We start from the raw sequence: 72,089 nt of genomic DNA, 5'->3' as shown, positions 1-72,089 counted from the left end.
TACCAGACACGCCCGGAAACGAGAGGATGCACCGACTCTCATGGCTAAAATCGTACACTACACAACATCTCTCTGTAGGAGTAGGTCGATCTGCCGCTCTCTCTAACACACACATGGTGTTAAACACACACGCACACACACACGCGCGCACACGCACGCACCTTGGTCCCGTTGCACCTTCTAACGTGACTTATTAAAACCTAGATGGAGGGAGTAGTAAGTATACGAGATACAGTGGCACACTGACTTAAGTCGAATACAAGTGCCCAAAATTTGTGTGCATGTTATAAGAAGGATTCATGAATGTATAAAAGGTTATTTCCCTCTCGTTGAACATAACGGGAGGGTTGTGTAGCTGGTTAGCCTGTTCGCTCATCAAACTTGAGGTCTCGGGTTCGATAACTACACTTGAGCATAATTTGTGCCAGGAGGATTCTTTGACTGGTCAAAATGTTTTCTAGGGTTTGCACTCTTCACACTCTCTCTCCAGTATATATATACACGCCGGAGCCTCAGCGCTTGTAGTTACTCTCTTCACACTCTCTAGCCCTCTCCCGCTGGAGCCTGAGCGCTTGTAGTTGCTCTCTTCACACTCTCTCGCCCTCTCCAGATCTAAACAAGACTTCGTTGGCCTCTCTCTCCCCTCACTGCTACTCAAAGAGCCGGCAGGATCCGTCCATCGGGAAGGGAAGGAGGCTTAACACTGTCGCCGTCGGCGAGGGACTACCGGCGCGGCTGTTCACTTTCCACCCAGCGGCGACGCGGGAGGGCCTCCGACCCCTTTTTCTTCGACGTCGTCCCATCTCCCTCCGAACCATGCCCCAAGAACCTTAAGGTATAATTTACTTACTCCACATGCATTGCTCTAGCTGCATGTATACCATGAATCTAGGACGCGGTTCAAAGAGGAAAGGAGTGGGAAAAGTTGTATATAGCATGAATCTCTGACGTGGTTCAAAGAGGAAATGAAGGGGGAAAGTTGTATAGCATTAATCTAGGACATGGTTCAAAGAGGAAAGGAATGGGGGAAAGTAGTGGGGAAAGTTGTATCGCATAAATCTAGGACGTGGTTCAAAAAGGAAAGGAATGGGCGAAAGTACTAGTTCAAAAAAGAAAGGAAGGGACAAGGCTGTAGAGTTTGAGCCGGACTAGATTTGCTACGCTCGCATAGGGAAAGGCGTCTGATAACAAAACTGGGACCAACACGGACAGACACGGAGTTTTTTTAGTCCCTACACCAAAATGTCCCTGTGAACAAACACCCACTAATAATGCCGCTGCAAAATTGATGCAATGCCACAGTTAAAAGCAAATTACATGTTTAACGAATTTTATTGTTAATATAATCTCTATGTTAATATTAATCAATGCCACCGTTTGAGAAATGTTACTGTCTTTCGTTCTTTCCAATTTAGATAAGGTAGATGCTTCTTTTTGTTGGCTTCTGTGTCATCCACATTTACCACTAATTGTTTCCTTTGCACCTCTGTGTAAACAGGGTTATTTGCTTCACCTCATTGCCATTGTGACCTTTTGTTGCACTGCACAAAACACTTTTGTTTTAAGAGTTTTTTGTGCAGTTCAACCAAAATGTCACACCGACAACGTTGCTTGATTGCTTGATCTTAGTGGAACTGCACAAGAGGAGATCTTACTTCCTATCCGTTAAGGCAAATTTGGTTCAGATCTTCTTCTTGTGAGTTGTTTGAATTCCGCATCATGAGAGGTCAGTACTAGCCTACTTTCACATGATTCTACGGTGTGCATTCAAATGTTGTGCTACTTGTACGATAATGTTTCTTGATTTTAGTGAACTCCACAAATGGAGACAAGACTTCCAATTTGTATGTGCACCGTAATATCATATTGAGGTAAGATAAGGATATTTCACAACTGCTGGCCTGTATTTTGCCACTTTCATCAGAAAATTAAGTTTAGTACTATACTTGTGCTCCCTAATTGACATGCCAAATCTTACATTGAAGGCGAAGCTTGTTTGTTATTGAACCAAGTGATGAAGGGGAAGAACAAGGGGAAGAAAAACAAAAATCAACTCCCGGTGCTGTAATGAAGCACTGGAACTGTGATGGCACAAGTAATGATATAGTTTTGCATCTTAATTTATTGCTATGGCTGGAATGAGCAATTGTTTTGCCACTGATTTGATGCCACTCTTAATGTAATATGTAATTATCTCTACTTGTGCAAATAGGGATCTTCTTTGAGATACCATATATTTTAGTGGAACTGCACAAGAAGATGTTGGGAACATTAAACTAATCAAGGAGTATATAGTAAGCTTGGCCACCATCGTAGATGCTTCATCTGTATGCTCTACACAATAAGCCTCCTGACAAAGGTTGGTACTCGCCCACTGATTTCATCCATATGATTGAGCTTTGTCATCTCTATTGGTGTTGTGCTACTGTTTAGATGCTGTCAAGAAAAAGTGGTATTGTCCTTGAGAAGTGCTTCATCTATGTTGTTTTAAATATTTCCTTTCCTTTTTTTTCGAGAAAACAGTGAAGAAGAATATGGAGTACGTGAAGTGACTAGTTCCGATTATTCCAGGATGAAGAAGCCCTGTCTATCTTATCATCAGAAGGAGTAGTTGAAGGATGGTTACATTACTCCCCACAAGACCAAACTAACTTTAGCTCAGAAGGACTGACAAAATCTCCATTTTTTGCTGTTGTTCTAGGATTCTTTCTGGTGAGTTCCATTTTTCTAAAAGTGTGCTCTACATGGACCATGTATGTGCTTGTTGAAACTTTCAATTCGTAGTACAGTTTGCTCTATACTAATCACTTTTTTGTATCTGTGCAAACAGGGGTGCTCAGCTTGATTTCAATGGGAACTGCACAAAATGTTCATGAATACATCGAATCATTCATTTCCACCACAAGAAAGGAGGTGCCGATAAGTTCAAGGCGTTGCAACATATAAGGGCGAAATCATACAAGCTACGCGCGAATTTGGTTGATTTTGGTGGAACTGCACAAAAAGAACAGCTGGTTTATTCAGCACGAGGTGCCATGTCAATGTCCGAACTGATGGCAAACCCTGTCCATTCCACAATCGCAGGCATTTGATATTTTGGAATGGGACAACCTTGTCAAATTTTGCTCATTGATTTTAGCAAGACATGTGTTTGATATTTTCGAATGGGACGCCCTTTGCTGTCAGCAGTGTCGATCAATTTTTTTCTTTATTCTTTAGTTGTGAGTCGCTGAGATGCATAATCATCGATTGTTTTGAATGTTCTCTATGGATTGCCAAGCCTGTGTGTTTGATTGCAATGTACAGAAACGCTAAAAAGCTACTCAAACTCTTTGTACTCCTTCTGTTCCTTTTTACTTCGCACATTGTGTAAGTGCATACTTTTTTGTATAAGATTGGTCAAAGTAGAGATACTTTGATTGCAGACAAAACTTGTATGCAGACTAGAAAGGACCGGAGGGAGTACATGTGAAACTGCTGCAAACGAGGTGATCACCCTGGGAATAATGCTAGTACGTATTGTTTGCATGTTCATCCAATGCCAGTGATAGAGGAATTCAAACTAATCAAAATAAATTCATTCATACACGGTCGGATTTCATATAAACATGCCGGATTTCATTACATTTCAACTATAAAGGGGTGCACTGGATGTATAATTAATTAACCGGCCTAGCTTGTCATAGCAATTAGGGCAACTAGGAGCCCAATGATCAGGATCACCACATGACAAACAACTTTCTTCTTGTCATTCTTCTTCTTGAAGTTCGTGTGTTGCACAGCCTTGTTCTTCCCATCAAACTCTTCTTTACCATCAAACTTGCCCTTGTTCTTGAACTTGTGGGGCTGGAAGTTCTTCTGTACCATATTGGCACTAGATCCTCCCTCAATTCCTCAAGCATGTGTGTCCTTTGCTCTCGCCTTTTCTTCCACATCAAGAGTGCCAATGAGATCCACGAAGGAGGAAGCTTGGTGACGAAGGAGGTATAATTAATTAACTGAAGCTACCCACCCGTGTCCCGCTGAGCCAAACAGAAGCTTCAGTGATTTAACTGCAGGTGCAGTTGCGTAACTGACATGTGGCCTGTTGGGCCCACGTGTCAATCAGCCAACTGCACCAGCAGTTAAGTAGAAGCTAATCGGCCGTCAATGGTCAACCCACCTAGCTTGGCTTCAACAGGAGGGTAGCAGCGGTGGCCTTACTTGGACCCGAGCGGCGGCAACCTACCATGTTCTACTCTTCCTCGTTTTCTGTGTGGCGCGGCCTTGTTGGCAGCAGGGCGGGGCCTTGGCAGAGCCGGCGATGTCCTCTGTCTCGTTGCCGGTGGGCGGTGCCTCAGCGGAGTGGTGGAAATCCTCCCCTGCGTTGCCGGCAGGGTGGGGCCTCGGCTGAGCCGGCGATGTCCTCTACCTCGTTGTTAGCGGGGCCTCGGCGAAGCCGGCGGTGTCTTCTGCCTCGTTGTTGGCACCGTGGGGCCTCGACGGAGCAGGGCCTCGTCGAAGCCAGCGGAGCGGGGACTCGTCGGAGCCGGCATTGTCCTCTGCCTCATCCTCGCTCTCGCCAAACAGTGCCTCGCCCGCTTCATCGCCCTCTTTGCTAGCCTCTTTGTAGGCGGCTGCAGCCTCCGCCACCCGCATGTGGTACCGCGAGTGCTCGAGGCGGCCCTTGCGGGCGGAGCGGTACGAGTCAAGCAGCGCCTCCTGCTCCGCCCGCTCCGCGGCGATCTGCTCCTCCGCCTGCAGGTGCTCCTGGAGGAGATGGTGGTTGTAGGCGGCGGCGGCCTGCACCTCCCGGAACTACTCCTGACGCATCTGCCTCACACTGTCCATATATTGGGCACGGGCCTCGCTGATGGTCATGGTGCAATGCACCGGCGAGGATGGCGCGGAGGAGGGGGTTGGCGCCGGATCGTCGACTACCATGTTCTCCATTGGGACGTCGTCGTCCTCCGGCTGCCTGCCGGCCAGCCGGTCGGCAGCAATGGCTGCCATCTCCTTGTGGTCCGTTGTCCGCCCGTCCTGAAGAGCGCTGGAGTGCGAGGAAGCCATGGTGGGCAGTAGTGGTGTGGACAGGAGAAAGGGAACGGATGCGGATGACTATGGCTATGGCTGGCGCAGCAGTTTATATAGCAATGGTGGGTGGGCGGAGGGACGGACGTGTGGCGCCAGAGTAGCCGCCTTGGCAACCGCGTATCATTAATGTGGGCGGCAGATGGACGGACGGACGGCACTTGTGTCGTTTGAAGGCGGAGTAATCGCCTGCACCGGGAAGCGGGGCGGGCGGCGCTGACTGTTTCGGGCGAAAAGCGCGCGCAGGCAAGGAGATGACTTTACTTGGAGAGGATGACAATGGGGACCCACCAGGTCCATAGCCTCACATAAGCAAGTGCCTCCTTATTATATATATATATATATATATATATATATATATATATATGTATATGTATATGTATAAAAAATACTCCCTCCGTCTCGGTGAATAAGTCGTATTAGAAGGTGCATCACGACCTAGGTGCAAGCAGATTGGTGGAAAAGAAGAATATTTCTCTCTTCTAAACACAACATTTAATCACAACAGTTAAGAGGATGCCATATTATCTACCCATGCAGGCCATCGTAATTCACATGCAAAGCGCTTTTATTTCTTGCCTAATAACCGCATGGACGTGCTGCATACATTGTTCCTTGCCCGAGCAAAAAAAGGGAGGAAAGGGGTTTCCACGGGAGACAACGAGGCAGAGGTGGAAGTGCTCGCTGGAGTAATTTATTTTGCTTCCCCCTGGTTTCCTGACATCACGGTCCCACACCATTCTCAACCTATGTAGTAGTCAATAAACGAGAGAATTGCACAAGAAGCGGCCGACAGCTGGGACCAAGCATCTCGAGCAGTATTTGTGTTTTTGAGGTGTGAGCTCTGCAGAGTTTTTCGATGTTTCACCCAGATATTAATTTTTCTCCTCTGAACAACAACGGAAACATCGCTGCAGGTATTAACTGGGCGGGCTGTGGCCCGTCTAGCCCAGGCCAGATATCCAGCCCAGATATTAATTTTTTTCAAGCTGAAAATGGCTAGCCCAGCTATACTTTTTTTAGGAATGCTCAGGCAAGGTCAAGTTGTTATTCTCTGCCCCGCTGGGCTGCAAATCTTTCCTAAGAGGGATGCATTAGGCTTAACAAGAAAATGGGCTTTAAGAAATAATAAATGGGATGTAATTATAAAAACTGGGCAGTAACTATAAAAAATGCACCAAACATGTGATTACTTTATAAAATATTATTTTTGGATATTGAAAATTTTAATTTCATTAATTGTTGTGAGCGCAATGTTTCGCTGGACTAGAAATTTCGGGATAAAAATATTTCGGATCCCATCAAAATGTGGGAAATTTTATTGAATTCTATTTTGAACGGTTGGTTGAAATGGGCTATACTTTTAACAAACTGTAAATGGGCTGTAGTAAATTCCATTAGAATTCAAAAATGGGCTACACATTCTTACAAATCTCAAATGGGCTATAAGTTCTCTGCCACACACTTCTGGCCTTACTAAGTTGACGCGTCCCCTAAAAAAACAGAATTGACGCGTATGCAAGGCTTTGTCAACTTATAGTTAACACACAGTTCTAGCAGCAGTGGTCGTTGGATGTCCATCCAACGGATGCCATGCTTCTTCTTCAATCTCGGATATTCTAGCTTCACCCGCCCAAAAAATGATTCCTCCCCCTGACATCTGGGGCGCACCATTTCGGAAGCTGACCTATGGGCCTACTAAGTTGACGTACCAAGGGCTTTGTCAACTTAGTCAATATAAACGATTCTAGCGCAGTGACCGTACGATGTCCATCCAACGGCCGTAGTGCTTGTTCAACCTCTGGTGTTCTTGCTCTAGCCGCCCAAAGCAGCGCCGGTCGTGCCGCCTGCTCCTGCCTCCCATGGCCGGCTGTGCTGCCGCGGAGGCCTCACCGCCCCCTACTATTCCCACAGCTGGCCAGGCCCTGCGGCAACGGCAGCCTCAGACCGCAGTCGAACGAGTGAACCCTCATACTCCTCCCCGTGTGGGCATCCACTGCCGCGTCTTCACCAGCTCCGCGTCGTCCCCTTCCTAGGCCTCGCCGTCGTCCACCGCCCTGGTGCTCTCGGCGCGGCGTGGTCAACGTGGTCAAGGAACGACTTCCATCAGACGTGGACTGTACATGGAGAGGCTGACAGCTAGGTCCATGGCGGCAGCAAGGAAGTGCCTCCTTATTACGCGGAAAATAATGATTCCTCCACCTGACAGCAGGGACCCACCGGACCGGCCACCTTATTTTGTAAAAAAAAATGTTTCCCCCTGACTGCTGGGACCTTCCAGCTACACCTTCGCACGCAAGAAGTGCATCCGGGCAAAAAAAATGATTTGCCCCCCTGACTACTGGGACCCACCAGCTACATCTTCGCATGCAAGGAAGTGCGTCCGGGTAAAAAAAAAGAAAACCAAAACGATTCGCCCCCCTGACTTCTGGGACCCACCGGCCCCCCGACTGCTGGGACCCACCAACTACATCTTCGCACGCAAGGAAGTGCGTCCGGGCAAAAAAACGATTCGCCCCCTACCTACTGGGACCCACGAGCTACATCTTCGCAGGCAAGGAAGTGCTTGACAGTCGGGACCCACCTGGTCGAAGCGTACGTAGCGTTGTCATTCTGGTCGCGAACGTGTACGTACATACTGGTCGATGTAGAGGCGCGCACGTGTCGTAGTAGAGGCGCGCACGTAGCATGTACATGTACGTACAGCAACCAGGGTGCAAGAAAGAAAATACGGCCACGTATGAGTACATACGGGCAGGGTCTCGAACGCCTACTCGCGCATATGTACGGCGAGGGCTCGTGTACATGGCTGGGTCGGAACGGAGAAACAGTGTCGTCGTCGTGTTCATGGGTCGGAACGGAATGTGTGGTCATGTTCATCGGGAGGGCTTGGACGGAAGAGGCGATGGAAACGAGGCCTGGCGTACCGCACAACAGAGGAAACGGACCTCCTACGGTCGAAATGGGGGTCCTGTTGATCGGGAGGGGTGTGGCATACCGCAAAACGAAGGAAACGGACCTCCTACGGTCGAAACGGGGGTCCTGTTGATCGGGAGGGGTGTGGCGTACCGCAAAATGGAGGAAACGGACCTCCTACGGTCGAAACCAGGGTCCTGTTGATCGGGAGGGGTGTGCGTACCGCAAAACGGAGGAAACGGACTTGTGTTGGAGCGCTACGGTCGAAACGGGGGTCCTGTTCATCGGGAGGGGTGTGGCATACCACAAAACGCGACTCCACGGGATACTGTTCATCTCCACCGTCGACCCCCTCCATCCTCCACGAGCGACTGTTCATCCACCGTCGACCTCCTCCAGCCTCCACGGGCTCCTGTTCATCCAGCCTCCACCGCGCGCTACTCCACCGGTTACTTGTCACACCCTAGCTAGTTCAAGCATTAGAACGTGCATCATGTTTAAATTTCCCTTAAATTTGAAATGGGGAAGACAGAAACCCCCAACACCCCCTGGAAACAACTAGGGTTTAATAAATTATTTTCAATGAACCTGAAATGCCCTTCTAAAAAGTTCACCCTCTTTGTCTTCGGTTAAAACCTCTAGCAAAATTGGTGCACCTTTTTCTAGGTCAACAGAAGGATATTGAATTAAATCATAAGTATTTGAATTTGGGCATTTAAATGCTATAAAATAATTTAAATGCCCAAATAATTCTGGAAATGAATGTTTGCTGTTGGAAATAATCTAAACAGAGCCCACAATTATTTTCAGGATTTTTGGAAACGTTTTAGTATTTTATTTAAAGCCCAACAGTTGCAGTTAATTAGAAAAACAGAAAAAATCAAAAAAAGAGAGAAGGAAGCCACCTGGGCCTTACCTGAGCTGGCCAGCCCACCTGGCTCGGCCCAGCCTACTGGCTTCGCCAGTCGTTGTCCTCCTCGCGCCAGGAGGCAGGGGTGCGTGCTCGCCGCGCGCCGGCCACGCGCTGGCCACCTCCTGCTTCCGCCGACGCCCAGAGACGCCTAGAGGTGCCACGCGACCCCCCACGTCCACTCTCATCCTCTCGCACTCCCCCCCTCGTCTCCCTCTCTCTCTCCCGCGATGGCCGAGCGGGTACCTCGCCGCTGATCGCCGTAGTTGCCACCACAGCCACTCCCTCGCCCCTCCGACGAGCCCAATCACTCCACCTCGTCACCCTGGACCTCTCCGTCGACTCACGCAAGCTCAGACGACCCCAAGACGACGTGGGCCCTTCTTCCTCGTCCACGGCCGCCGGACGCCATCGTTCGATTCGCCGGCCTCAAGTCCTCCCCGAGCTCGCTGACCCCCTCTCTGACTCCGCTGTGAGCTCCTCTTCCTTTCCCCCTAGCTGCCGTGCTCGTTTGGCCTCTGTAGCCGCCGTTTCCACCGCACCTGAGAGCTCCCCACCGTCGGTCATGGCACCGTCGTGGCCAGAGCCACAGTGGCTCGAAGCCAAGCTCGCCGTTGTGCTCAGTGCAGCCCCAGGAGCCCGTAGCCACCACCAGCTCTTCCTCCCGTGCACCGTAGCATCGAAACCCACCCCGTCCGAACTCCGGCCGCCACCACGAGCTCGATTCCGGCGAGCTCGCTCCACCCCAGCTCCTCCCACTTGACCCACTAGATGTGCACGAGCCCCAGCTATGCGTAGCACGTCTCCGTCGTCGATTTGGTCACGGGAGGACCAAATCCGAAGCCCTCCGCCGTCTCGGGCCTCGCCGGCAGCTCAACGCCGGCAAGTTTGACCCAGTTTGACCCCTGGGTGGGCCCAGGCAGACCCCCCCTGAGTGTATGACAGGTGGGGCCGATATGCTAACTAATTTAGGATTAGTTTTAGTTAATTTTAATTAAATCAGTCACTGACATGTGGGCCCAGGCCCCACTGACAGCTAATTAGTGTTAATCTAACCCTGTTAATTAGGTAAGAGGCTGACAGAAGGGGCCCACTAGTCAGGTTTGACCTGGGCTGGCGCCTTTGACCTGCTGAGGTCAGCATGACGCAATGCTGATGCAGTAATGCATTTTCTGGATTTATTTTTATTCAGGAATTTCTAGAAAATAGTTAAAACTTCTAAAAATCATAGAAAATCAACCATAGCTCCAAATGCAAAGATTTATATATGAAAAATGATCAGAAAAATTCAATCTATCCATCTGTAATGGTTTCATGCATGACAAAACAAGTTTACCTTGATGTTTAAGCAGAATAAGGAAATGCACTATTAAGGCCATGTTTAATGAGCTAATATTTGAATCTTTGATTCAAATGATTTCATTCCTTTCTGTTATAACTTGCATTAGGCCAAGACACATTCATATTGCCATGTCATAGCATGCATCATATTGTTGCATATCGTCATGTGTTGATTGTGTTCCGATATGTTCTTCGTGGTAGGTTCTGCCTCCGAGGATATTCATGAGTATCCAACTGAAGGGCAGTATCCCACTACCACTCCATCAGGCAAGCAACCCATTGATCATTTCGATACAAACTCATGTTCTCGCTTCTGCTCTTGTTTACTGCATTAAGACAACGCGATTCAAACTGCTGTGTGGTACGGTAGTTGAACCCTTATCCTCTGCATGACCTGTCATTGCCACAGTAACTAGATGAAACCCATTAGCATGTGTAGGAGTTGATTGAGCCATGTATGTGATTCCTACCTTGCTATGCCTGCTATGCTTAGAGTTGTGTCAGGTTTGGTTCATCTGGGTGATGGGCTAGAGTGAAATGCTTATGTCGGTAATGTGAGGGAGGTGTTGAACATGTTTTGGTAAAGGTATCGATGAGAGGCCATGTAGGAGTACATGGTGGGTTGTTTCATTGAGGCCGTCCCTAAGAACTGAGATCTGTATGTGTGATTTAAGATGCAGTTACTACCGTACATTGGCCCCGAAACCAATGGACCCTCTCGGCTTCTTAATCACCCTAGTACTCTGTCCAGGAGTTGCAAATAGTTTCTGGTGTTTGTAGGTTATGTGTTGGCGGCCGTGCGTAGCGCTGACCCTAGGGGTGGGCTATGTTGCAGTAGATACACCGTGGCCGGGTATGTCGGGCGCCCGTTTGGCGTCTCGGGACCCTGTTCACATCGTTCGGGCCGTATGTGGAAACCTCGGCCGGACTCCCCGCGGATGGAACCTGAATAGGCAATAAACCTGGACTAGAGACTTAAGTGTTTAGGTAGGCCGTGGCCGACACCCTCGCTGGGCTTCCGCTTGAAGGTTGCCGAGTACATGTCGTGTAAGCGGCGGTAAGTGGTGAAAGGGTATATGAAGAAGTACACCCCTGCAGGGTATAAAACTATTCGAATAGCCACGTCCGCGGTAAAGGACTACTTGGTTGCCTATACAGTTCATAGACAAGTTAATGGATCCTGATAAAAGACTCAAGATAAGCGTGAGTACTGAGGATGGCCCTCTCGTAGGATGACGAGGGAGGATCCTCGATGGAGTATTGTGTTGGTGAGTGGTGGACTCGTGTGCGAAAACTATTTTACTGGTGGAGTTCCATAGGATAGCTTAGCCAAGAGTCAAAGCTGGCTTGCTGCATTAACCCCACCACCTTCTTGAGAATAGGCATGTATAGTAGGATCTGATGTAAGACTTGCTGAGTACCTTTGTACTCATGTTTGCTTAATTACTGTTTTCAGACGAGACCGCCCACTCTGATGGGTTCTACGTAGACCTTGACGTCGACGAGTGACTAGCCACCCAGGTGGTGATCCTGGCCATGGAGGGCCTTATGTAGATAGACAGGCTTCGAGAAGCCTTCTTTCTTTCTAGAGTCTGTACTCAAACTAGTTGCTTCTGCATGTGCTTGTATGTTTGTATGACTTGAGTGTCGGGTCATGTGACCCCTATCTGTATGAACATGTTATGTATGGCTCTCTGGAGCCTTTGAATAAAGTACTTGAGTTGTAGAGTTTTGTTGTGATGCCATGTTGTATGTACTCATATCGGGCATATTGTGTGTATGATTGAAATGCTTGGTATGAGTGGGATCCGACAATCTAGTTGTTTATCCTTGGCAACCTTTCTTATGGGGAAATGTAGTCTAGTGTTCCTTTTGCCATAGTAGTCCGCTACAGCCCGGTTCACCGGAGTCCTGCTAGCCCAACACTACTGTTCAGGACACTTGACTGGCCGGCATGTGTTTCACCTCGTTCCTATGTCTGTCCCTTCAGGGAAATGTCACGCGGTGACTTCTGGAGTCCTGCCTAGCCTGCTACAGGCCGGGTTCCCCGGAGTCCTGTTAGCCCGGTGCTACAGCCCGGAATCACTCGCTGATGACCGACATGTTCGATGTGATTCATGTATGCCTGTCTCCATAGGTCTGTGCCGCTTTGGGTTCACGACTAATCATGTCGGCCCGGGTTCTCTGTCATATGGATGCTAGCGACACTATCATATACGTGAGCCAAAAGGCGCAAACGTCCCGGGCCATGGTAAGGCGACACCCGTGGGATACCGTGCGTGAGGCCGCAAAGTGATATGAAGTGTTACCGGCTAGATCGATGTGACTTGGAATCGGGGTCCTGACAGCGTTGGTATCAGAGCCGGACTGCCTATAGGTTCGTTCAGCCAAACTGGTCGATGTCGAGTCTAGAAATGCTTTAGTTATATGTAGGGGAATTGATTGTGGGAGGGAACGTAAGGCTCTTTTACTCCTTTATCCTATGCCTCTGATCTGAGTCATTCTCTTCTCATTCAACGTGGGTTAAGGACTAGGCTCTCTCCTTCTATCAGGTTCACGTGTTACTAATCCGTAGAAGCTTATAGGATTGACGCTACAAGCCCCAGTTCAGTTTCTACTATTTTAGTATGTTGCTAATTGGATCAGAATCTTGATATGATGTTGTTGAGTGGTATTGCGAACTGTTGTGGATGTCTCAAATCTTTTTCTGAGCATTTACAGCTGTTATGCTGTCCAATTTTCCCTAGAAATTCTGATGTCCTGCATTGTGGTTGTGCTTTCAGATGGCCAACCGTGTTCAAAACCAAGTGGTTCGCCTAACCCGGTGCCTCGGCGTGCCCGGTCACACTGCTATGTTAGTCCGGGTAATGATCGAGACGGGCTACCGTTGGTATCCCGAATACACCGTCGAAGAGCAGTTCTGCGACTTTAATCAAAGCCAATATATCTGCACCTTCAGGATATTTCCTTCTTATCCTGGATCTACCGAGCCCCTTCACTGTTCCTATGGACTTGGGGTTACTATTGAGATGGCTGTGCAGGATGCTGCCTATTCCATGATGACCATCTTGCGAGTCCGGACTGGCCTGCATCGGAACACCGACTTCTGTTACATGCCAGCTTCACTTCCGGGAGCGCAAGGGTATCTCCAGGCTATCTATGCTGACTCCACTCAGGAGGACTCATTAACTCGTACCACTGCCGAGATGCTCGAAGATAGGGACCGAGAGAATCGGGCCTTGAGGCTGGAGCTTTTCAATACCCGTGCTGATCATTGGGCCACATTGACTCGGTTTGCACCTGCGGTGCAAGCTGGATGGATGGATACAAGGGATTTGTATCCTGTGAGATCAGCTCTGCCAGACATGGTGGATTGGCGTGATGTGCGAGGCATCACCCCACCCCGTGGTCCCCGCAGGCCACCGTTTGTTGGTCCAAGACCTCATCCTAGAACCTATGGTCCACAGGCTCCTCAGGACTGTCTGCTCCCGGATGGTCACGTTGAACTTCCAGGCTATGGAGGTGACTTCTATGAGAACTACTACGGAGCTATCTGAGTTAGTAGTAGTACCATTAGTACTGTAGTAGTTGTATCTCCACTGTCCTACGAGACTTGTGGAATATGACTTTGTGTGTAATCAAATCCGGAGGTGTAGACAAATAATGTATAGGAGCTTGGAATGCCTCCGATGAGATGTAACGTCTTTCATCATAGTTGTACTGTAGCCTGAGCTTGTACTAAACTATGTATGATGTGTATGACCGTTGGTATATATATGGCAATTTTATATTACCATGACATACGGATGAACATCTCTGCATTCCAAGTTATCCATTACATACTGCACTTCCTTGCTAAGTTTGCGCCATCCTTATCTAAACCATTGTCTTGTTTTCTCCTAGGATGGTCAACACCCGCAACAACCCTGCTTCCTCGGAGCAGGGGGAAGCCAGTGCAGCTAGGGTTGAAAATCTGCCTCACCCGCCTTCTCTGGCCGAAGTGATGCTGGAGGCGGAAAGAAACAAGCGTGAGACTAACCGCCTGCTGGAGCGGATTGAGCAGAACACTACACGCCACCCGTGAAATGACTTGGTTTCAATAAATGATTTTATCAAGCTGTACCCACCAAAGTTTAACCATTCCGTCAAACCCCTCGACACAGATGACTGGCTTCACAGCATTACCCACAAGCTACGTTCTGCCAACGTAGCCGAAGCCGACAAGGTTACCTATGCTGCCTATCACCTCGAAGGCCCTGCTAGCCTTTGGTGGGAAAACTTCGAAGCTATGCGCCCGGTCGACCAAATCACTACTTGGGCTGAATTCAGTGAGGCTTTCCGCGAGCATCACATTCCGAAAGGTCTCATGGATCGCAAGAGGGAGGAGTTCTGCAACTTCACCCAAGGAAGACTGACTGTGGATGCTTATAGTCGTAAATTTGGGAATCTGGCACGCTATGCTCCTGAAGAGGTATCTACTGACGCTAAGAAGCAGGCAAGGTTCCGCAAGGGACTTAGCCCTGAGCTTCGCCGCAATCTTCGTCTGCATGAGTGCACCTCCTTTCAGAAGTTGGTCAATAAAGCCATTAGTGCTGAGACAGGCCAGACTGATTATGACGCTTCACGCAAGCACTCCCGTGACTTTGGCTCTTCATCCGGCTCTGGAGCTCAGAAGCGCCGGGTGTGGATCCCAAGCACGGCACTGCCACCCAGGTTCATCCCGAGGCCATCCTTTGAGGCGCCTCGTCCCAACCAGCAATTTGCACCGCCCAAGCCCTATGGTGGCCCCGCTGCTAATGCTGCTCCACGCCCCAATGTGGTGACATGCTTTAAGTGTGGAGAGCCAGTTCACTATAGCCGAGAGTGTCCCCAGAACAACAACCCCAATCAAACTGGAAAGTCCGTTGGCCGTGGTAAGCCCGCGGGAAAGACATTCTACGCCAAGCCGGTCATTACTGCCCGTGGCCATGTCAACTATGTTTCAGCCGAGGAGGCTCATGAGGATCCCAACGTCGTCCTTGGTACGCTCCTCGTTAACTACCATCCGGCATCTGTTCTTTTCGATACTGGAACATCTCATTCATTCATATCCGAGAACTATGCTCGATTGCACAACACGACATTCTGTGACATGCCCTCTACCATGGAAATTCAAACTCCTGGCTCTAGATGGCAAACTTCTAGAGTAAGCCATGGGAACGAAATCCTTGTCGATAGACTTGTCTTCCTTGCATCCTTAATAGCTCTCAAGTCCACGGACATAAACATCATCTTGGGTATGGACTGGATGTCAGCTCATTACGCTAAGATTGATTGTGCCACTAGAACCGTTCAGCTTACTCACCCATCGGGCAAGACAGTCAATGTCTTAACTCGAGTGGCCAAGCGCCAGCTTTACTCCCTAAATGCCAACCCCCTTCCAGACCTTGAGGATGTTCCGGTAGTCCGAGACTTTCCGGATGTCTTTCCAGAAGAATTGCCAGGTGTTCCACCTGACAGGGATGTCGAGTTTGTGATAGACCTTGTTCCAGGAACCGTTCCAATTTCTAGAAGACCCTACAAGATGGCACCCTTAGAACTAGCCGAGCTTAAGAACCAACTCGATGAGTCCTTGAAAAAGGGTTTCATCCGTCCTAGTTCCTCTCCTTGGGCTTGCCCCGTCCTCTTCGTCAAGAAGAAGGATGGAACGGATCGAATGGTTGTGGACTACCGCCCTGTCAACCTGGTCACCATCAAGAATAAATACCCGCTTCCCAGGATTAACGATCTATATGATCAGCTCACCGGATCCTCGGTCTTTTCCAAGATGGATTTGAGGTTGGGCTACCATCAAATCAAAATCAGAAATAGGGACATTCCCAAAACGGCCTTTGTTACTCGTTATGGCCAATACGGGTACACCGTTATGTCCTTCGGTTTAACCAATGCCCCAGCCACCTTCTCTCGGTTAATGAACTCGGTTTTCATGGAGTACTTGGATAAATTCGTTGTAGTATACCTCGATGACATACTCATCTACTCCAAGAATGAAGAGGAACATGCCGAACATCTAAGGCTGGTATTGATGAAACTTCGAGAGCATCGCCTTTATGCCAAATTCTCCAAGTGTGAATTTTGGTTGCCAGAAGTGACCTATCTAGGCCATGTAATCTCTGGCAAGGGTATTGCTGTCAATCCCGAGCGAGTTCAAGCCATCCTTGATTGGACTCCACCTGAGACGGTCAAGCAAGTTCGGAGCTTCCTTGGCTTAGCGAGCTATTGCCGCCGCTTCGTCGAGAATTTCTCCAAGGTTGCTAAACCTCTAACTGAACTCCTCAAGAAGGATAAAAAGTTCGAGTGGACTCCACAGTGCGAGTTCAGCTTTCAGGAACTGAAAAGACGCCTGACATCTGCTCCCGTACTGGTACCACCAGATTTCTCCAAGGACTTTATTATCTATTGCGACGCCTCGCGACAAGGACTAGGTTGCATACTCATGCAAGATCGTCAGGTAATTGCCTATGCTTCACGGCAATTACACCCACATGAGGAAAATTATCCCACACATGATCTAGAGCTTGCAGCTGTAGTCCATGCACTTAAAACTTGGCGACATTACCTTCTCGGTAATCGCTGCGAGATCTTCACCGATCACCAAAGCTTGAAATATATCTTCACCCAACCAGATTTGAATCTCAGGCAAAGACGTTGGGTTGAGCTGATCTCGGATTATGACTTAGGAATAACTTACACCCCGGGCAAAGCCAATGTCATGGCTGATGCGCTAAGCCGTAAGTCCTATTGTAACAACCAGATGTTATGACAAAGTCAACCATTTCTCCATGAGGAATTTCGTAAGCTAAATCTTCACATTGTTCCTCGAGGATTCCTATCCACCCTGGTGGCGAAACCTACCCTTACGGATCAGATCATCAAGGCACAGAAGGTAGATCCGGGAATCTCCCATATCAAGAGAAACATTAAGAAAGGAGTCGCGAATTGTTTCTCCATTAATGATCAAGGTGTCGTATACTTTGGGAATCGCCTAGTGGTTCCAAAGGCAAGAAACCTGAGGCGGCTGATCCTTAAGGAAGCTCATGAATCCCCTCTCACCATTCATCCCGGTAGTACTAAAATGTATCAAGACCTACGCCAGAGGTTTTGGTGGACTAGGATGAAGAGAGAAATCGCTCAATACATTGCTAATTGCGACGTTTGTCGTCCTGTTAAAGCAGAGCATCAACGGCCTGCTGGCACTCTTCAACCTTTGGCTATTCCCGAGTGGAAATGGGATAAAATCAGTATGGATTTCATCACTAGGTTTCCCAGGACCAAGAGAGGGAATAATGCCATCTTCGTCGTGATCGACCGACTTTCCAAAGTAGCCCACTTTCTACCTGTTCGTGAGAGTATCACCGCTAGCCAGCTAGCCGATTTATCCATCTCCCGAATAGTGTCTCTTCATGGTGTTCCATTGGAAATTAACTCAGATCGTGGGAGTCTCTTCACCTCTCGATTTTGAGAAAGTTTCCAAAATGCTATGGGAACTCGTCTCTCTTTTAGTACTGCCTTCCATCCTCAATCAAGTGGTCAAGTAGAGCGAGTCAATCAAATTCTGGAAGATATGCTCCGAGCTTCTATCATCTCGTTCGGAATGAGTTGGGAGAAATGCCTTCCATCCGCGGAGTTTGCTTATAAAAATAGTTATCAAGCCAGCTTAGGCAAGGCCCCTTTTGAAGTTCTCTATGGACGAAAATGTCAAACGCCTCTTAACTGGTCAGAAATCGGGGAAAGGCAACTCTTTGGCCCGGATATTATTCAAGAAGCAGAAGAGCAGGTTCGCGTTGTTCATGAGAAAGTGAAAACAGCCCAATCTCCTGAACCTGAAATGCCCTTCTAAAAAGTTCACCCTCTTTGTCTTGGGTTAAAACCTCTGGCAAAATTGGTGCACATTTTTCTAGGTCAACAGAAGGTCATTGAATTAAATCATAAGTATTTGAATTTGGGCATTTAAATGCTATAAAATAATTTAAATGCCCAAATAATTCTGGAAATAAATGTTTGCTGTTGGAAATAATCTAAACAGAGCCCAAAATTATTTTTAGGATTTTTGGAAACGTTTTAGTATTTTATTTAAAGCCCAACAGTTGCAGTTAATTAGAAAAACAGAAACAAATCAAAAAAAAGAGAGAAGGAAGCCACCTGGGCCTTACCTGAGCTGGCCAGCCCACCTGGCTCGGCCCAGCCTACTGGCTTCGCCAGTCGTCGTCCTCCTCGCGCCAGGAGGCAGGGGTGCATGCTCGCCGCGCGCCGGCCACGCGCTGGCCACCTCCTGCTTCCGCCGATGCCCGGAGACGCCTAGAGGTGCCACGCGACCCCCACGTCCCCTCTCATCCTCTCGCACTCCCCCCTCGTCTCCCTCTCTCTCTCCCGCGATGGCCGAGCGTGTATCTCGCCGCTGATCGCCGTAGTTGCCACCACAGCCACTCCCTCGCCCCTCCGACGAGCCCAATCGCTCCGCCTCGTCACCCCGGACCTCTCCGTCGACTCACGCAAGCTCAGACGACCCCAAGACGACGTGGTGCCCTTCTGCCCCGTCCACGGCCGCTGGACGCCGTCGTTCAATTCGCCGGCCTCAAGTCCTCCCCGAGCTCGCTGACCCCCTCTCCGACTCCGCTGTGAGCTCCTCTTCCTTTCCCCCTAGCTCCCGTGCTCGTTTGGCCTCTGTAGCCGCCGTTTCCACCGCACCCGAGAGCTCCCCGCCGCCGGCCATGGCGCCGTCGTGGCCAGAGCCAAAATGGCTCGAAGCCAAGCTCGCTGTTGTGCTCAGTGCAGCCCCAGGAGCCCGTAGCCACCACTAGCTCTTCCTCCCGTGCACCGTAGCGTCGAAACCCACCCCGTCTGAACTCCGGCCGCCGCCACGAGCTTGATTCCGACGAGCTCGCTCCACCCCAGCTCCTCCCACTTGCCCCACTAGATGCGCACGAGCCCCAGCTACGCGTAGCACGTCTCCGTCGTCGATTTGGTCACCGGAGGACCAAATCTGAAGCCCTCTGCTATCTCGGGCCTCGCCGGCGGCTCAACGCCGGCGAGTTTGACCCAGTTTGACCCCTGGGTGGGCCCAGGCAGACCCCCCTGAGTCTATGATAGGTGGGGCCGGTCTGCTAACTAATTTAGGATTAGTTTTAATTAATTTTAATTAAATCATTCATTGACATGTGGGCCCAGGCCCCACTGACAGCTAATTAGTGTTAATCTAACCCTGTTAATTAGCTGAGAGGCTGACAGAAGGGGCCCACCAGTCAGGTTTGACCTGGGCTGGCGCCTTTGACCTGCTGAGGTCAGCATGACGCAATGCTGATGCAGTAATGCATTTTCTAGATTTATTTTTATTCAGGAATTTCCAGAAAATAGTTAAAACTTCTAAAAATCATAGAAAATCAACCATAGCTCCAAATGCAAAGATTTATATATGAAAAATGATTAGAAAAATTCAATCTATCCATCTGTAATGGTTTCATGCATGACAAAACAAGTTTACCTTGCTGTTTAAGCAGAATAAGGAAATGCACTATTAAGGCCATGTTTGATGAACTAATATTTGAATCTTTGATTCAAATGAGTTCATTCCTTTCTGTTATAACTTGCATTAGGCCAAGACACATTCATATTGCCATGTCATAGCATGCATCATATTGTTGCATATCGTCATGTGTTGATTGTGTTCTGATATGTTCTTCGTGGTAGGTTCTGCCTCCGAGGATATTCACGAGTATCCAACTGAAGGGCAGTATCCCACAACCACTCCATCAGGCAAGCAACCCATTGATCATTTCGATACAAACCCATGTTCTCGCTTCTGCTCTTGTTTACTACGTCAAGACAACGCGATTCAAACTGTTGTGTGCTACGGTAGTTGAACCCTTATCCTCTGCATGACCTGTCATTGCCACAGTAACTAGATCAAACCCACTAGCATGTGTAGGAGTTGATTGAGCCATGTATGTGATTCCTACCTTGCTATGCCTGCTATGCTTAGAGTTGTGTCAGGTTTGGTTCATCTGGGTGATGGGCTAGAGTGAAATGCTTATGTCGGTAATGTGAGGGAGGTGTTGAACATGTTTTGGTAAAGGTAGGCCATCCCTAAGAACTGAGATCTGTATGTGTGATTTAAGATGCAGTTACTACCGTACATTGGCCCCGAAACCAATGGACCCTCTCGGCTTCTTAATCACCCTAGTACTCTGTCCAGGAGTTGCAAATAGTTTCTGGTGTTTGTAGGTTATGTGTTGGCGGCCGTGCGTAGCGCTGACCTTAGGGGTGGGCTATGTTGCGGTAGATACACCGTGGCTGGGTATGCCGGGCGCCCGTTTGGCATCTCGGGACCCTGTTCACATCGTTCGGGGCCGTATGTGGAAACCTCGGCCGGACTCCCTGCGGATGGAACCTGAATAGGCGATAAACCTGGACTAGAGACTTAAGTGTTTTGGTAGGCCGTGGCCGACACCCTCGCTGGGCTTCCGCTTGAAGGTTGCCGAGTACATGTCGTGTAAGCGGCGGTAAGTGGTGAAAGCGTTATGAAGAAGTACACCCCTGCAGGGTATAAAACTATTCGAATAGCCACGTCCGCGGTAAAGGACTACTTGGTTTCCTATACAGTTCATAGACAAGTTAATGGATACTGATAAAAGACTCAAGATAAGCGTGAGTACCGAGGATGGCCCTCTCGTAGGATGATGACGGAGGATCCCCGGTGGAGTATTGTGTTGGTGAGTAGTGGACTCGTGTGCGAAAACTATTTTACTGGTGGAGTTCCGTAGGATAGCTTAGCCAAGAGTCAAAGCTGGCTTGCTGCATTAACCCCACCACCTTCTTGAGAATAGGCATGTATAGTAGGATCTAATGTAAGACTTGCTGAGTACCTTTGTACTCATGTTTGCTTAATTACTGTTTTCAGACGAGACCGCCCACTCTGATGGGTTCTACGTAGACCTTGACGTCGACGAGTGACTAGCCACCCAGGTGGTGATCCTGGCCATGGAGGGCCTTATGTAGATAGACAGGCTTCGAGAAGCCTTCTTTCTTTCTAGAGTCTGTACTCAGACTAGTTGCTTCCGCATGTGCTTGTATGTTTGTATGACTTGAGTGTCGGGTCATGTGACCCCTATCTGTATGAACATGTTATGTATGGCTCTCTGGAGCCTTTAAATAAAGTACTTGAGTTGTAGAGTTTTGTTGTGATGCCATGTTGTATGTACTCATATCGGGCATATTGTGTGTATGATTGAAATGCTTGGTATGAGTGGGATCCGACAATCTAGTTGTTTATCCTTGGCAACCTTTCTTATGGGGAAATGTAGTCTAGTGTTCCTTTTGCCATAGTAGTCCGCTACAGCCCGGTTCACCGGAGTCCTGCTAGCCCAACACTACTGTTCAGGACACTTGACTGGCCGGCATGTGTTTCACCTCGTTCCTATGTCTGTCCCTTCAGGGAAATGTCACGCGGTGACTTCTGGAGTCCTGCCTAGCCTGCTACAGCCCGGGTTCCCCGGAGTCCTGTTAGCCCGGTGCTACAGCCCGGAATCACTCGCTGATGACCGACATGTTCGATGTGATTCATGTATGCCTGTCTCCATAGGTCTGTGCCGCTTTGGGTTCACGACTAGCCATGTCGTCCCGGGTTCTCTATCATATGGATGCTAGCAACACTATCATATATGTGAGCCAAAAGGCACAAACGGTCCAAGGCCATGGTAAGGCGACATCCGTGGGATACCATGCGTGAGGCCGCAAAGTGATATGAGGTGTTACCGGCTAGATCGATGTGACTTGGAATCGGGGTCCTGAAACTACTGTTCAACCACCCCTCCACCATCTACTGTTCATCCAGCCCTCCACACCACGGGGTCCTATTCAACCACCCCTCCACGGGCACCCCTCCACTATCTACTATTCATCCTGCCCTCCACGGGGTGGTCATGTTCATCCAGCTCTCCACGGGGTCCTGTTCATCCAGCCCCAATCGGCTTGATCGATCGGGGTCCTGTTCATCCAGAGGCAACACCACGGGGTCCTGATCATCCACCCCCACCGGGAACTGTTCATCCCCCCCTGCAACACTCACTGTTCATCCAGAGGCAGCATCGATCGGCTTCAGTTAGCAGCAGTAGCCAAGGAATCGCTCAATCGGATTCAGTTAACAGCCATCGATCGATCGCTCGGGTTCAGTAACGCGTAGCCTGCAGTGCTGTCGCTCGGGTTCAGTTGGAGCCCAACGCCTCGCTCGGGTTCAGTTAGAGCCAACGCCTCGCACACACGCGCGTACATGTACGAGAGAAACGCGCATCGCTCGGCCCTGACCTCCCACCGTAATCGGGAACTCCCCGAAATTTTCCTCCCCCTCGCTTCTACCACGGTTTTTCCGTCATGGACGGCCCAAAGAATGTCATGCAGCTGCGTCTCCGGCCCGCCCAGGACGAAAAGCCCATTATCTATCATGATTTGTTGTCATAGAAGTAGGAGCCCACCACATCTATGATGATATCGGGTTTTGTCACAATTATCGTCATAGAAGTGTCATATGTATGACAGAAAAAAATTTCGTTCGGCCCAAAATGTCACGGATGTGTCCTTTTTGTAGTGAAACCTCCTTATATCTTCCTCAAAACAGCCACCATACCTACCTATTATGGCATTTCAATAGCCATTCTGAGATATATTGTGATGCAACTTTCCACCGTTCCGTTTATTATGACACGCATCATCATTGTCATATTGTTTTGCATGATCATGTAGTTGACATCGTATTTGTGGTAAAGCCACCGTTCATAATCTTTTCATACATGTCACTATTGATTCATCGCAATCCCGGTACACCGCCGGAGGCATTCATATAGAGTCATATCTTGTTCTAGTATCGAGTTGTAATGATTGAGTTATAAATAAATAGAAGTGTGATGATCACCATTTATAGAGCATTGTCCCCAAAAAAGAGAAAGGCCAAATAAAATAGGAAGGCCCAAAAAAAGGAGAAAAAAAGAAATAAAAAGGGGCAATGCTACTATCCTTTTTCCACACTTGTGCTTCAAAGTAGCACCATGATTTTTATGATAGAGAGTCTCTTGTTTTGTCATTTTCATATACTAGTGGGAACTTTTCATAATAGAACTTGGCTTGTATATTCCAACAATGGGCCTCCTCAAGTGCCCTAAGTCTTCATGAGCAAGCAAGTTGGATGCACACCCACTTAGTTTCTTTTGTTTAGCTTTCATACATTTATAGCTCTAGTGCATCTGTTGCATGGCAATCCCTACTCCTTGCATTGATATCAATTGATTGGAATCTCCCTAGCCCATTTATTAGCCGCGTTGATGTGAGACTTTCTCCTTTTTTGTCTTCTCCATATAACCCCCTTCATTATATTCTATTCCACCTATAGGGCTATATCCATGGCTCACGCTCATGTATTGCATGAAAGTAGAAAAGAGTTTGAGATTACTAAAGTATGAAACAATTGCTTGGCTTGTGATCGGGGTTGTGCATGATGAGAGCATTCTTGTGTGACAAAAATGGAGCATGGCCAAACTATATGATTTTGTAGGGATGAACTTTCTTTGGCCATGTTATTTTGAGAAGACATGATTGCTTAGTTAGTATGCTTGAAGTATTATTATTTTTATGTCAATATTAAACTTTTATTTTGAATCTTTCAGATCTGAACATTCATGCCACAATAAAGAAAAATTACATTGAGAAATATGTTAGAAAGCATTCCACATCAAAAATTCTGTTTTTATCATTTACCTACTCGAGGACGAGCAGGAATTATGCTTGGGGATGCTTGATACGTCTCCAACGTATCTATAATTTTTGATTGTTCCACGCTATTATATTATCTGTTTTGGATGATAATGGGCTTTATTTTACACTTTTATATTATTTTTGGGACTAACCTATTAATCGGAGGCCCAGCCCAAATTGCTATTTTTTTGCCAATTTCAGTGTTTTGTAGAAAAGGAATATCAAACGGAGTCCAAACAGAATGAAACCTTCGGGAACATGATTTTTGGAACAAACGTGATCCAGAGGGCTTGGAGTGGATGTCAAGCAATCAACGAGGAGGCCACGAGGTAGGGGGGTGCCTACCCCCCTGGGCGAGCCCTCCACCCTCGTGGGCCCCTTGTTGCTCCACCAACCTACTTCTTCCTCCTATATATATCCATGTACCCCGCAAACATCTAGGAGCACCACGAAACCCTATTTCCACCACCGCAACCTTCTGTACCCAAGAGATCCCATCTTGGGGCCTTTTTCGGAGCTCCGCCAGAGGGGGCATTGATCACGGAGGGCCTCTACACCAACTCCATGGCCCCTCCGATGATGTGTGAGTAGTTTACTTCAGACCTTCGGGTCCATAGCTAGTAGCTAGATGGCTTTTTCTCTCGATTCTCTTGGAGATCTATTTGATGTAACTCTTCTTTTTGCGGTGTGTTTGTCGAGATCCGATGAATTGTGGGTTTATGGTCAAGTTTATCTATGAACAATATTTGAATCTTCTCTAAATTCTTTTATGTATGATTGGTTTATCTTTGCAAGTCTCTTTGAATTATCAGTTTGGTTTGGCCTACTAGATTGATCTTTTTTGCAATGGGAGAAGTGCTTAGCTTTGGGTTCAGTCTTGCGGTGCTCGATCTTAGTGACAGAAAGGGAAACAACACGTATTGTATTGTTGCCGTCGAGGATAAAAATATGGGATTTACATCATATTGCATGAGTTTACCCTCTACACCATGTCATCTTGCTTAAGGCATTACTCTGTTCTTATAAACTTAATACTCTAGATGCATGCTGGATAGCGGTCGATGTGTGGAGTAATAGTAGTAGATGCAGAATCGTTTCGGTCTACTTGCCACGGACATGATGCCTATATACATGATCATGCCTAGATATTCTCATAATTATTCGCTTTTCTATCAATTGCTCGACAGTAATTTGTTCACCCACCATAATACTTATGCTATGTTGAGAGAAGCCACTAGTGAAACCTATGGCCCCCATGTCTATTTTCCATCATACAAGTTCCCAATCTACTTTATTTTGCAATCTTTACTTTCAATCTATATCATAAAAATACCAAAATATTTATCTTATTATTATCATCTCTATCAGATCTCACTCTTGCAAGTGGCTGTGAAGGGATTGACAACCCCTTTATCGCGTTGGTTGCGAGGTTCTTATTTGTTTGTGTAGGTATGAGGTGACTCGCGTGTGGTCTCCTACTGGATTGATACCTTGGTTCTCAAAAACCGAGGGAAATACTTACGCTACTTTACTGCACCACCCTTTCCTCTTCAAGGGAAAACCAACGCAGTGCTCAAGAGGTAGCAGTGATGCATAACAACGAGAAGGGAGAGTGTTGTCTACGTACCGTCGTAGACCGTAAGCAGAAGCGTTATGACAACGCGGTTGATGTAGTCGTACGTCTTCACGATCGACCGATCCTAGTACCGAAAGTACGACACCTCCACGATATGCACATGTTTGGCTCGGTGACGTCCCACGAACTCACGATCCAGCAGAGTGTCTAGGGAGATCTTCGTCAGCACGACGGCGTGATGACGGTGATGATTATGCTACCGGAACAGGGCTTCGCCTAAGCACCGCTACAATGTTGCCGAGGTGGATTATGGTGGAGGGGGGCACCGCACACGGCTAAGAGATCAATTATCAACCTATGTGTCTATGGGGTGCCCCCTTCCCCCGTATATAAAGGAGTGGAGGAGGGGAAGGGTTGGCCCTCAATGGCGCGCCCTGGAGGAGTCCTACTCCCTCCGGGAGTAGGATTCCCCCCTTCCCTAGTTGGACTAGGAGAGAAGGAAGGGGAGAGAGGGAGGAAGGAAAGGGGGCGCCCCCTTCCTAGTCCAATTCGGACCAGAGGGGGAGGGGGCGCACGGCCTGCCCTAGCTGCCTCTCTCTATCTATCTCCACTAAAGCCCATTAGAGCCCATATACTCCCCAGGGGGTTCCGGTAACCCCCCCCCTGTACTCCGGTATATGCCCGAACTCACTGGGAACCTTTCCGATGTCCAAACATAGGCTTCCAATATATCGATCTTTATGTCTCCGCCATTTTGAGACTCCTCGTCATGCCCGTGATCACATCCGAGACTCCGAACAACCTTCGGTTCATCAAAACACATAAACTCATGATATAGATCGTCATCGAACGTTAAGCATGCGGACCCTACGGGTTCAAGAACTATGTAGACATGACCGGGACATGTCTCCGGTCAATTACCAATAGAGGAACCTAGATGTCCATATTGGCCCCCACATATTCTACGAAGATCTTTATCGGTCAAACCGCATAATGATATACATTGTTCCCTTTGTCATCACTATGTTACTTGCCCGAGATTCGATCGTCGGTATCTCAATACCTAGTTCAATCTCGTTACCGGCAAGTCTCTTTACAAGTTCCGTAATGCATCATCCCGCAACTAACTCATTAGTCACATTGCTTGCAAGGATTATATTGATGTGCATTACCGAGAGGGCCTAGAGATACCTCTCCGACAATCGGAGTGACAAATGCTAATCTCAATCTATGCCAACTCAACAAACACCATCGGAGACACCTATAGAGCACCTTTATAATCACCCAGTTATGTTGTGACGTTTGGTAGCACACAAAGTGTTCTTTCGGTATTCGGGACTTGCACGATCTCATAGTCACAGGAACATGTATAAGTTATTGAGAAAGCAATAGCAACAAACTAAACGATTATTGTGCTAAGCTAACGGAATGGGTCAAGTCAATCACATCATCCTCAAATGATGTGATCCCGTTAATCAAATGACGACTCATGTCTATGGCTAGGAAACTTAACCATCTTTGATTCAACGAGCTAGTCAAGTAGAGGCATACTAGTGACACTCTGTTTGTCTATGTATTCACACATGTACTAGGTTTCCGGTTAATACAATTCTAGCATGAATAATAAACATTTGTTATGATATAAGGAAATATAAATAACACCTTTATTATTGCCTCTAGGGCATATTTCCTTCAATGCTAACTTTGACCGAAGGAAGATTGATGTAGAAGATACCCTCGGTAACTTCTATGTAAATATCATGATAATTTATATACAATTGATTTGATAATTTACATACAAACACCATGATAAATTTGACATAGAAAATTATTATTGAAAACAAACCCCGGTAACTCTATGCAAATAGCATGGTAATAATACACACTGTAGACATGATAACTTGTGCATAAACATCGCGGTAATTTTGAACCACGGAAAAAAGTTATTAGAAACATACCCGGCAGACCTGATAATTTTACCCGCAAACATCATGGTAATTTTGACCCAAGGAAAAAAGTGGTTGAAAAACATAACCACGTTAACTTATGTGTAAATAAGGTGATAATTTACGCTCTGCGGCCTTGATAACATACATAAAAACACCAGAATAACTTTGGCCCCAAGGGGTGTACTACAAATGTGCCACCGGTAATCTTGATGTAAATAACGTGGTAATATAAGCATCGCTTAACTGATAACTTACATACAAAACGTGATGATAACTTTATGAACCGAAAAACTTTTCGTTGAAAAACATATTGTCGGGGTAATGGGCCACGGGTAGGCTAACCCGAGCCCCAGAACCTTTCAAGACATCAGGGCAGGCTGCGCCCCTCAAGACCCAGGGACGAAGAGCCGCCTTCTGAGAAGTCGACGGCAAGACAGCCGACTGCCCAGTCGCGGCCGAGTCCCGTTGACGACTTCAGGATAAGCCGACTCCTAACTGGCGACTTCCAGGGAAGTCGGCTTTGGGGAGTCGGCCCGTGACTCCAACAAACCCCATGCCCTCATCAAGAGGGACGGGACGGGGAGTGGCTACAGTCAAGCCCACTCCCACCCCTTACCAGGGGCAGGCATGGCTACAGCACGCCGTACCCGGAAAGATCTCTGTGCGGCGTGGCACTGTTGCTGTGCCGGCCCTGACATCAGCACCAAAGGACCGAATCCTGTGCCCACGACGGCTTGTCTGTATGACCCTGGGGTGGTGGGTCCCACCAGCCAGTGGGACCCCAGGGGACGGCAAGTGCACCCCCAGTCAGACCCGTTGGGAGTCGGCCCCCGAGAGTCGGCCAGATCCTCCCCCGGGGCCCACATGCCATTAATCAGATGTGACGGAGAGCGGCAATAGTGATCGCCCGCCAGGCGGCGGGGCTGTTGCCACGACTCCTTGACCAAGCCCTCGTCATCAGAAGCATGGCTACAGTAATCAGCAGCCGGCAAGACCCGCCCGTGGAGGACGTGGCCTATCGGCTCCGTACCTAGCCAGTCGGTGGGCCCCAGCATTCAGCGGAGAAGACGGAGGCCGGAGACGCTGACGGTTGGGCTCGCGTCTAGCCAGATTACCATTGTACCCCTAGGGGATAGGCCTATATAAACCCCCTAGGGCACCCATGCAAGGGGTTGGAATCCATTAGCTCTTGACTAGATCACATTGAAGGGAGAGAGCTAGCCTTGCCCTCTCCTACCTCCAGGAAAACAGCTCTAGGAGCAATCGTGTAACACTTTGCCATAGTGATCATGTGGAGACCCCGCAGAGCAGCAGTAGGGGTGTTATCTCCCCAGAGAGCCCTGAAGCTGGGTAAAATTCGCCGGCGTGCATGTCTACGCCTCATCCCGTTTCCAGGCACCGGCGACGTTCTACTTGTCCCCACCATGATAAGCCATCCTTTGGCATATGTCTCACCCAACCCAAAACATTTGGCGCCCACCGTGGGGCATGGGGCACCGTCGTCCGGAGACCTGTTCTGGACGGGAACCCTTTTCCTCCCTGGCGAGCACAGCCAGCCAGGCACGCCAGACGGAGTTTGCACCGACGCGTTGCACGGCGTTGGGATCGCCTGCGCAGCTAGCCGCCTCGCCGAACTTGTCGGCGAGGTTCGCATCTTCGACGAACCTGCATCCGACGCAGGCACGGGCGGCCCCGAGAGCCTCCTCGCGGGCCTCCTCGACCAACTCCACGTCACCGGCGAGCCTGCCATGGACTTGGAGTCTGTAGGCTCCACCGACCCAATGCTGATCGACTCCGACACCGCGTCGCTCGATGCGTTCCCCGCTAACGTGGTGGTCTACGACGAGCCTCTCCCTCGCGCGGAGAGCGACGGAAGCACCGTCACCGAGGTGCTCGTCATCAGTCATGGCGAGCCCTCCGGCAGAGGAGCACATGACCTGCTTGGCGCGGCGCTACAAGACCTGACTGCGCCCATTCCAGAAGACGCTGACGCGAAGACGTTGGAGGCGCGCCGCCTTCAGCTGGTCGAAGGCGTGAAGAAGCTCGCTAGCATGAGACGCTTGTCAGAAGCCTACCAGCGAGAGATGGATCGCGCTGTTGGTGGCTCGCCAGCCCCAGCTGGGCCCAGCCGCCTTGGCACGGTCCAGCAGCGTGGCGTAGCCATCGCCAACCTGTTCGGGGCAAGTCGCCCTGTGTATGCTACTCCTCCGGAGAACATCCGAGGTGCCCAGGCGGCGGCGGACGAGCTGGACAATTTTGAGGGCGAAGAGCGCCGCCTGATGATGGAGCGAGTCCAGTGGCTCCTCGACGCGGCTGCCGCACAGAACGAGGCCGGCTGCCGCACGGAGGCGCCGCAGCAGCAAAACGATGACCTTCGCCGAGATCAAGGTGCGACGTCCCGAACGCCGACTGGCGGCGCCCGAGGAATAAGAGATAAGGATCCGACTGTCAGCCGCAGTCGGACTCACGTTACCATAGAGCACGACCAAGATGGCCGCCTGAGAGCAGTGGAACGACGGGACGACTGTCCGCCTCCTCCTCCTCGCAGGGAAAGGCGAGTCTCCCCACCGCCTGTTGATCATCCAACTGTTGGCGACCGCCTTGGCCGCCGAGAGGGAGTCGGAGAAAACGACGCCCGCCACCGGATCGACCGGCTTCACCGATCCCTGGCACTGGAAGAACAAGACGAGTTGGGTCCGCCTTGTTTCGGGCCCCGCATTCGAGACGAGCCCTTTCCCAAAGGGTTCACGCTCCCAAGAGACACACCCAAGTACACCGGCTTCATGAAGCTGGAAGACTGGCTAGTCGACTACTCCACGGCTGTCAGCATAGCAAACGGCAACAAGCATGTTGCCGTAAACTACGTTCCGCTCATGCTCCAGGGCATGGCCCGGACATGGCTGAACAGCCTGAAGCCTCGCAGCATCAACAGATGGGTCGACTTCACCGAAGCGTTCGTCCGCAACTTCACCAACACGTACAAGCGTCCTCCCAAGCCTCGTCAGCTCTCCTTGTGCATACAAGGTCCCGACGAGTCGACTCGCGACTACCTCACGCGTTGGGACGAGCTTCAAAACTCCTGCGAGGGCATGCACGAGGTGCAGGCAATTGAGTACTTCACCGCCGGGTGCAGAGAAGGCACCCTCCTCAAGCACAAGCTCCTCTGCGATGAACCAGAAACCCTCGACGAGCTGCTGATCATAGCAGACAAGTACACCACGGCCGTCTCCTCCATGAAGGCATAAATTCAAGTCAGTGCGACTGGCAAAGTGGCCCCTCAAGCTCCAAGAACCCCGGCGGGAGATGCCAGTAGGCGGCAACAGCAGAGCGACCACAAGCGCAAAGCCTCGCAGCCGGCTTCTAGCTGCCAGCAGGTGGCGACAGTTGAAGACCAGTAGCCAGATGAGCAGCCTCCACCCAAGCGACAAAAAGGTGGCAAGCCCAACTGGTTGCCGGCCTTCTCATACGAGCAAACTCTGGACGTACCTTGCAAGTTCCATAGCGGCGCGAAGCCGTCGAACCACACCACCCGGAAGTGCCACTGGCTCACTAGGATCGCCAAGGGAGACGGCCTCCTACCTCCACCACCTGCTAGGCAGCCGCCTCCGCCTCCACCCCAGCAGCCGGCTGTCAGACCAGTCGGCGCAGTACAAGACGAATACCCCGAAGAGCACGGAGCCTATGTGGTGTTTACCAGTATGGCTGATGATTGACGCAGCAGGCGGCTGCAGCGACAAGAGGTGAATGCAGTAGCGTCAGAGACGCCAGAGTTCATGCATTGGTCCGAGAAGCCAATCAGCTGGAGCAGGGCTGACCACCCAGAGGTGATGCCGAGTCCGGGCTCCTATGGCTTGGTCTTGGATGCCACCTTTCCTAGGATAGACGAGCCGCGCGTTTCTCGCGAGTCCTTATAGACGGAGGCAGCAGTATCAATATCCTGTACAAGGACACCATGGAGAAATTAGGAATCAACCACAGACAGCTTCAGAACAGCCAGACTGTGTTCCACGACATTGTTCCTGGGCTTTCCTGCTCACCAATCGGCAAGATCCTGATGGACGTCCTCTTTGGAGACAAAGATCATTTCCGCCGAGAGTCAGTTTGGTTTGAGGTGGTGGACCTCGAGAGCCCATACCATGCACTACTTGGCCGACCCGCCTTGGCCAAGTTCATGGCGGTCCCCCACTACGCCTACCTCAAAATGAAGATGCCCAGTTTCAGGGCCTTTCTTTACCTTATTATTATGGAGTTTTTACCACAAGTGAAAATAAACTTTCCAAATATATTATTGGACTTGTTTTCCCTTTCAAGAAAAACATTTCTATTATTAGTGGAATTTATTTGCACAATTGTTTCTCTCTCAGCTTTATTCCTTAAAATGATTTTCCTTTAGTTTTGGAGCTCTTTTTGAACTACAACCACCTGATAAATTTATTTAAAATTTTCACCAAAATTTGGAGATGTCATGTGATGTTTTTAAACCACTTTTATGCAATAATATATTTCATTCTTTGGATATTTTGGGCTCTACACCAAGTTTTCAAATCTGGTCCAAAGAGAAATTTTGCACTACAACCCCTTTAAATATTTCTTTCTAGCCTCCACCAAAATTATGGGATGTTAATAGGAGTATATTATTCAACTTTATGCAAAAACCCATTGATGTTCTTTGAAAAATTTGAGTGAATCAACCTCTTTTTCATTCTGGTCCAGCTTGGTGATTTGTACTGCATCCCTATTAAATTTTTCTCTAGTGACCATGAGCTTTCTCCTGCTTGTAGTACTCCTTGCAAAACCCTTAAGTCCAGGAGAGTGGACTCATTGGAGGATTTTAAATGCATGCAAACATGCCCTTTTCCTCCTGCCCAGAACTGAAGTTTTGCTAAACTTGCACTAACAAGTTTGAGCTTTTGGCAAACTAACCCCACCACCCTCTGTATCATCTAAAGAAACCCCAATCTGGAGATTTGGCCCACCCCAAGAGTTGCCTTGATGCCATTGGCAGTCTGGCAAACACCTTGAGTGCATGGACAATATTGGCATGAATTTTTGGTTTGCATTGTGAACTTGATCCTCTGACCCATCAAGCTTGTCCACTGATCTCCTTGCAAACCCTAGCCTAGGTCTGCTAATTTCCAGCCTCACCCAAGCTCTATGGCATGCATTGGCATTTCATCGAGCAGCTAGCTTGAGAGCGCACGTTTTGCACGCGCATGCACCGAGCCGCCGCGTCCCACTGCCAACGCCCCGCGCCCGCTCTGGCCTCTCCCCACTCCTAGTCGACGCACCCGACCCCTCCCTCGCTGCAGGGCCACCCCTGGAGCCCCACAACACCGCCGTCAAGTCAGCCGCGGCGGCTAGCGGCCAGCCAGATTGCGCCTCTGCTCGGACGGCGCCGCCCGAGCCTCCTCCGCTCGCCAGCTGCCCTCGTGAGCAGGCCATCCTCATCCACTCGCCCTACCGACCCCGCTAGCCTCCACCACGTCGCCCTGACCGCTACAGAACGGCGGTTCGCCGTCGTTCCTATCCACGACCACGGGGACCGACCTCGCCGGGCTATATATACCCCTCCCAGTCATGCCTAGGCTCATCAGCAGCTTCGTTCGAGCCGTAGGAAGCCCCCCCTCCTCCCCAGTTGGCCAGAGGCCCCCTCTTCCCCAACTCCGGCAGGATCGGCCGCCACCATGCTCCGGCAAAATCCGACCAAGGCCGAAGCCCCCAGACCCCTTCCACGCTTCCATCCTTCCCCTCTCGACCGCATGGAGCCACCCAAGCTCTCAGCTGCGACGGGGAACCACCGTAGCGCGAAGCCCCAACTTCCCCGAGGCCGCCGTCCGCCGCGAGGCTCGTCGCCGGTGACTCCCTTCGCCCCTACCACCCTAGCGACTACTGGGAGGACCGCCCCGAAGTAGCGGATCCATCCCTTCCCTCCGGAGCCCGCAGGAAGCCGCCGTTTGCCGGTGTTGATCGCCGGAACCCCGCCTCTGTTCGGCCAGAGGAAGAAGAGGCGGGGGCGACTGGTCAAACCTGACCAGTGGGCCCCCTGGACCCACTGTCAGCGACCCAGCCCTGCCCGCGTGGATTTAAGTGGAAGCGTAAAACCCCAAGTACGTCTCCCCTGCTACGAAAGCGTATTCCTCTTTGAAATGTTTTCTTTTCTATTTTCTTTTTAAAAACAGATATTTGACTAAACTTTGACTGGCTATATCTTTTTAAATATAAATCCAAATGACTTGATTCTTTTTCTGTTGTTTCCCAAATATTGCCTAGTTTATTTTCATATTTATTTCAAAATTTTGCAAACAACTTTTTTGTACTGTTATTAAAATATGTGTTAATTTAAATTTATTTAAAATAGGATTTTGGATGAGGAAGAAGGGAACTTTCAAAAGTTTTGGAATGCACACTGACTCTCCACAACTTGAAGGTAAACATTCTGAACCCTGGCATAATATATTTTGGGGATTGTTTGATACCGTTATAACCCCACCTCAACATGAAGCATTAGTTATTTTTATGTGACGATATGATCATACGCTTTGAGTGCAAAAATGGAAATTTTTGCTGTTGGAAATGGACATACTTGCGATAGCAATAACCCTCATATGCCTCACATGCCTACTAGGAAGGATCCGGGAAAGTCTCTGTCTTGGGTAGACACGAGCTTGTCCCTCGTCGAGACGGTTATGACCGGTGGGGCCGGGGGAGGTATAATGAGTGCTGGTTGTGTCTGATGGATGTGAAATATTATTCTTGAGCTAACCATGCAGGAAATACTTAAGCCTCCTGAGTCGACCATAGATCGAGTCTTGTTCCAGTAACCCCCATACTTGTTTCGTGCTGCCACTTGTCCCTGCCGCAGGTAGGGTACGGTTCAGTAAGTGTCAACCCCTGTCTTAGCACACACCGTACATAGAGGCCATGGTGGAAGATACCGGCTGCATCCGGTAGGCATGCCACCTGGTCCGGGGGCATGGGTGTTTCCGGTTGGGACCGAGAGGGGGGCACCCCTTAGAGCGTGTGATAGAAATTTGATCCCATGCTACGCGAGGTTGTAGCCTCCCCACTTAGAGTTTTGCTTAACAGGTGTCGTGGGTGATTCCAGACATGAGTAAGGTTAAGCTGGTGTGTGCAAGTCAGGCGTGTTTTCAACTAAAAGACCGTAGACGGAATTAGTTCCGATGGACTAAAGAAATCCTTTACTCGTGGGTAAAGAGTACACCCTCTGCAGAGAGATTATACCTATTCGAATAGCCGTGTCCATGGTTACAGACTATAGTCTGGGATGGGTCAAGTGTCGGTCTTAGTGTCGGTCTTCGGAGGAAAAAACTGCTGAACCAAAACATGGATCATGACTTGTGGCGTATGATGATTATGATTATTATTATTATGGACTAACCATTTATGTTATTTGAATTATTGAGTATCCCTGGGACGGTTCTACCTCCTGGATACTCACTGTGATTATTCTTATATAAGCCCTTTATGAGGTGTCGCTCAGATGCCCGACTGTGTGGCATGCTTGTCATTTCATTTACTTATAAGCCCTTTACGTGGTGTCGCACAGACGCCCGACTGTGGCATGCTTGTTATTTCATTTACTTATAAGCCCTTTATGTGGTGTCGCACAGACGCCCGACTGTGGCATGCTTGTTATTCCCTTTATATATAAGCCCTTTTCGTGGTGTCGCTCAGACGCCCGACTGAGGCATGCTTCATATTATTATCCTTTCGAGGCGTCGCTTCAGACACCCGATCGGTGCTTTTCATTTCTACTCCCTGATTGTTTACTCATGTTTTATTTGAATGATCTGCTTGCGCGCATCATGAACCTTATTTCATAACTGACGAAGCGATCATAGAATATTTCGAAACATGATTATCAGTGGCTATATTATACCTGTGTTCTTAATGTTTGCGAGTACATTCAAAGTACTCACTGGCTTGTCCCTGGCTATTGTCTTGGCCAGATCTCTTGCGTGGAGAGGAGCGTTGTGATGACAGCCCCAGAACCTACGCAATGTTGATAGCAGCCTCGCAAAGATAGGAGTTATCCTGGTGAGCTGTTCCTGTGGGAAATGGAGTCCCATAGACGCTGGTGATCCGCAAACCGCTTCCGCCTTCAGCCTCTAGCAAACCATTTGTTGTACTCATAGGCCATAATGGTCTTGTACTACATATTTTGTATTTTGCTTGGAGTTTCTGTAACAAGTTGGTGTCTCATCAGCTAAAGTAATCCTAGGGCTGGTGAGCACAAGGGCCGCTTTTGGGAAATGAATATCCCAAAAAACCGGTCCCGACAAACTTGGTATCAGAGCCAGGCTGACCATTGGCTAATCCTATCTTAGCCAGGTCGAAAAACCTAGGTAAACCAACCCACCAGACCTTAACCAAACCCCGGCCAAGCTTCTCATGTAAGATAGCCTCACAGTGACCCAACACCTTTTGGCAGTCGGTGCCCAACCTATCAGCCTAGCATGTCGATCACACGCCAGTGACCGGCCCCTGAATAGTCTTTTTCGCAAGCGTGCGAAGGAAGATTCCGTCCCCTTTTTCTATAAAAGGGCACGCTAGCCTCAACCCAGCACAGCACAGCCTCTACCCCAAACCAAGTTATAATGCCTGGCCCCATTGTTCACAATGAGACCACAGCAACCAACCTTGGAGGTTTCGTGACCGTGCTAGCAAACCTCACCCGCCGTGCCTTCGTGTTAGAAGAGCCCCTGGAGTATGTTGTGTACCAAGGGTCCATGAGCGGTGAGAGCCGTCAATTTTTGGCCACTGTGCATGTTATGGTAGGGGTCTATCGCCAGAACGCCCCTACAGGTTCACCGGAAGGACAACTTCCTTTGAGCCACAAGCCATCCAACTAGCGGCTCGAGAAGCTATAGTTCAACTCCGGCACTTGTCGCCCAGAGTTAACTGTCACTCCTTCTACTACTACCCTAGCCGTGACGGGTATGGTAGACCTCCCCAAGTTGCCAACGGAGACCACGAGACGGATCCTGCATTATTGCACCTGGTGCGCTACGTAAGTGCGCTAGAGGGTCTGTTATATCAAAACACCCTTGATCTGATCGCAGCTCGTGGAGAACTGATCCGCCGAGCCCCAGCAAGAAGAGAAGATGAGCCCGACACCGACAACCCAGTCGTGCTATTCGGGCAACCGATCAAGACCTTGAGGTCAGCCCCAGCCATCAACCAAGGTGCCTTGATGACCCCAGAAGTGCTTCGTCGCCTTTTGGGAACACACTCCAGTGGGATTGTGGCCAACAATCCCCGCGATGGTCATCATCGCTACCCTGACCCTGCAGTTCCTCAACCCCCTCCAGCTAACCCCGACGGTGAAGCCAATGGAGAAGCCTCGGCATCCAGAAGGCACGCCCACTTAGATATAACGAAGTGGACTAAGTCACTCGAGTAGTACCGAGTCTTGGCTTGTCCACATACTGTAATTGTGTGACCTTATATCGCCATATGGGAACGCTATCTGCTTGTGCATCCCTATTTTGAATAGTGGCCATGCATGAGTGCGTTGGTGTACGGCTGCATTTTAATTCCGGGCGTAGCTACCAAAACCAACCCCGACGACACCCACAGTAATGCGTCGCTTTGGAGAGATGTGTGTATCTATGGCTTTGATCCCGACCCCATAGAGCAGAACCGAAAAACCGGTTGCCCTTCACCGCGGTAAATAACCCAGCCCAGTTGCTTTATAAAAGGCCACCTCGTGACCTTGCCGAGTACCCCTCATCTTGTGCGCAACCCTCACAACCATTTCTTGCCATGCCGAGCCCTAGCATTTATCTGAGGACCCCAGATGCAACCCCGGGTAGTTTTGTTAAAATATTGTGGGACTTTACCTGCAGTACCATGGGTTCTACCCAGCCACCCCAGTACGAGCTGCTCAAATCGAGAATCACCTCTTCCACCTCGAAATATTGGGCAGTAGTACACATCCCTCCCGTAAACTCAAACCAAGACCCGACGGAAGTCTACTTCCTGGGGAAATCCATGCCGACTCCGCAAATGGCCATAGAAGCGGCTGCACACGAAGCGATTGTTCGCCTTCGATTCGCAGTACCCTATGCCAGCGAACGAGGGTATTATTACTTTCCGAGCCGTGCAGCACCTAGAGAATTAGCATCCTTCCCCGGTGGACGAATTGAGAGAGACCCAGTACTGGCCAACCTTATCCAGTATGTCATCGCTCAAGAACATTTGACCCAACGAGTTATGGGTTATCTCCAGAGCCTCGCTGATTTAAATCCTCAGATCGCCATCGGCAGACCACTGAGGCCTGACCAGGAGAGACGCGTTCATCGACTGGTCAACCCGCTTCCCCCGATAGAAGAAGAGTGTGCCCCAGTACCAGAGACGTTTTCTCGGGATCCTGTCCTTTTACCATTTCCTTTGTAAATGTCATAGCTATGTTTATTTGTGTGTTGCAGCTTATGATTGTACCCTAAGTTTGTGCTATGAGTAAACTCTTGGTTTCAACTAATGGGAGTATCTTTTTTAAAACAGCCCTTAGCAAATCTCAAGGACAAGATTTTTTCTTAAGGGGGGTAGTGTTGTGACACCCCAAAATTTTTAACCTTGTTTTATTAATCAAAATTTTGCCAGCGAATTTAAGCTTTTATTTTCTGGATTTTTTTTGGTTTCAGGGCCTTTCTTTACCTCATTATTATGGAGTTTTTACCTCAAGTGAAAAAAAACTTTCCAAATATATTATTGGACTTGTTTGCCCTTTCAAGAAAAACATTTCTATTATCAGTGGAATTTATTTGCACAATTGTTTCTCTCTGAGCTTTATTCCTTAAAATGATTTTCCTTTAGTTTTGGAGCTCTTTTTGAACTACCACCACCTGATAAATTTATTTAAAATTTTCACCACAATTTGGAGATGTCATGTGATGTTTTTAAACCACTTTTATGCAATAATATATTTCATTCTTTGGATATTTTGGGCTCTACACCAAGTTTTCAAATCTGGTCCAAAGAGCAATTTTGCACTACAACCCCTTTAAATATTTCTTTCTAGCCTCCACCAAAATTATGGGATGTTAGTAGGAGTATATTATTCAACTTTATGCATAAACCCATTGATGTTCTTTAAAAAATTTGAGTGAATCAACCTCTTTTTCATTCTGGTCCAGCTTGGTGATTTGTACTGCATCCCTATTAAATTTTGCTCTAGTGACCATGAGTTTTCTCCTGCTTGTAGTACTCCTTGCAAAACCCTTAAGTCCAGGAGAGTGGACTCATTGGAGGATTTTAAATGCATGCAAGCATGCCCTTTTCCTCCTGCCCAGAACTGAAGTTTTGCTAAACATGCACTAACAAGTTTGAGCTTTTGGCAAACTAACCCCACCACCCTCTGTATCATCTAAAGAGACCCCAATCTGGAGATTTGGGCCACCCCAAGAGTTGCCTTGATGCCATTGGCATTCTGGCAAACACCTTGAGTGCATGGACAGTTTTGGCATGAATTTTTGGTTTTGCATTGTGAACTTGATCCTCTGACCCATCAAGCTTGTCCACTGATCTCCTTGCAAACCCTAGCCTAGGTCTGCTAATTTCCAGCCTCACCCAAGCTCTGTGGCATGCATTGGCATTTCGTCGAGAAGCTAGCGTGCGTGCTCTGGGCGCGCCCAGAGCGCATGTTTTGCACGCGCGTGCACCGAGCCGCCGCGTCCCACTGCCAACGCCCCGCGCCCTCTCTGGCCTCTCCCCACTCCCAGTCGACGCACCCGACCCCTTCCTTGCTGCAGGGCCACCCCTGGAGCCCCACAGCGCCGCCGTCAGGTCAGCCGCAGCGGCTAGCGGCCGGCCACAGTGCGCCTCTGCCCGGACAGCGCCGCCCGAGCCTCCTCCGCTCGCCAGCTGACCTCGTGAGCAGGCCATCCTCATCCGCTCGCTCTACAGACCCTGCTACCCTCCACCACGTCGCCCTAACCACTATAGAACGGCGGTTCGCCGTCGTTCCTATCCACGGCCACAGGGACCGACCTCGCCGGGCTATATATACCCCTCCCGATCATGCCTAGGCTCATCAGCAGCTTCGTTCGAGCCGTAGGAAGCCCCCCTCCTCCCCAGTTGGCCAGAGGCCCCCTCTTCCCCAACTCCGGCAGGATCGGCCGCCACCACGCTCCGGCAAAATCCGGCCAAGGCCGAAGCCCCCAGACCCCTTCCACGCTTCCATCCTTCCCCTCTCGACCGCATAGAGCCGCCCAAGCTCTCAGCTGCGACGGGGAACCACCATAGCGCGAAGCTCCAACTTCGCCGAGGAAGCCGTCCGCCGCGAGGCTCGTTGCCGGCGACTCCCTTCGCCCCCACCACCCTAGCGACTACTGGGAGGACCGCCCCGGAGTAGCGAATCCATCCCTACCCTCCGGAGCCCGCGGGAAGCCGCCGTTCACCGGCGTTGATCGCCGGAACCCCGCCTCTGTTCGGCCAGAGGAAGAAGAGGCGGGGGCGACTGGTCAAACCTGAGTAGTGGGCCCCCTGGACCCACTGTCAGTGACCCAGCCCCGCCTGCATGGATTTAAGTGGAAGCGTAAAACCCCAAGTACGTCTCCCCTGCTACGAAAGCGTATTCCTCTTCGAAACGTTTTCTTTTCTGTTTTCTTTTTAAAAACAAATATTTGACTAAACTTTGACTGGCTATATCTTTTTAAATATAAATCCAAATGACTTGATTCTTTTTCTATTGTTTCCCAAATATTGCCAAGTTTATTTTCATATTTATTTCAAAATTTTGCAAACAACTTTTTTTACTGCCTCTCCACAACTTGAAGGCAAGCATTCTAAAACCTGGGATAATATATTTTGGGGATTGTTTGATACGGTTATAACCCCACCTCAACATGAAGCATTAGTTATTTTTATGTGACGATATGATCATACGCTTTGACTGCAAAAATGGAAATTTTGCTGTTGGAAATGGATATACTTGTGATAGCAATCACCCTCATATGCCTCTCATGCCTACCGGGAAGGATCCGGGAAAGTCTCTGTCTTGGGTAGACACGAGCTTGTCCCTCGTCGAGACGGTTATGACTGGTGGGGCAGGGGGAGGTATGATGAGTGGTGGTTGTGTCTGATGGATGTGAAATATTATTCTTGAGCTAACCATGCAGGAAATACTTAAGCCTCCTGAGTCGACCGTAGATCGAGTCTTGTTCCAGTAACCCCCATACTTGTTTCGTGCTGCCACTTATCCCTGCCGAAGGTAGGGTACGGTTCAGTAAGTGTCAACCCATGTCTTAGCACACACCGTACAGAGAGGCCATGGTGGAAGATACCAGCTGCATCCAGTAGGCATGCCACCTGGTCCGGGGGCATGGGTGTTTCCGGTTGGGACCGAGAGGGGGGCACCCCTTAGAGCGCACGATAGAAATTTGATCCCATGCTACGCGAGGTTGTAGCCTCCCCACTTAGAGTTTTGCTTAACAGGTGTCGTGGGTGATTCCAAACACGAGTAAGGTTAAGCTGGTGTGTGCAAGTCAGGCGTGTTTTCGACTAAAAGACCATAGACGGAATTAGTTCCGATGGACTAAAGAAATGCGTTACTCGGGGGTAAAGAGTACACCCTCTGCAGAGATATTATACCTATTCGAATAGCCGTTTCCATGGTTAAGGACTATAGTCTGGGATGGGTCAAGTGTCGATCTTCGAAGGAAAAAACTGCTGAACCAAAACATCGATCATGACTTGTGGCGTATGATGATTATGGTTATTATTATTATTATTATGGACTAACCATTTATGTTATTTTAATTATTGAGTATCACTGGGACGGTTCTACCTCTTGGATACTCTCTGTGATTATTCTTATATAATCCCTTTGTGAGGTGTCGCTCAGGCGCCCGACTGTGTGGCATGCTTGTCATTTCATTTACTTATAAGCCCTTTACGTGGTGTCGCACAGACGCCCAACTATGGTATGCTTGTTATTTCATTTACTTATAAGCCCTTTATGAGGTGTCGCACAGATGTTCGACTGTGGCATGCTTGTTATTCCCTTTATATATAAGCCCTTTCTGTGGTGTCGCTCAGACGCCCGACTGAGGCATGCTTCATATTATTATCCTTTTGAGGCGTCGCTTCAGACACCCGATCGGTGCTTTTCATTTCTACTCCCTGATTGTTTACTCATGTTTTATTTGAATGATCTGCTTGTGCGCATCATGAACCTTATTTCATAACTGACGAAGTGATCATAGAATATTTCGAAACATGATTATCAGTGGCTATATTATACCTGTGTTCTTAATGTTTGCGAGTACATTCAAAGTACTCACTGGCTTGTCCCTGGCTATTGTCTTGGCCAGATCTCTTGCATGGAGAGGAACGTTGTGATGACAGCCCCGGAACCTACGCAATGTTGATAGCAGCCTCGCGAAGATAGGAGTTATCCTAGTCAGTTGTTCCTGTGGGAAATGGAGTCCCATAGACGCCGGTGATCCGCAAACCTCTTCCACCTTCAGCCTCTAGCAAACCATTTGTTGTACTCATAGGCCATAATGGTCTTGTACTACATATTTTGTATTTTGCTTGGAGTTTCTGTAACAAGTTGGTGTCTCATCAGCTAACAGTAATCCTGGGGCTGGTGAGCACAAGGGCCGCTTTTGGGAAATGAATATCCTGAAAAACTGGTCCTGACAAGACCACTTTTTTTGAGTGGAACCACAAGGCGGACGAAGCTTTTCTCCAGTTGAAGAAGATGCTGACTACTCCACCCGTTCTGGCGGCTCCGATTCCTAAGGAACCTATGCTCATGTACATCGCCGCCACCAGTCGGGTAGTCAGCACAGTCATTGTAGTGGAACGCAAGGAGGAAGGCAAGGAATTACCTATCCAGAGACTGGTATATTACCTGAGCGAAGTACTGTCAGCCTCCAAGCAGAACTATCCCCACTACCAGAAGATGTGCTATGGCGTGCACTTTACCGCCAAGTAATTGAAGCCTTACTTTCAAGAGCATCCAATCACTATGGTTTGCACGGCCCCACTTGCCGAGATCATCGGAAGCCGAGATGCTTCTGGCCGAGTGGCCAAGTGGGCCATAGAGCTGGCTCCCTACACCATCCACTACCAGTCCCGCACCGCCATCAAGTCACAAGCACTGGCCGACTTCCTCGTCGACTGGGCCGAGACCCAGTACCTAGCTCCAGCGCCCGACTCCACCCATTGGCGGATGCATTTCGACGGTTCCAAGATGCGCACCGGCTTGGGAGCCGGCGTTGTCCTCACCTCTGCTAAGGGCGACAAGCTCAAATACGCACTGCAAATCCATTTTGCCGCCTCCAACAACGTCACCGAGTACGAGGCGCTCATTCACGGGCTCCGGCTCGCCAAAGAACTTGGCATTCGCCGGATCCTGTGTTATGGCGACTTGGACTTAGTGGTCCAACAGTCATCTGGCGACTGGGACGCCAAAGATGCAAACATGGCGAGTTACCGTTTCCTCGTGCAGCAACTCAGTGGGTATTTCGAGGGGTGCGAGTTCCTCCATGTGCCAAGAAACGACAACGACCAAGCAGACGCCTTGGCACGAATTGGCTCTACCGCCAAGCAATACCATCCGACGTCGCCCTTCAACGCCTCCTCAAGCCGTCTGTCAAGCCTTCACCAGAATCAGACTCCATCTTCATGCCGGCTCCTCCCGAAGAAGTCAGATCCGACTCCAGAGCCTCGGCAGACGGTACGGGGATTTTGGCAGATGGCTCCAAAGCCGCCACAGTCGAGGCCGGCCCAGGGACTGTAGTACCCGGCCCGGGGACTGCGGCGGCGGGCTCGAAGACTCCAGAACTCGGCTCAAAAGCCGTTCCAGTTGGCCTGGGAACTTCATTAACCCAGCAAGCGGTTGTTGACTCCAACCCGCCGCCTCCCAGCCCAGCCGCCCTTGTCCAAGTCGCAGTTCTGGCAGTCGAAGAAATAGCAGCACCCTCATGGGCCTAGCCCATCCTCAAATTCCTGGTGAGCAAAGAGCTACCGACTGATGAGACCTCAGATCGGCAAGTACAACACCGAGCGGAAGCCTACACCATAGTCAACAGAGAGCTGGTCAAGCGCAGCGTCACTGGTGTCTACCAGCGCTGCGTAGAGCCAGAGAAAGGCCAAGCAATTCTCAAAGACATCCATCAAGGCGAGTGCAGCCACCATGCGGCTTCAAGAGCACTTGTCGCCAAAGCCTTTCGACACAGTTTCTTCTGGCCGACTGCCTTAGAAGAGGCCAAGGAATTGCTCCAAGCCGCACCAGCCGGCTTCTGCACTCAAGACGCCTTTCGCAGTTTGGGGTCTAGAATGGTGGGACCATTCAAGACGGCACGAGGTGGCTTAACTCACTTACTTGTCGTAGTGGACAAGTTCACCAAGTGGATAGAAGCAAAGCCAATCAAGAAACTGAACGGTCCGACTGCCGTGACCTTCATCTCTGACATCACAATTCGGTACGGCTACCACACAGCATCATCACTGACAACGGCACAAATTTTGCCAAAGGTGCCTTGGCCCGTTTCTGCGCAACACAGGGCATCCGACTGGACCTAGCATCCGTCGCCCATCCACAGTCAAACGGCCAGGTGGAGTGAGCAAATGGCCTCATCCTGTCCGGCATCAAGCCCCGACTAGTCGAGCCTCTGGAGCGGTCGGCCGGCAGCTGGCTCGACGAGTTGCCAGCCGTCCTCTGGAGTCTGCGCATGACTCCAAACAAGTCATCGGCTTCACGCCTTTCTTCCTCGTCTATGGTGCCAAAGCCGTCATCCCAACAGACATAGCGTTCGACACCCCGCGAGTCACCATGTACACCAAGGAGGAAGCAGAAGAAGCACGTCAAGACGGTGTCGATCTGCTGGAAGAGGGCCGGCTGTTGGCACTCAGCCGGTCCAGCATCTACCAGCAGAGCCTGCGCCGATACTACAACAGGAAGGTCAAGCCAAGATCTTTCCAAGAAGGCGACCTTGTGCTCCGGCTGATCCAGCGAACAGCTGGCCATCACAAGCTGTCGGCACCTTGGGAAGGCCCTTTCATCATCAGCAAAGTGCTAGGCAATGACTCCTACTACCTGATTGACGCTCAGAAGCCCAGAGCACGCAAGAGGGGCGACTCCGGCAAAGAGACAAAGCGGCCATGTAATGCAAATCTCCTCCGAAGATTTTACTGTTGATGCAGTATGTACCACGCTACCTTTTGTATTAAAGTACCAAGACTTTGGGCCCCCCGAGACGAGCTCGGGGACTGCCCTCTCTTGTCTATATGATAAAAAGTTATGCCTACGAGTATGTTACTCTTTGTTATGCCGCTTGGCACCGGGCTCGACGGGTCGCCCGGGGACTTGCCGCCTTGCACTATGAAAAGCTTCCTGCAGCCAGACAAGTAGTGTGTGGCGTCTAAGCCATTTCCTGTCAGAAGCCGCAGCTCGCAGAGCGACTGTACGGTGGGCAGGAGTAAGGCAGAATGGGCGCTGTCGGCGTTCTGGGAACGGGGGTCCCCAGACTTGCCTGCCTGCGGCTTGCGGCGTGGCTCAAAGGGGGGCCCAGCACGGCCCATCTTCACCAACACAAACCCAAGACCCTCGCGAGGGGCCAAGCCTCGTGGGGCGGACGACGCGGAGCTTCCTCAAGCACGGCCTCGTCAGGCTGGCTCACAAGGAGGCGGAGAGATCAAGGCGGGGTACCTCGTGAGGTGGCCGTGATGCAAGCCATGACGACTCAGGGCGCCAGGCGGGTGCCAGCCCGCGCAGCGTCCTCCTTTCCTCTTTGGTGCAAAGGGGGCAAGCGCAGCCGCGGAGTACCGAGGCGTCAGGAAAAGGTTGCCATTTTGGTGCAACGAGACCAAGACCAGGAGGACTATGAGACAGAGGTCACCGTGGAGCCCAAGACGGCATCATCACCAGAGCTTTGCGCAGGCGAAGACTACTTTTGTCAGGATAGTTGATACTTGCTGTCCCCCTTCAAATTAGCCCGCCATTGTTGGCTCCCTTCCCGCTCAATATTTGGGAAGAGGACCAGGGCCTCTATAAATAGGACCAGCCACCCACAGAGCAAAGGAGGTCGGAGAGGGGGTCGGCCGGTCAGTTGAGATGTGGGAAGGAAGAGGCTCGTTAGAGAGAGACAGAGAGAGAGAGAAAGGTGACTGAACTCCTCCCTGCAGTTCATCCCCCCAGCCAAGAACAGGCCCTCGCAAGGCTGTTCTTCTTTGTATTGTTCATCATCATCAGCCCAAGAGGCAATCCACCACACCACACACTGGAGTAGGGTATTACACCACAACGGTGGCCCGAACCAGTATAAACCCTGTGTCTCTTGTGTTGTTCTTCCGGTAGTTTAGATCCTAGCATGGCGGGGGGGTGCAGGTAGGTAGGAGGCAGAATCTCCGCGCGCACCCCAGAGTTCGAACCTTAAGGGTCTGACGGAACCCGAAATCTGACATTTGGCGCGCCAGGTAGGGGTGCGCCAGAATTCACCTTCTACCACCCTGTTCTCCTCCGACCATCGCGCCCATGTCTGACGCTCGTCGGGCCCGCGCGGAGCGCCGGGCCTCCCTCGCTTCCCGCGTCGCCCATATGGCCCCTGTCGGTGGGTGTCCTCGCCGTTCCCTGTCACCTGCCGTCAACGCCGCCACCGGCCCGGCGGGGGACGAGCAGCAAGCATCGTCCCAGCATCCGTCCGTGCGGCAAGACGGCCGCACCGCAACTCCCTCGCTCGCCCCGGCTGGATCTTCGTCCCGCGCGCTTCGCGCGCCCATGGAAGCTCGGGCTGCACTCATTGCGGCAAACGAGCTCCTGCGCTACCGTCCCGTCGACGACGTCTATGAAGAATGGCTCGACCGCATCGCCGAGCTCGTCCACGCCGCGGGGTCTCTCCTACGCCGTCCGTTCCGCTGCACCGCACCCCGCCCCGCGCGGGCGACGAGGCTCCGGCGGCGCCCCGACCGCCTCCTCCTCAAGAAGACGCCGTGGCTCCAAGGCGCGTGGCCCCTGGATGGAACCCGCTCTGCCAGGTGCCAGCGCGACAAGAACAGAGCTGCCAAGAAGTCCCTCGCCCGCCAGAAGCTGCCCGGGCGCTCCCTGCTCCAGCACGTCGCGACCATCCTCCTGCTCCAGCGCGTGGGGACATGCAAGACCAGGCTCTCCGTCACCCAAGGCCTCCCGTGGCCACAGCAGGCTGTCGCGCCTTCACCACCGAACTACGCAGCGTCGCGTGGCTCGGCAAGTTCAAGCCAGACCTGCCTCCTCGCTACGACGGCACGGCCAACCCTGCGGAGTTCCTCCAGCTCTACGAGCTGGGCATCGAAGCTGCCAACGGAGACGAGAAGGTCATGGCGAACTGGTTTCCTGTGGCGCTCAAGGACGGGGCCCACACCTAGCTCCTGAACCTTGCTCCAGGCACAATCTCCTCCTGGGACGAGCTGCGCACCTGCTTCATCGCCAACTTCCAAGGCACTCGCGACCGGCCACCCACCGTGAGCGACATGCGCCGCATCAAGCAACAACCCGGGGAGACCCTGCAAAAGTACATCCAGCGCTTCAACAACGCACGCCTCAAGATTCCCAAGGTGACTGAAGAGGCAATCATCTCAGCCTTCTCCGACGGCGTGCGCGACGTCAAGATGAAGGAGGAGCTGGTGATGCATGAAGACCTGTGTACCTCCTTGGAGCTGTTCAACATGGCAAACAAGTGCGCCAGGGCTGAGGAATGGCGTCTCTCCCTCCTCGAGCTGCTAGCTGCAGACCCAGAGGAGAAGAAGCTCAAGGCCAAGGATGTGAAGCGCAAGGGGGCTGCCGTGCTCGCGGCAGAACCAAACACCAAGCGGGGCAGAGATCAGCCCGAACCTTCCAAGGGCAGCCGGTACTGTGTGTACCACAACCTCCACACCCACAACACCAACGAATGTCAAGAACTCCGAGCCGTGCGTGAAGGAAGGATCGGCCGTCGCCCCGACCGCGGTGACCGGGGCTACGGCCGAGGAGGAGGAAGGAACGCAGGACACTGGGAAGACCGTGGCCCGCGCCAGGGGTGGCGCGATCAACCTCGCGAGGATCACTGGCAAGACCCGCCTCGCGAGTATCGCCCGCAAGGCAACGCAGGCCTCCCAGCGCTGCCGCTGCAGCCAAGGAGAAACAAGGACCGCCACCAGGACGAGGAGGCTGGGGGCTTCTAGGAGCCGCGCGCAATCGCCTGCATCCTGGGCGGGGCTCAAGCCCCAGCCTCTCAACGCATCTTCAAGCAGTTCGCCCACGAAGTGAACGCAGTCCTCCCCAGGCTCGAACCCACGCGGCCTCTCAGGTGGTCGGCGTGCGCCATCACGTTCAGCTCTGCAGATCAGCTCAAGTGCGCGGCTACGGCCGGAGTTCTCCCGATGCTTTGCTCCCCAATCATCAGCAATGTGGTGGTCACCAAGACCCTCATCGATGGCGGGGCAGGGCTCAACGTCCTGTCCGTGGAGACATTCAACAACCTCCAAGTGCCCTACAGCCAGCTTCAGCCAACCAAGCCTTTCTCCGGTATCACCGACGGCTCCACGGTCCTGATCGGGCAGGTCCGCCTCCCTGTCACCTTCGGGGCACGCAACAACTACCGCACCGAGCTCATTGACTTCGACGTCGCCCACATTCGCCTACCATACAACGCCATCCTTGGGTACCCAACACTGGCCAAGTTCATGGCCGTAACTCACCACGGCGACAACGTCCTCAAGATGCCAGGAAGCGGCGGAGTCATCACGGTGCCATGTGAAGAGAAGGACGCGGTGTGTTTCCTGGAACGAGCCTTTCAGGCCGCGTCACTGGAAGACCCGGATCGTGGAAGCAGGAGGCCTCCCGAGATCGCCCCCAAGAAGAGGAGGACATCGTCTGGCCCGACCACTCAGGAGGCAGGCCCCTCGGGGCCCGCGCCTGCCCAGGGGGAGCCTCCCTCCATCGCATTGGAAAGCGCGCCCGGCGCCCTCCTCATGCAAGGCTCGGGGGCTCTCCCCTGGAGGGCCACCGACCTAGCTAGGGTCACGAGGGAGGCTCTTGGGCACCACATGGAGGCGTATTTCGAAGCACGTTTCCCTCAAGAAGGAGCAAGGCAAGGAGATCCAGACTCTCAGGAGTTCGTCAGCAAGGCCATTCAGGAGCTACAGGAGTCAAGAGTCATGAAAGGCGGCCGCCGCCTGCCAGCAGTGGCTCCCCATCCAGGCGAGGATGGTGGGCTGTGCGTCTGCATTGACATACCAGGGCTCAACCAAGTCACCTCCCTGGAGCGCCTCTGGCCCTCGCGAGTGGGGCGCTGCGGAGGTCCACCCCACAGCTACGTTCGCATGCCTTACGGCTTGCCGAGCACGGCTGACACGTACCAGCGCCTCATGAGGGGCACCACAGAGGCACGGGAGGCCAGACGTTCCCCTGCCCTGGCGGAGATGGAGATGACCCGCGAGGAGCCACCAGCGCCTCCGGAGCTTCCTGAGGCCCCTGGGCCTGGGGGCTCATGAGGATCAGCTTCCGCAGCCCACCGAGCCTACTACACCAACACCCTTTCGTCTTAAGCGTCATCAGGTGACATCTTTCAAGTTTCACTTCCGGCTGGGAACGCCCCCAGGGTTGCATTATTCCCAGGCCGCGTGGGTCCGTCCCTACGGCGTGTATCCCCTTTTTATTTCGCGTTGTTAGCTTACCTTGTTGGGGGCACCCCTCGGGCTGCATGATCCCCAAGCCGCTGAGGCCAGGCCCAGCGGCACGTATCCCATATGCGTTTATTTCCGATTATGCATTAGACCCACCATGCTTGATTGTTTGATGCCGGTCCACGGCACCTCTTCTTCTCCATGATGACCACTTGCACGTTAAAGGGGGGGTACCTAAGCATCGCGACTCGGGGCTCTTACTGGCTCTCCAGCCCTCACCCTCTCGCCTTGATCACGGCATCGCGACCTGGCATACCAGCGACGGCTGAGACCAGCTCAAGGGCCGGTACCCGAGGACGTAGAGTGCAGGCATCTAACAAAATTTGTAGGGACACATCACAAGATAAGGCCCAGTGCCAGGCGCAACCCGCCTAGAGGTAGGGCCCCGTGAGTCCCGCGCTGGCTCACGGGTGCCCAGATACACCTCGCCAGGCCCTATTGTGCCAGCCACGTGTCAGGGCGGGGATGTACATGCCCCGGGGGCTCCTCCCGGAGGGGGCCCCCTCCCACGTACCAGTGGAAGCACCATGCTCCGTGCTGGCTGACGACACTGCCGAGGAGCGGCTATGCCCGTACACATACGGTAGCACTATGCTCCGCGCTGGTGATAAACAACTGAGGGTGGCCCCCGGGCCGCATCAACCTCAGGGAGCCCAGAGCTCAGTGTCTCGCCTCATCGTAACACCTCCCCTCGAGAGTGCCGCGCGAGGGGGCTGGGCACGGGGGCTGCGCCTGGGTCACACCCAGACGCACGCTGCCCAGCCAGGTCCCCTCGGGCCTGGTTCGTCGCGCGTCTCTCCCCGAGCGGAGCCAAGGTACGAAGGCCGTTTGAGCATCAAGGGGGACTCCTGAGCATCGCGACTCAGGAGCTTAACTAGTCACGTATCCCCTCACTCCATGGCCCCGTCCTGGTTTCTGGTCGGGACCATCACTGGGTGAGGCACGTGCGTGGCTGGGCTCTGCAGACGTAGAACGGTGGATCCACCCACATCACACCTCCCTACTTGCTATTCGTGTGCCAAGGGGGACTCCTGAGCATCGCGACTCGGGAGCCTAACTTGTCACGTAGCCCCTCACTCCTTGGTCCCGTCCTTGTTTTCGGTCGGGACTATTGCTGGGTGAGGTACGCGCGGGGCCGGGCTCTGTCGGCGTAGAACATAAGCAAGTAGGAAGGAAAAGCGCAAATTTCAAGGAATTCAAAAGCAAATATTACAGTCCACACTGTTATCCCAATGCCAAACGCAAGTTTAAACGCCTCCCCGAGGCATGATACATGTGCAAGAATTAAAAGCAGGACAGAGCCACGACGGAGTCACTTGGCGGAGGGGGAGCAGCGCGGAGTGGGTTCGCCTCACGGAGCAGCAGGGTCGGCAGCGCCTTGCTCCCGCTTGGTGCTGAAGGCCCGGAACTTCCCCAGCAGAGCCTCCGTGCAACCCTTCACGGCCTCGGCAGCAGCAGCGGCACGCTCGCCGCTTGCTGGCTCCAGCAGGCTGTCGAGATCGATGCCGGGATTGCGAAGGTAGATGTGGGTGAGGACCCGCGTCAGCGCTACAGAAGACAGGACACGCGCCTCAGCCTCGGCCGTGGGGCCAAGGCCAAGGGCGACATCTTCAAGAGCATGAACCAGGAAGGCAAGCAGCTTGGCGGGGCCATCCTCGGCGCCAGCCAGCGGGCTCTCCAAGCCGCTGTCATAAAGCGTCCTCAGCGAGGAGGGAGCCCTCGCCTCCAACTCCGTGAAGGCCACGCGGTCCTCGACAAGAACCAGGGCCTTGTCGTCCAGCTTGGCCTTCCTCGCCCCCAACTCCTGCTCCAGCACGCCTAGGCGGTCGCGGCGCTTCCTGAGCTTGGCCTCCCAGCCCTCGACGGCTGCCTCGCGAGCCTTCACGCCTTCTTCCTGCTCTTGGCGAAGGCGGACCTCTTTCACGAGCTGAACCCGCAGGCCTTGCAGCTCGTCCTCCAGCGCCTTGCAGCAACCACGGACGTCGACCACCTCCCCCAGGGCTGCATCATGAGCAGCCTTCGCCTCAAGGACGGCCTGCTTCTCCTTGTCGCATGCTGTCGAGGCCTGGACCAGCACCGCCCGAATCGAAGCGTCGGAGCAAACCCATCCAGAAGCCCGCTCCAAACACCCGGCCACCAAGCGGGGGTCGGCGCCAAGAAAATCCTGCCGCAGTCGGTCCAGCTCAGCAATAGCACGATCCAGAACGGCAGAAGGAGTCAGAGAGACAGCGGCCGGTGGAGTAGGAGGAGAAGGCGGGAGCGCGGCCGCAGCATCCTGAGGCTGAGTCTGGCGCGCCCCGACAGCTGTGGTGGCGGCGGCAGGCGAGAGCACCTCGGGAGCCACTTGGGCCTTGGGGGCTGAGCTCGCCCCAGCCGGCTCAGCCAGGCCTCGCGAGGACGATCGGGCAGGAGAAGCCTGTGCGTCGCGATCACCCTCCTTCGCAGGCAGGGGCGCTGCCACGGGTGGAACCTCGGGAGCCCCCTTTGGCTTCTTTGCTGCGGGCGCCAGCCTATCCAAAAGAATGCGGACGTCAAGCCGCAGAAGCAGAGCAAGAAATAAAGACAAGAATCGAACACTTACGGGTCGTCGCCAGCGAGCTCGAGCGGCCTCCGGCCAAATTTGAAGCCTGAAAGTCGGCTGGAAGGATCAACCTCGGGAAGCTTGTAGGCAGAAGGTGCGTCTGCGGTCCGCCCCGGGGCCGGGGCGGACCCTCGGGAGATCAGCCCAGTCCTATCCTTCTTCGGGATCGGGGGCGAGCTCCCGCCGTCCTGCTCGTCGTTGTCCACGTTGTCGTCTTCGTCATCATCCTCGTCGTCATCGCTCGGAGGGAGGCGGAGAGCACGGGACCTACGCTAGGGGAGGGGAGCCCTCGACTCTCCGTCGGTCGCCTCAGAGTCAGGCCCTTTTCCCCTCACCCCTCCTTCCTCCTCTTCGCTGGAGTCGTCGGAGGGCACGTCCACCGGTTCCTCGGGAATCTCCATGGGCACGGGCCCATCCCCATTGAAGAAGGGCATGGACTTCACCACCCGCTCCCAGTCGTCGCAGAGGAAAAAGGGCGTAGGAGCACCCTCCAACCTCGCCACATTGCCCCCGACCAGAGATTGGAGAACCGTAGCCAGGTCTCCGTCGGCCAAGGCCGCAGGGCTCGGACGGGGCCTCCACATTGGAAGTGAGTACTGCCGATGCGGAGCCAGCTGGTGCTCCAGGAACTCCCTCAGCAGCGACGCGCCAGTCAGCTTCGTCGCCGCCATGTCGGTCGGCCTCAGATCCGCGTCCATCTTCTCCAACACCATCTTCGCGCGGGGATCCGCGAGCTCCGCTCGACCCCAGTCGCTGGAGCTCGTGGGCTGCTCCGTGGGCAGGATCAGCCGAGGGTGGATGCACCCAGCATCCACCAAGATCCACTTGCTCCTGAAGCCCTCAATCCTCTTCCCAGAGTTCGAGATGGCAATGGCGCCGCCATACGCGACGAAGCTCGCGCACGCGGAAGCAGTCCACAAGAGGTCCGGAGGTAGAAGTAGTGGCGCAGTAAGGCCCCTGAGGGATGCACCCCAATGTGGGCTTCGCAATAATAAGCAAAGATTGCCAGGAGAAGGACGGAGTTGGGATGGAGATGCAGAGCATGTAGCTTGTAATGGCGGAGGACAGAGAAGAAGAACTCAGAGATGGGAGGCACCAGGCCAGCAACAATGGCACTTACGAAGAGCGGATAGAAGGTGCTCCTTTGACCCTCAGGGGTGGCCGAGCCGGCCTTGAACACCTTCGCCCCGTCGATGCCCCACGCCATCGCCATGTGGCGCAACCGGGCAAGGCTCGCCTCCGACACGTTCGGCGAGTCCAGGGCAGACGAGTACCAAGCTGCGGCCGGGGGCTTACAAGGCGCCATGGCTCCCTAGGACGCACGGTCAGAGCAGATCTGGAAATTTCGGAGGGAGGAAGGAGAGGCGCAAGAAAGGGGATTTGAGCAGCAACCGGGGAAAGCAAGAAGCAGGGCCTAGGCGGATGCCACTCCTTTATCAACTCGCGTGGTTGATAAGGCGCCCACGTCCAGTCACGCGGCGCCCAAGGCCGCAGGATGTTAGGGCTCGTGGCGCTTTGCTCTTGCCCTTCCGCCTCCCTGCACGGCCAAGTCCGGGCGCGCCTTGGGCCCGGGGGCTACTGTCGGCGTTCTAGGAACGGGGGTCCCCAGACTTGCCTGCCTGCGGCCTGCGGCGTGGCTCAAAGGGGGGCCCAGCACGGCCCATCTTCACCAACACAAACCCAAGACCCTCGCGAGGGGCCAAGCCTCGCAGGGAGGACGATACGGAGCTTCCTCAGGCACGGCCTCGTCAGGCTGGCTCATGAGGAGGCGGAGAGATCAAGGCGGGGCACCTCGTGAGGTGCCCGTGATGCAAGCCATGACGACTCAAGGCGCCAGGCGGGTGCCAGCCCGCGCAGCGTCCTCCTTTCCTCTTCGGTGCAAAGGGGGCAAGTGCAGCCGCGGAGTACCGAGGCGTCAGGCAAAGGTTGCCATTTCGGTGCACCGAGACCAAGACCAGGAGGACTACGAGATGGAGGTCATCGTGGAGCCCAAGACGGCGTCATCACCAGAGCTTTACGCAGGCGAAGACTACTTTTGTCAGGATAGTTGATACTTGCTGTCCCCCTTCAAATTAGCCCGCCATTGTTGGCTCCTTTCCCGCTCAATATTTGGGAAGAGGACCAGGGCCTCTATAAATAGGACCAGCCACCCACAGAGCAAAGGAGGTCGGAGAGGGGGTCGGCCGGTCAGTTGAGAGGTCGGAAGGAAGAGGCTCGCTAGAGAGAGAGAGAGAGAGAGAGAGAGAGAGAGAGAGAGAGAGAGAGAGAGAGAGAGAAAGGTGACTGAACTCCTCCCGGCAGTTCATCCCCCCAGCCAAGAACAGGCCCTCGCGAGGTTGTTCTTCTTTGTATTGTTCATCATCATCAGCCCAAGAGGCAATCCACCACACCACACACTGGAACAGGGTATTACACCACAACGGTGGCCCGAACCAGTATAAACCCTGTGTCTCTTGTGTTGTTCTTTCGGTAGTTTAGATCCTAGCATGGCGGGGGGTGCAGGTAGGTAGGAGGCAGAATCTCCGCACACACCCCAGAGTTCGAACCTTAAGGGTCTGCCGGAACCCGAAATCCGATAGGCGCTCGCATGAAAAATGGCTAAGGACCCAAAGCATAAAACATAGCTCAGGACGGCTTCCAGCCTTCCTTTTCCTTTGTCACAAACTGACTACTAACCAGTCGGCTCACCGCCTTCTATCCAACTTGCTAAAAAACTCTAAAACGGCTAAGTACTTGCCTTCCCAAAGTAGCCAAGCTTTTGATCCAATGGCAATCCACAGAGCGGCTGTCCGACTGGCAAGGCAGGCAACTAAGGGAAAGCGACAAAGGAAAAAAAGCCAAAAGAGCAATGAGCAAGAAAAGATAGAACTCGAATAAATATTTACATAGCATAGGCCCTTGGCCGAATCTTTGAGCAGAAGTTCAAAATACACCCCGCGGGTGGAATTGTGTGAATTAACAAAGTTCTTCAAGATTACTAAAGCAGATAAAATAAAGATAAGGCGGCAGCCTAAGATGCGGCAGACGGATTCAGAGGGTCGGAGGAGGCGGCAGCGTCAGGCGTTGGGGCGGCCGGCTGGGCAGTCTCGGCTTGATCGCCTCCGGCGGTAGTCGGCTCGGTCGCAAGCGGCTGGTTGCTAGAGGCGCGGTCGAGCTGAGGCTGGCCATCCGCTCTGTCTTCTGGTGCTTCCGTCTCGCCTCCGTCCTCCGCCTCGCCTTCCTTCTCGACGCTGGAGCCGATCACCTCCGCCGAGTCCTCGCCGTAGTCTGGGTTCATCCCAAACCACTCCGGCGGTACCTCCTCGCCGTCTTCAGACCGCTCGGGGACGAAGATGCTGGTGTCGGTGTACTCGGCGATCGCCGCGGCATGCTTGACGAGGGCGTCGTCCGGCTGGGCCTCTGACCGGAGCGTGGCCAGCCGATCTAGATCCAGCCCCGGATACCATGCCTTGACGAACTCCAAGGCCCGACGCGCTCCAGCTCGGGCCGAGGAACCCTTCCAGGCCTCAAGACGACCAGCCGCGACCTCTAGCCAGTCGGCAGTCAGGCTAGGGGTGCGCAGAGCCTGCATGTCCGGCCACAGGGCGGCAATCGCCTGGGCGCCGACATGTTGAAGCCGGCGCAGCATCCAGTGAGTCGGCCGAAGGCGAGCCTCGATTCTCAGGATATGCTCATCAAGGGTTCGGGGGGCGTCGGCGGCGATCTCTGCACCTTCCGCCCTCCGACCTTCACGGTCAGCCTCGATGGCTTGGATGGCGGCCTGCGTGTCAGGACACCGATTCCAAGCCACATCGATCTAGCCGGTAACACCTCACATCACTTTGCGGCCTCACGCACGGTATCCCACGGGTGTCGCCTTACCATGGCCCGGGACCGTTTGCGCCTTTTGGCTCACGTATATGATAGTGCCTCTAGCATCCATATGACAGAGAACCCGGGCCGACATGGCTAGTCATGAACCCAAAGCGGCACAGACCTATGGAGACAGGCATACATGAATCACATCGAGCATATCGGTCATCAGCGAGTGATTCCGGGCTGTTGCACTGGGCTAACAGGACTCCGGGGAACCCGGGCTGTAGCAGGCTAGGCAGGACTCCGGAAGTCACCGCGTGACATTTCCCCGAAGGGACAGACATAGGAACGAAGTGAAACACATGCCAGCCAGTCAAGTGTCCTGAACAGTAGTGCTGGGCTAGCAGGACTCCGGTGAACTGGGCTGTAGCGGACTACTATGGCTCGAGGAACACTAGACTACATTTCCCCATAAGAAAGGCTGCCAAGGATAAACAACTAGATTGTTGGATCCCACTCATACCAAGCATTTCAATCATACACACAATATGCCCGATATGAGTACATACAACATGGCATCACAACAAAACTCTACAACTCAAGTACTTTATTTAAAGGCTCCAGAGAGCCATACATAACATGTTCATACAGATAGGGGTCACATGACCCGACACTCAAGTCATACAATCATACAAGCACATGCGGAAGCAACTACTCTGAGTACAGACACTAGAAAGAAAGAAGGCTTCTCGAAGCCTGTCTATCTACATAGGGTCCTCCATGGCCAGGATCACCACCTGGGTGGCTAGTCACTCGTCGATGTCAAGGTCTACGTAGAACCCATCGGAGGGGGCAGTGTTGTCGTCTGGAAACAGTAATTAAGCAAACATGAGTACAAGGGTACTCAGCAAGTCTTACAACAGAACCTACTATACATGCTTATTCTCAAGAAGGTGGTGGGATTATTGCAGCAAGCCAGCTTTGACTCTTGGCTAAGCTATCCTACGGAACTCCACCAGTAAAAATAGGTTTCGCACACGAGTCCACTACTCACCAACACAATACTAGACCAAGGATCCTCCCTCGTCATCCTACGAGAGGGCCATCCTCGGTACTCACACTTATCTTGAGTCTTTTAGTAGTATCCGTTAACTTGTCTATGAACTGCATAGGCAACCAAGTAGTCCTTTACCGCGGACGCGGCTATTCGAATAGTTTTATACCCTGCAGGGGTGTACTTCGTCACACATGTTTCCACCACTTAGCGTCTGCACACGACATGTGCTCGGCAGACTTCAAGCAAAAACCGACGTGGGTGTAGACCACGACCTGACTAACCTCACAAGTCTCTAGTCCAGGTTTATCGCCTATTCAGGTTCCATCCGCAAGGAAATCCGGCCGGGGTGTCCTCAACGGCCCCAAACAATGTGTACAGGGTCCCGAGACGCCAAACGGGTGCCCGGCATACCCGGCCATAGTGTATCTACCGCATCATAGCCCACCCCTAGGGTCAGCGCTATGCACGGCCTCCAACACATGTCCTACAAACACCAGAAACTAGTTGCAACTCCTGGACAGAGGGCGAGAGTGGTCAGTAAGTCGAGCGGGGTCATATTTCAGGGCCCAATGTGTGGTAGTAGCTGAATCTTAAATCACGCATACAGATCTCAGTTCTTATGTACGGTCTCAATGAAACAACCCACCATGTACTCCTACATGGCCTCTCATCGATACCATTACCAAAACATGTTCAACACATTCCTCACATTACCGACATATCATATCACTCTAGCCCATCACCCAGATGAACCAGACCTGACACAACTCTAAGCATAGCAGGCATAGCAAGGTAGGAATCACATACATGGCTCAATCAACTCCTACACATGCTAGTGGGTTTCATCTAGTTACTGTGGCAATGACAGGTCATGCAGAGGATAAGGGTTCAACTACCGAAACGCACAGCAGTTTGAATCGTGTTGTCTTAATGCAGTAAACAAGAGCAGAAGCGAGAACATGATTTTGTATCGGAATGATCAATGGGTTGCTTGCCTGTTGTAGTGGTAGTAGGGTACTGCCCTTTAGACGGATACTCGGGGTTATCCTCGGAGGCAGAACCTACCACGAAAGACACACCGAAACATAATCAACACATGGCAATATGCAACAATATGATGCATGCTATGGCATGGCAAGATGAAGGTGTCTTGGCCTAATGCAAGCTAAAACAGAAAGGGATGAGCTCATTTGAGTCAAAGATTCAATTATTAGCTTATTAAACATGGCTTTATTAGTGCAATACCTCATTCTGCTTAAACAGCAAGGTTAACTTGTTTTGTCATGCATGAAACCATTACAGATGGATAGATTGAATTTTTCTGATCATTTTTCATATATAAATCTTTGCATTTGGAGCTATGGTTGATTTTCTATGATTTTAGAAGTTTTGATTATTTTCTGGAATTTCTTATTAAAGAATAAATCCAGAAATTGAATTAATGCGTCAGCACCGCGTCATTGTGACATCAGCGGGTCAAAGGCGCCAGCCTAGGTCAAACCTGACAGGTGGGCCCCTTCTGTCAGTCTCTCAGGTAATTAACAGAGTTGGTTAGTGTTTAGTTAGCACTAAACTGGGTTAGTTAGGCTCTGGGCCCACATGTTAGTGAGAGAGGGGTAGTTAACGACGTCATTAACCTCTAACAAAGTGATTAGCTCTAATTTATACTAATCTAAATTAGTTAGAAGCCGGCCCCACACATCAGTGTCTCAGATGGAGTCAAACTGGGGTCAAACCCCTGGTCAGCGGGGCTAATCCCACCGGCGTTGAGTCGCCGGCGAGGCCAAGACAGCGGGGTCGGTTAACTTGTTTCATTACAGAAGACGAGGGTGAAGACGGTGTTCGGCGGCGTTTGGAGTCGCGTGGGTCAGCGGAGAGGTCCAGAGCGACGAGGCGGAGCTATTGGGCTTGTCGGAGGGGCGAGGGGGTGGCTCTGGTGACGTCTACGGTGAACGGCAGCGAGGATCGCGCTCGGCCATCGCGGGAGAGGGTGAGGGAGACGAGGGGGAGAGTGAGGGCGGATGAGAGGGGAACGTGGGGGTCGGCGTGGCATCCCTGGACGTCTCCAGGGCGTCGGCAGAAGCAGGAGGTGGCCGTCGTGTGGCAGCGGGTGTCGGCCACGCGCTCCTCGTCCTCCTGGCGGGAGGAGGACGACGACTGGCAAGGCCAGTCGGCTGGGCCGAGCCAGGTGGGCTGGACCAGCACAGGTAAGGCCCAGGTGGGCTTCCCTCTCTCTCTTATTTTTGATTTGTTTCTGTTTTTCTATTTAACTGCAACTGTTGGGCTTTATTAAAAATACTAAAAGGTTTCCAAAAATCCTGAAAATAATTGTGGGCTCTGTTTAGAATATTTCCAACAGCAACATTTATTTCCAGAATTATTTGAGCATTTAAATTATTTTATAGCATTTAAATGCCCAAAATCAAATACTTATGATTTAATTCAATGACCTTCTAATGACCTAGAAAATTGTGCACCAATTTTGCCATAGGTTCTAACCCAAGACAAAGAGAGTGAACTTTTTAGAAGGGCATTTCAGGTTCATTGAAAAATAATTTTAGTAAACCCTAGTTGTTTCTAGGGGGGGTTGGGGGTTCTGTCTTCCCCATTTCAAAATTAAGAGGAATTTAAACATGATGCACACTCTAATGCTTGAACTAACTAGGGTGTGACAACTCACCCCCACTCAAAAGAATCTCATCCGGAGATTTAGGATCCTCCGGAAAGAAGGTGGGGTACACGAGTCGAAGACGATCCTCCCTTTCCCAAGTGGCTTCTTTCTCAGAATGGTGTGACCATTGAACCTTGAGAAACTTGATATTATGACGTTGAGTGGTACGCTCGGCTTGGTCAAGGATATGAACGGGATATTCCCGATAGGAGAGGTTATCTTGTAGATCAAGCGTTTCGTGGTCCACTCCACGGATGGGATCCGCGAAGCAACGCCGGAGTTGAGAAATGTGGAAGACATCGTGAACTCTGGAAAGATGAAAAGGTAGTTCCAATTGGTAGGCAACTTCTCCTCGTTTGGCAAGAATGCGAAAGGGTCCAATGTAACGAGGAGCCAATTCGCCTTTGATACCAAAACGATGGGTTCCCTTTAACGGAGTAACCCAAAGGTAAGCCTTCTCATCGACTTCATAAGTCATAGGCTTATGTTTACGATCATATTGACTCTTTTGACGAGATTGGGCTGTTTTCAATTTCTCACGAATAACGCAAACCTGCTCTTCTGCTTCCTGAATCATATCCGGGCCAAAGAGTTGTCTTTCCCCGGTTTCTGACCAGTTAAGAGGCGTTCGACATTTTTGTCCATAGAGAACTTCGAAAGGAGCCTTGTCCAAGCTGGCTTGATAACTATTGTTATAAGCAAACTCCGTGAATGGAAGGCATTTCTCCCAACTCATTCCGAACGAGATAACAGAAGATCGGAGCATATCTTCCAGAATTTGATTAACTCGTTCTACTTGACCACTTGATTGAGGATGAAAGGCGATACTAAAAGAGAGACGAGTTCCCTTAGCATTTTGGAAACTTTCCCAAAATCGAGAGGTGAAGAGACTCCCACGGTCTGAGTTAATTTCCAATGGGACACCATGAAGAGACACTATTTGGAAGATGTATAAATCGGCTAGCTGGCTAGCGGTGATACTCTCACGAACAGGTAGAAAATGGGCTACTTTGGAAAGTAGGTCGATCATGACGAAGATGGCATTATTCCCTCTCTTGGTTCTGGGAAACCCAGTACTGAAATCCATACTGATTTTATCCCATTTCCATTCAGGAATAGCCAAAGGTTGAAGGGTGCCAGCAGGCTGTTGATGCTCTGATTTAACACAATGATAAATGTCGCAATTAGAAATGTATTGAGCGATTTCTCTCTTCATCCTAGTCCAGCAAAACCTCTGGCGTAGGTCTTGATACATTTTAGTACTACCGGGATGAATGGTGAGAGGGGATTCATGAGCTTCCTTAAGGATCAACTGGCGTAGATGTTGTTTCTTGGGAACCACCAAACGGTTCTCAAAGAAGACAGCACCCCGCTTATCCATGGAAAAACATTTAGCAACTCCGCTAGCAATGTTTTCCCTAATCCGGGATATGCCCTTATCACGCTTCTGGGAAGCTATGATTTGATCCATAAGGGTAGGTTCCGCCACCAGGGTGGATAGAAATCCTCGAGGAACAATGTGAAGATTAAGATTACGAAATTCCTCATGGAGAAGTGGTTGACTTTGTTGTAACATCAGGTTGTTATAATAGGACTTATGGCTTAGCGCATCAGCCATGACATTGGCTTTGCCCGGGGTGTAAGTTATTCCTAAATCGTAATCCGAGATCAACTCAACCCAACGTCTTTGCCTGAGATTCAAATCTGGTTGGGTGAAGATATATTTCAAACTTTGGTGATCGGTGAAGATGTCGCAACGATTACCGAGAAGGTAATGTCGCCAAGTTTTAAGTGCATGCACTACAGCTGCAAGCTCTAGATCATGTGTGGGATAATTTTCCTCATGTGGGTGTAATTGCCGTGAAGCATAGGCAATTACCTGTTGATCTTGCATGAGTATGCAACCTAGTCCTTGTCGCGAGGCGTCGCAATAGATAATAAAGTCCTTGGAGAAGTCTGGTGGTACCAGTACGGGAGCAGATGTCAGGCGTCTTTTCAGTTCCTGAAAGCTGAACTCGCACTATGGAGTCCACTCGAACTTTTTATCTTTCTTGAGGAGTCCAGTTAGAGGTTTAGCAACCTTGGAGAAATTCTCGACGAAGCGGCGGCAATAGCTCGCTAAGCCAAGGAAGCTCCGAACTTGCTTAACCGTCTCAGGTGGAGTCCAATCAAGGACGGCTTGAACTCGCTTGGGATTGACAGCAATACCCTTACCAGAGATTACATGGCCTAGATAGGTCACTTCTGGCAACCAAAATTCACACTTGGAGAATTTGGCATAAAGGCGATGCTCTCGAAGTTTCATCAATACCAGCCTTAGATGTTCGGCATGTTCCTCTTCATTCTTGGTGTAGATGAGTATGTCATCGAGATATACTACGAGGAATTTATCCAAGTACTCCATGAAGACCGAGTTCATTAACTGAGAGAAGGTAGCTGGGGCATTTGTTAAACCGAAGGACATGACGGTGTACTCGTATTGGCCATAACAAGTAACAAAGGCCATTTTGGGAATGTCCCCATTTCTGATTTTGATTTGATGGTAGCCCAACCTCAAATCCATCATGGAAAAGACTGAGGATCCAGCGAGCTGATCATATAGATCGTTGAACCTGGGAAGCGGGTATTTTTTTCTTGATGGTGACCAAGTTGACAGGTCGGTAATCCACAACCATTTGATATGTTCCATCCTTCTTCTTAACGAAGAGGATGGGGCAAGCCCAAGGAGAGTAACTAGGACAGATGAAACCCTTTTTCAAGGACTCATCAAGTTGGTTCTTAAGCTCGGCTAGTTCTAAGGGTGCCATCTTGTAGGGTCTTCTAGAAATTGGAACGGTTCCTGGAACAAGGTCTATCACAAACTTAACATCCCTGTCAGGTGGAACATCGGGCAGTTCTTCTGGAAAGACATCCGGAAAGTCTCGGACTACCGGAACATCCTCAAGGTCTGGAAGGGGGTTGGCTTTTAGGGAGTAAAGTTGGCGCTTGGCCACTCGGGTTAAGACATTGACTATCTTGCCCGATGTGTGAGTAAGTTGAACGGTTCTAGTGGAACAATCGATCTTAGCTAATGAGATGACATCCAGTCCATACCCAAGATGATGTTTATGTCCGAGGACTTGAGAGCTATTAAGGATGCAAGGAATACAAGTCTATCGACAAGAATTTCGTTCCCACGGCTTACTCTAGAAGTTTTCCATCTAGAGCCAGGGGTTTGAATTTCCATGGTAGAGGGCATGTCACAGAATGTCGTGTTATGCAATCGAGCATAGTTCTCGGATATGAATGAATAAGATGCTCCAGTATCGAAAAGAACAGATGCCGGATGGCAGTTAACAAGGAGCGTACCAAGGACGACGTTAGGATCCTCATGAGCCTCCTCAACTGAAACATAGTTGACATGGCCACGTGCAGTGGTGGCCGACTTGGTATTGAATGTTTTTCCCGTGGGCTTACCACGGCCAACAGACTTTCCAGTTTGATTGGGGTTGTTGTTCTGGGGACACTCTCGACTATAGTGACCCGGCTCTCCACACTTAAAGCATGTCACCATATTGGGGCGTGGAGCAGCATTAGCAGCGGGGCCACCATAGGGCTTGGGCGGTGCAAATTGCTGGTTAGGACGAGGCGCCTCAAAGGATGGCCTCGGAATGAACCTAGGTGGCAGCGCCGTGCTTGGGATCCACACCCGGCGCTTCTGAGCTCTAGAGCCGGATGAAGAGCCAAAATCACGTGAGTGCTTGCGTGAAGCGTCATAATCAGTCTGGCCTGTCTGAGCACTGATGGCTTTATTGACCAACTCCTGAAAAGAGGTGCACTCATGCAGACGAAGATCGCGGTGAAGCTCAGGGCTATGTCCCTTGTGGAACCTTGCCTGCTTCTTAGCGTCAGTAGATACCTCTTCAGGGGCATAACGTGCCAGATTCCCAAATTCACGACTATAAGCATCCACAGTCAGTCTTCCCTGGGTGAAGTTGCAGAACTCCTCCCTCTTGCGATCCATGAGACCTTCCGGAATGTGATGCTCACGGAAAGCCTCACTGAATTCAGCCCAAGTAGTAATTTGGCCGACCGGGCGCATAGCTTCAAAATTTTCCAACCAGAGGCTAGCAGGGCCTTTGAGATGGTAGGCAGCGTAAGTAACCTTGTCGGCTTCGGCTACATTGGCAGAACGTAGCTTGTGGGTGATGCTGCGAAGCCAGTCATCCGCGTCGAGGGGCTCGACGGAATGGTTAAACTTTGGTGGGTACAGCTTGATAAAGTCATTGATTGACACCAAGTCATTTCGCGGATGGCGTGCAGGGTTCTGCTCAATCCGCTCTAGCAGACGGTTAGTCTCACGCTTGTTTCTTTCCGCCTCCAGCATTACTTCAGCCAGAGAAGGCGGGTGAGGCAGATTTTCACCCCTAGCTGCACTGGCTTCCCCCTGCTCCGAGGCAGCAGGGCTGCTGCGGGTGTTGACCATCCTTGGAGAAAACAAGACAACGGTTTAGATAAGGATGGCTCAAGCTTAGCAAGGAAGTGCAGAATGTAATGGATAACACGGAATGCAGAGATGTTCATCCGTATGTCATGGTAATATAAAACTGCCATATATATACCAACGGTCATACACATCATACATAGTTTAGTACAAGCCCAGGCTACAGTACAACTATGATGAAAGACGTTACATCTCATCGGAGGCATCCCAAGATCCTATACATTATTTGTCTACACCTCCGGAATTGATTACACCCAAAGTCATATTCCACAAGTCACGCAGGACAGTGGAGATACAAGTACTACAATACTAGTGGTACTACTACTAACTCAGACAGCTCCGTAGTAGTCCTCATAGAAGTCACCTCCATAGCCTGGAAGTTCAACGTGACCATCCAGGAACAGACGGTCCTAAGGAGCCTGTGGACCATAGGTGCTAGGATGAGGTCTTGGACCAACAAACGGTGGCCTGCGGGGACCACGGGGTGGGGTGATGCCTCCCAAATCACGCCAATCCACCATGTCTGGCAAAGCAGATCTCACAGGATACAGATCCCTTGTATCCGTACATCCAGCTTGCACCGCAGGTGCAAACCGAGTCAATGTAGCCCAATGATCAGCACGGGTATTGAAAAGCTCCAGCCTCAAGGCCCGATTCTCTCGGTCCTTATCTTCGAGCATCTCGGCAATGGTACGATTTAATGAGTCCTCCTGAGTGGAGTCAGCATAGATAGCCTGAAGATACCCTTGCGCTCTCGGAAGTGAAGCTGGCATGTAACGGAAGTCGGTGTTCCGAAGTAGGCCAGTCCCGACTCGCATGATGGTCATCATGGAATAGGCAGCATCCTGCACAGTCATCTCAACATTAACCCCGAGTCCATAGGAACAGTGAAGGGGCTCGGTAGATCCAGGATAAGAAGGAAATATCCTGACGGTGCAGAAATATTGGCTTTGATTAAAGTCTCGGAATTTCTCTTCAATGCTGTATTCGGGATACCAACGGTAACCCGTCTCGATCATTACCCGGACTAACATAGCAGTATGACCGGGCACGTCGAGGCACCAGGTCAGGCGAACCACTTGGTTTTGAACACGGTTGGCCATCTGAAAGCACAACCACATTGCAAAGACATCAGAATTTCTAGGGAAAATTGGACAGCATAACAGCTGTAAATGCTCAGAAAAAGATTTGAGACATCCACAACAGTTTGCAATACCACTCAACAACATCATATCAAGGTTCTGATCCAATTACCAACATACTAAAATAGTAGAAACTGAACTGGGGCTTGTAACAACAATCCTATAAGCTACTGCGGATTAGTAACACGTGAACCTGATAGAAGAAGAGAGCCTAGTCCTTAACCCACATTGAATGAGAAGAGAATGACTCAGATCAGCGGCATAGGGTAAAGGAGTAAAAGAGCCTTACGTTCCCTCTCACAATCAATTCCCCTACATATAACTAAAGCATTTCTAGACTCGACATCGACCAGCTTGGCTCAACGAACCTACAGGCAGTCCGGCTCTGATACCAACGCTGTCAGGACCCCGATTCCAAGCCACATCGATCTAGCCGGTAACACCTCATATCACTTTGCGGCCTCACACACGGTATCCCATGGGTGTCGCCTTACCATGGCCCGGGACCGTTTGCGCCTTTTGGCTCATGTATATGATAGTGCCGCTAGCATCCATATGACAGAGAACCCGAGCCGACATGGCTAGTCGTGAACCCAAAGTGGCACAGACCTATGGAGGCAGGCATACCTGAATCACATCGAGCATGTCGGTCATCAGCGAGTGATTCTGGGCTATAGCACTGGACTAACAGGACTCCGGGGAACTCGGGCTGTAGCAGGCTAGGCAGGACTCTGGAAGTCACCGCGTGACATTTCCCCGAAGGGACAGACATAGGAACGAAGTGAAACACATGTCGGCCAGTCAAGTGTCCTGAACAGTAGTGCTGGGCTAGCAGGACTCCGGTGAACCGGGATGTAGCGGACTACTATGGCTCGAGGAACACTAGACTACATTTCCCCATAAGAAAGGCTGCCAAGGATAAACAACTAGATTGTCGGATCCCACTCATACCAAGCATTTCAATCATACACACAATATGCCCGATATGAGTACATACAACATGGCATCACAACAAAACTCTACAACTCAAGTACTTTATTTAAAGGCTCCAGAGAGCCATACATAACATGTTCATACAGATAGGGGTCACATGACCTGACACTCTAGTCATACAATCATACAAGCACATGCGGAAGCAACTAGTCTGAGTACAGACACTAGAAAGAAAGAAGGCTTCTCAAAGCCTGTCTATCTACATAGGGCCCTCCATGGCCAGGATCACCACCTGGGTGGCTAGTCACTCGTCGACGTCAAGGTCTATGTAGAACCCATCGGAGGGGGCGGTGTTGTCGTCTGAAAACAGTAATTAAGCAAACATGAGTACAAGGGTACTCAACAAGTCTTACAACAGAACCTACTATACATGCTTATTCTCAAGAAGGTGGTGGGGTTATTGCAGCAAGCCAGCTTTGACTCTTGGCTAAGCTATCCTACGGAACTCCACCAGTAAAAATAGGTTTCGCACACGAGTCCACTACTCACCAACACAATACTCCACCGAGGATCCTCCCTCGTCATCCTACGAGAGGTCCATCCTCGGTACTCATACTTATCTTGAGTCTTTTAGTAGTATCCACTAACTTGTCTATGAACTGCATAGGCAACCAAGGAGTCCTTTACCGCGGACGCGGCTATTCGAATAGTTTTATACCCTACAGGGGTGTACTTTGTCACACATGTTTCCACCACTTAGCATCTGCACACGACATGTGCTCGGCAGACTTCAAGCGAAAACCGACGTGGGTGTAGACCACGACCTGACTAACCTCACAAGTCTCTAGTCCAGGTTTATCGCCTATTCAGGTTCCATCCGCAAGGAAATCCGGCCGGGGTGTCCTCAACGGCCCCAAACAATGTGTACAGGGTCCCGAGACGCCAAACGGGCGCCCGGCATACCCGGCCACAGTGTATCTACCGCATCATAGCCCACCCCTAGGGTCAGCTCTACGCACGGCCGCCAACACATGTCCTACAAACACTAAAAACTAGTTGCAACTCCTGGACAGAGGGAGAGAGGGGTCAGTAAGTCGAGCGGGTTCATATTTCAGGGCCCAATGTGTGGTAGTAGCTGAATCTTAAATCACACATACAGATCTCAGTTCTTATGGACGGTCTCAATGAAACAACCCACCATGTACTCCTACATGGCCTCTCATCGATACCTTTACCAAAACATGTTCAACACATTCCTCACATTACTGACATATCATATCACTCTAGCCCATCACCCAGATGAACCAGACCTGACACAACTCTAAGCATAGCAGGCATAGCAAGGTAGGAATCACATACATGGCTCAATCAACTCCTACACATGCTAGTGGGTTTCATCTAGTTACTGTGGCAATGACAGGTCATGCAGAGGATAAGGGTTCAACTACCGAAACACACAGCAGTTTGAATCGCGTTGTCTTAATGCAGTAAACAAGAGCAGAAGCGAGAACATGGTTTTGTATCAGAATGATCAATGGGTTGCTTGCCTGTTGTAGTGGTAGTAGGGTACTGCCCTTCAAACGGATACTCGGGGTTATCCTCGAAGGCAGAACCTACCACGAAAGACACACCGAAACATAATCAACACATGGCAATATGCAACAATATGATGCATGCTATGGCATGGCAAGATGAAGGTGTCTTGGCCTAATGCAAGCTAAAACAGAAAGGGATGAGCTCATTTGAGTCAAAGATTCAATTATTAGCTTATTAAACATGGCTTTATTAGTGCATTACCTCATTCTGCTTAAACAGCAAGGTTAACTTGTTTTTTGTCATGCATGAAACCATTACAGATGGATAGATTGAATTTTTCTGATCATTTTTCATATATAAATCTTTGCATTTGGAGCCATGGTTGATTTTCTATGATTTTTAGAAGTTTTGATTATTTTCTGGAATTTCCTATTAAAGAATAAATCCAGAAATTGAATTAATGCGTCAGCACTGCGTCACTGTGACATCAGCAGGTCAAAGGCGCCAGCCCAGGTCAAACTTGACTGGTGGGCCCCTTCTGTCAGTCTCTCAGCTAACTAACAGAGTTGGTTAGTGTTTAGTTAGCACTAAAGTGGGTTAGTTAGGCTCTGGGCCCACATGTCAGTGAGAGAGGGGTAGTTAACGACGTCATTAACCTCTAACAGAGTGATTAGCTCTAATTTAAACTAATCTAAATTAGTTAGAAGCCGGCCCCACACATCAGTGTCTCAGATGGAGTCAAACTGGGGTCAAACCCCTAGTCAGCGGGGCTAATACCGCCGGCGTTGAGTCGCCGGCGAGGCCGAGACGGCGGAGAGCTTCGGATTTGGTCCTGCGGTGACCAAATCGCCGGTGGAGATGTGCTACGCGTAGCTGGGGAGCTACCGCATCCAGTGGTGCAAGTGGTTGGACACGGGGACGCCGGAAACGACGCCGGCGAGCTCGACAGCAGCGGCTGGAGTTCGGACGGGGTTGGGGTTCGACGCTACGGTGCATGGGAGAAGGAGCTGGTGGTGGCTACGGCCTCTTGGTGCTGCGCTGAGCACAACGGTGAGCTTGGCTTCGAGCCACTGTGGCTCTAGCCACGACGGCACCATGGCCGGCGGCGGGGAGCTTTCGGGTGCGGCGGAAGTGGAGACTACAGAGGCCAAACGAGCACGGGAGCTAGGGGAAGAGGAAGAGGAGCTCACAGCGGGGTCGGAGAGGGGGTCAGCGAGCTCGGGGAGGTCCTGGCGGCGCCGATTCGACCAGAGACGGCTCGGGTGCCCGAGGTTGAAGACGAGGGCGAAGACGGCGTTCGGCGGCGTTTGGAGTCGCGTGGGTCAGTGGAGAGGTCCAGAGCGACGAGGCGGAGCTATTGGGCTTGTCGGAGGGGCGAGGGGGTGGCTCTGGTGATGTCTACGGCGAACGGCGGCGAGGATCGCGCTCGACCATCGCGGGAGAGGGTGAGGGAGACGACGGGGAGAATGAGGGAGGATGAGAGGGGAACGTGGGGGTCGGCGTGGCATCCCTAGACGTCTCCAGGGCGTCGGCAGAAGCAGGAGGTGGCCGGCGTGTGGCCGCGGGTGCCGGCCACGCGCTCCTTGTCCTCCTGGCGGGAGGAGGATGACGACTGGCAAGGCCAGTCGGCTGGTCCGAGCCAGGTGGGCTGGGCCAGCACAGGTAAGGCCCAGGTGGGCTTCCCTCTCTCTCTTTTTTTTGATTTGTTTCTATTTTTCTATTTAACTGCAACTGTTGGGCTTTATTAAAATACTAAAACATTTCCAAAAATCCTGAAAATAATTGTGGGCTCTGTTTAGAATATTTCCAACAGCAACATTTATTTCCAGAATTATTTGAGCATTTAAATTATTTTATAGCATTTAAATGCACAAAATCAAATACTTATGATTTAATTCAATGACCTTCTATTAACCTAGAAAATTGTGCACCAATTTTGCCAAAGGTTCTAACCTAAGACAAAGAGAGTGAACTTTTTAGAAGGGCATTTCAAGTTCATTGAAAAATAATTTTAGTAAACCCTAGTTGTTTCCAGGGGGTGTTGGGGGTTCTGTCTTCCCCATTTCAAAATTAAGAGGAATTTAAACATGATGCACACTCTAATGCTTGAACTAACTAGGGTGTGACACTGCGAGTGCCCAGGGAAGAAGTCTGCCAAGACGGATGAAACGAAGAAACAAGTTAAAAACCAGGAGACGGCACAATTTATAATTGGCAGCTCGAAGAAAGAAAGTAAAGAAACTCACCATCAACGATGTCTTCAATCTCATGGAAGCCGGAGGCCAGCAGTGCCTCTCTGTCAGTCCAGGAGGAGCGCTCGCTCGCGAACTCGGCCAGAAGGGCGTTTTCCGCCTCTTCTGCCTCCTTCCGCGTCTTCGCAAGCAGCTCCCTCTGCTCTGCCAATTGAGTGGCCAGCAGATCGTGCTCTGTGGTGAGCTTGCTGCACTCCTCCCCCTTGGTGCACAACGCGGAGTTGCCCTCGCTCAGCTGCTGTTGAAGAAAAGTGTTGGCTTCTGAAGAGAAGGAAGGCATTGAGCCATCAGAAAAGAAGGTCGCCGGGGAGATCCGGCCCGACTGCTCAGCAGTCGGCCCGAATCTCGGGGACTATAGCCCGCGGGTGCGCCAGCGCGCCCTCGCAAAGAAGAAGAAAAGGCTTACTCCGGCTCTCCGACAGGTCGGCAGTCCGCTTGCCCAGCTCTTCAACGTTGTGGTTGAAGGCGGTGACTCGGAGGTTATGGTAGTCCTGCGACAAGCATTTCAGACAAAAATTAGTACCCAAAGCTCACCAATTGGAGTTTCGGGCCGCCTGCTCAGCAGCCGGCCCCAAAGTCGGGGACTACACCCAGTAGGTGCGCTGGCGCGCCCCCACAGAGAGAAACAAGAAAATAAGGACCAAAGAGAAAACATACCCGGACGGCTGCCCACGATGCTAGGTACGCCTTGGTGCAGTTCTGGATGGCATCGCCCTCAGCTCAAAGCTTCGTTTGGACGTCCAGAAGCGCCTGGTTTAGCGGCCCTGTGCCGCCTCCTCGCACACGCCCAACGGGCGCGGCGCTCGTCGCTTCGGCGTTTGGGATCACCGAGCTGGCGGTCCCGGTCTCCAGGGGGTGTGGCGCCGAAGTCGCCTTCTCAAGACGGCGGCACGTTGGCGAGCCGACCTAAAGGAGCAACCTCGCCACGGCCTCATCTTCAGTCGGCGGCACCGGCGGGTCCGCCGGCTGTTCGCCTTGCGTGCCCCCAGACGGCGGTGGAGGTGGCGGCAGAACGATCACGTCCGGCGTGGAGGAGTCGCCGCCTTCCCTCTCCAGGACGGGGTTCTCGCCGCCGGCTTCCCCAGTTTGCCCCGTGAACTCCGGAGGCGGCGGCGCAGAGTTCAACGGGGTGACGAACACCGCCGATTGGTAGCGCGCGGCCTCCTCAGCCTGCTGCTTCGCCGCGGTGGCCGCTTCGGCCTCAGCCAGTTTCTTCTGGCGGAGGCCTTCGCCTTATAAGCCTCCACCTTCTCCAGGCGGGCGGCATCTTCCTCGTTGCGCTTCTCCTGTGCATTCCGCTCCATCGCCTCCTGGAGGTCGGCGGCGGGGTCGATCCGCCGGGTGGTGGCGGACGTCTCCGCTGACCCCATGACGGAGGCAGCGACGGCCCTCTCAAGAGTGAGGGGAGCCTTGAAGCAAGTAAAAAACTCAGACAAAGCCACAAAGAAAGAATAAAGCATTGAAACGAAATACTCACGCGGAGACCAGTGGCGGCTTCTTCACTTCCTTACGGAAGCGGAGGGCCTTCACAGCCGCCTCGTCCCGCCGGGTCGCCGCAGCCAAACTCTTGGGCTTCTTCGGCCGACTGCCGAACAAAGTCGGCACGGCCCTATGCTTCTTCCTGCGCCTAGAGCACTCGACGCGGTAGAAGAGCCCGCACCGGGATGACTGGCTCCTGGCCGGTGGCGGGGGGCGACCTCCTCATCATCATCAGGCCAGTCCTCTAGACTGGCCCCAAGCAGCGGGCCGCCTCCTCCCTCGGCGTCGTCCTCCAAAGCCGTCGCCCCCAAATCGGGGTCATCAACATCGCTCTCCGCCCGGTCGGCGAGGAACTCGCGGATCGGCCCAGAGGTGTCGGCTGGTGGATGGAGGAGGGGATTCTGACCAAAGCCGGCTGGTCAGGTCGGACAAGATAAACTCGGCAAGAAAGAAGACAATTCAAAGAAAGAAGGAAAAAGGCAACTCACAATGGGCGGGGGGTTGGCGTGAGAGTACGGCTCCGTGCCGTGTTGGAAATATGCCCTATAGGCAATAATAAATTGGTTATTATTATATTTCCTTGTTCATGATAATCGTTTATTATCCATGCTAGAATTGTATTGATAGGAAACTCAGATACATGTGTGGATACATAGACAACACCATGTCCCTAGTAAGCCTCTAGTTGACTAGCTCGTTGATCAATAGATGGTTACGGTTTCATGACCATGGGAATTGGATGTCGTTGATAACGGGACCACATCATTAGGAGAATGATGTGATGGACAAGACCCAATCCTAAGCCTAGCACAAAGATCGTGTAGTTCATATGCTAAAGCTTTTCTAATGTCAAGTATCATTTCCTTAGACCATGAGATTGTGCAACTCCTGGATACCGTAGGAGTGCTTTGGGTGTGCCAAACATCACAACGTAACTGGGTGGCTAT

Source organism: Triticum dicoccoides, chromosome 1A (genome assembly GCF_002162155.2).
Source record: "Triticum dicoccoides isolate Atlit2015 ecotype Zavitan chromosome 1A, WEW_v2.0, whole genome shotgun sequence".
Classification (NCBI taxonomy): Eukaryota; Viridiplantae; Streptophyta; class Magnoliopsida; order Poales; family Poaceae; genus Triticum; species Triticum dicoccoides.
Note: the sequence above shows the minus strand (reverse complement) of the source record.